This window comes from Falco punctatus (genome assembly GCF_963210335.1).
Source record: "Falco punctatus genome assembly, chromosome: 19".
NCBI classification, from domain to species: Eukaryota; Metazoa; Chordata; class Aves; order Falconiformes; family Falconidae; genus Falco; species Falco punctatus.
The window spans coordinates 6,206,125-6,271,782 of record NC_137599.1 but is presented as its reverse complement, the minus strand read 5'-3'; the positions used below and the strand labels follow the sequence as shown (position 1 = coordinate 6,271,782).

General features: G+C 63.3%; 6 protein-coding genes across 12 annotated transcripts in view; 3 read left to right on the top strand and 3 right to left on the bottom strand.

Moving 5' to 3' along the window:
- Positions 1-14,421: 14,421 nt before the first annotated feature.
- On the top strand, positions 14,422-20,257 carry DLX4 (distal-less homeobox 4). Of its 2 annotated transcripts, XM_080369786.1 has the most exons (3): positions 14,422-15,854; positions 17,237-17,430; positions 18,300-20,257. In XM_080369786.1, exons 1-3 carry the CDS (start codon positions 15,443-15,445, stop codon positions 18,549-18,551), a joined length of 858 nt encoding a protein of 285 aa, XP_080225912.1. In that variant the 5' UTR covers positions 14,422-15,442; the 3' UTR covers positions 18,552-20,257. The 2 variants fall into 2 exon arrangements, with proteins under 2 accessions (XP_080225912.1, XP_080225911.1); XM_080369785.1 differs by having other exon boundaries at positions 17,237-18,391.
- A 4,074-nt stretch (positions 20,258-24,331) lies between these two features.
- DLX3 (distal-less homeobox 3) lies at positions 24,332-31,978 on the bottom strand. The gene is made up of 3 exons (XM_080369787.1): positions 27,898-31,978; positions 27,334-27,524; positions 24,332-25,781 (listed from the first exon to the last, which is right to left on the bottom strand). Exons 1-3 carry the CDS (start codon positions 28,214-28,216, stop codon positions 25,440-25,442), a joined length of 852 nt encoding a protein of 283 aa, XP_080225913.1. The 5' UTR covers positions 28,217-31,978; the 3' UTR covers positions 24,332-25,439.
- A 266-nt stretch (positions 31,979-32,244) lies between these two features.
- On the top strand, positions 32,245-48,332 carry ITGA3 (integrin subunit alpha 3). Of its 3 annotated transcripts, XR_013924566.1 has the most exons (26): positions 32,247-32,606; positions 38,755-38,876; positions 38,977-39,059; positions 39,511-39,760; positions 40,818-40,901; positions 41,179-41,386; positions 41,642-41,835; positions 42,079-42,167; positions 42,314-42,450; positions 42,654-42,740; positions 42,824-42,891; positions 43,129-43,265; positions 43,597-43,743; positions 43,842-43,939; positions 44,111-44,276; positions 44,369-44,437; positions 44,528-44,607; positions 44,870-44,947; positions 45,137-45,239; positions 45,310-45,480; positions 45,596-45,709; positions 45,850-45,963; positions 46,159-46,257; positions 46,344-46,469; positions 47,015-47,175; positions 47,420-47,555. XR_013924566.1 is itself a non-coding variant. In XM_080369687.1 (25 exons), the coding sequence occupies exons 1-25, from the start codon at positions 32,437-32,439 to the stop codon at positions 47,576-47,578; spliced, it is 3,153 nt and encodes a 1,050-aa protein (XP_080225813.1). In that variant the 5' UTR covers positions 32,245-32,436; the 3' UTR covers positions 47,579-48,332. The 3 variants fall into 3 exon arrangements, 2 of the variants coding, with proteins under 2 accessions (XP_080225813.1, XP_080225812.1); XM_080369687.1 differs by lacking the exon at positions 47,015-47,175 and having other exon boundaries at positions 32,245-32,606; positions 47,420-48,332; XM_080369686.1 differs by lacking the exons at positions 47,015-47,175; positions 47,420-47,555 and having other exon boundaries at positions 32,245-32,606; positions 46,344-46,951.
- A 2,400-nt stretch (positions 48,333-50,732) lies between these two features.
- Positions 50,733-57,160, top strand: PDK2 (pyruvate dehydrogenase kinase 2). Of its 4 annotated transcripts, XM_080369692.1 has the most exons (12): positions 50,841-50,977; positions 51,250-51,306; positions 52,447-52,588; positions 53,668-53,739; positions 54,028-54,212; positions 54,672-54,761; positions 55,057-55,134; positions 55,237-55,313; positions 55,393-55,491; positions 55,605-55,712; positions 56,190-56,303; positions 56,389-57,160. In XM_080369692.1, exons 2-12 carry the CDS (start codon positions 51,291-51,293, stop codon positions 56,527-56,529), a joined length of 1,122 nt encoding a protein of 373 aa, XP_080225818.1. In that variant the 5' UTR covers positions 50,841-50,977; positions 51,250-51,290; the 3' UTR covers positions 56,530-57,160. The 4 variants fall into 4 exon arrangements, with proteins under 4 accessions (XP_080225816.1, XP_080225817.1, XP_080225818.1 ...); XM_080369690.1 differs by lacking the exon at positions 51,250-51,306 and having other exon boundaries at positions 50,733-50,977; XM_080369693.1 differs by lacking the exon at positions 50,841-50,977 and having other exon boundaries at positions 51,250-51,359.
- Positions 57,161-57,448: 288 nt separating this feature from the next.
- Positions 57,449-63,103, bottom strand: SAMD14 (sterile alpha motif domain containing 14). Its single transcript, XM_080369689.1, is given in 11 exon segments — positions 57,449-58,076; positions 58,520-58,675; positions 58,763-58,826; positions 58,828-58,877; positions 59,321-59,477; positions 59,553-59,627; positions 59,922-60,009; positions 60,105-60,204; positions 60,505-60,662; positions 61,851-61,902; positions 62,904-63,103. Coding segments are annotated over 10 exon segments (1,044 nt in total). The 5' UTR covers positions 61,891-61,902; positions 62,904-63,103; the 3' UTR covers positions 57,449-57,920.
- Positions 63,104-64,639: 1,536 nt separating this feature from the next.
- The window catches only part of LOC308055567 (neurabin-2-like), a 10,982-nt gene continuing 9,963 nt past the window's right edge, over positions 64,640-65,658 (bottom strand). Inside the window, exon 10 of the mRNA XM_080369688.1 lies at positions 64,640-65,658. This exon is cut by the window's right edge and continues 176 nt beyond it. The gene's annotated coding sequence lies outside the window, so the exon portion shown is untranslated.

The window sequence follows — 65,658 nt, the reverse complement described above, 5'->3', positions numbered from 1 at the left end:
GGGGAGTTCAGGGGTCTTAGCTGCTTTCAAGCGTTGTCACGGGTTGGAGGAACTGTCACCGACCCCCCGACCCCCGATGCCCTCAGCCCTGGGTCTGGCTGTGCAGATGCTGCCCTGCTGCCAGGTCCCAGCTGGGGGTAGGAGCTGCTGCACGGTTCAGGCTGCTGAGGAAGAGGATGGGATGCTGCTGCCCGTGCAGAGAGGCCAAAGCTCGGCCATCGCATCCTCGGATGAGCCAAGCCGTTGCTGCTCCCTGTGCCCCCGGGCGTGGGTACCACTGGGGTGTCACCGGGTACCACCCGGGTACCGGTGCTCCTGTGCTGCTTCACCCCCCCCATCCTCTTCCCAAATAATCCCGAAAGTGGCTTCCTTCCCTCGGCTCGGGGTGGGGAAGCCACTAGATGGCAACGTTACCTGCAGTCTGGCCGCCTCTCCTGGGGATGGAGCGGGGCAGGGATACCCCCGGGGGTGGCCGCAGGGACCCCGGCCGCGCTGCCCCGGCACTGCGGGGTCTGGGGGCGGGGAGCCGGGCCCGGGGGCAGGCTGGTGGGTCACCTCTTCGCTGCAACTCAGCAGCCTGCGTGAAGAAAACGAGTTACCTGAAAATCACTTCAATTCCAGGTCATTGGGTTCAACTTTAACGGCAAACTGGCTGCGGCAGTCGTGCCACCAGGCAGAGGGGTGACAGCACCAAGGCACACGTACCCATATGCATATATGTTGTGTATACACTAGAGACTGTTCACCTGCAGAATTTCTCAGGCAATTCCCAAACTGTTCCAAACGTGGCTGGGTTTGACACTGACGAACGGTTTGGTCCACACAGCAAGTCCAGCCCACGGTGACCAGCAGAGACCGTGTCCAGCCTTTGGTGACCAGCAGAGACCGTGTCCAGCCCTTGGTGACCAGCAGAGACCATATCCAGCCCGTGGTGACCAGCAGATCCGCAGCGCTCGCTGCCGTTTCTGTGAGTTGGTGCCACTGCTGCCGCTGGCAGCGCTGATTTTGCTGGTGGCCAGGGCTTTTGGGTATGACCGACTCAAGCCGGCTTTGGACCAGGCAGTGCAGGAATGCACGGCAGCATGTAACCTGCTGGGAAACACCCCCCAGTCCCCTGCTCCTTTCAGTTATCGTTGCAGCCTGTGTTATGTCGGTCGAGCCCTGTCGCATGAAGGGCTTTAGACCGGATCGGGTGGGTAGGGCTGGTGTGAAAAGCCATCTAGTGTTACCCTGGGCTTGTTCCCTTGGAAAGGCAAGGGAAAGGCTTCAGAGAGCCTGGCAGTGCTTCAGGCATGGTGTCCATCTCTGCTGGGCCGCATCCAACTGGCTGGCGAGTTCCTGCAAGCAAAGAAGCTACTGACCTCAAGCCTGCACCTTTGTGTGCCTCAGTTTCCACACATGATGGTCCTTCCCTGCTTCCCCTAAAACAAGGAAGAGGAAGAGGATGGAGGAGCATGGTGGCACACTTCTCCAAGGCAACAAGCTGGCCTGAATGGGAGCGCTAATTAACCATCCATCAGATTGGGGCCACAGTGCATGAGGAAATGAAACTACAGCGTGGTATGGAGGAGCAACCCTGAACAGAAAAGGGATGTGCTGTTCACCCAGGGAAAGATTTATGGGAGTCCTGAGTCAAAGCTTATAGTACTACAACGGGTAATATAATAAACACCAGAGGACAGTGCATGCAAGGGAGCAAGAGGCATCACTGCGTGTCCCCCGTGAGGTTGCAGAGCCTGGAGATGGACCATGGTGGACAAGGGATGGAGAGGGAGGCAGGAGCACTGCCCTGCAGGAGCCCTCGCTCCTGAGGTCCTCCAGTGTCTGGCGCAATGCTTCCAGGTGTTCTGTATTGTTTTTCTTCCCTTTTTCAAGGCTATTGTCCCTCCTTAGTATCTACTCGCTGCCCTTTGAGCTCTGAAAGCTGCAAGTTTGGAAACCAGCCTTTGTCACAAGATCTCCCGCATTCTTTCAGCTACAAACCTCCACCCCGTGTGCCCCCAGAGTTGAAGCCTCCAAGAAAAGCCCTGAGGGTGGGACACCACGTGCCGAGCTGGTCCCAGAAGAGATGTTGCCACCACAGCGCAGGCAAGGTGAGATTTGGGCTGAGGGGAAGGAGCGGAGGCCAGAAGGTCTCAAGTCCCAGGTGCCTCCTCATGGCTTCTTTGCAGCAGAGAGCAATGGTGCTCATCCATGAAGTCCTGCCCGCTCTTCCCTCTCCACCGCCCTGGCAGGGTTGCAGGTCTTTCCAGCCTCCATGCCTGCCTGTGTGACTAACAGAGCTGGCTGGCTCCCAGGGGTGTCAGTCCAGGACCCCAGTCAACCCCAGGGAGCCAAGAGGAACAGGAAAGCCCAGAGTCTGCTTCCTCATCACCCTCCTCCTCCTCGCTGCCTGCTAGCTGCCATCCTGGGCCAAGGGGTGGCCCTGGATGGCCCCGTCTCCCGTTGGCCCAGACGGGAACGGCCGCTCCCTATTACTCATGGGGATGATGTGGGGGGATGCAGGGGCGGAAAGTCAGAGTAAATGGAAAGTGGGCACTTGCCTCTGACCTTGTCTTCCCATCGCCGCAGCTGGAGCTGAGCTCAGCCAGACGCCCCGGCGCGAGGCCACGGGTGGCAGGCAGCTGGCGAGGGGACACGGTGCTTGGCTGTGCCTCTCCGTCAGGCTGCTGGGGGACACAAGGCGAGAGTGAGCACGCAGCCACCCGGTCCCCGTGTGTACAGACATGCACATGTGCCAGAGAAATGCACCAGTCTGTTCACGCACGCACACGTGTGCACAGCTGCCTTATGTGGGTCCGTGTGGAGCTGCGATGGGACACCCATACTCAGCACCCCCTGGGTGGCTGGAACCCAGTGGGGGGGTGCTCTGCCCCCCAGGAGAGGTGCACATGGCTCCAGCAGCTCAGCTGGCTCCCTGGGGGGACAGTGGCTGCAAAGTGGAGGGAGATGGGGTACAGGAGCTGGAAAACAGGAGTCTGAATTAGAGCTACAACCTGAGATAAACCTGAGATAAATCTTCTCCTGCTGTTTGCACTGGGAACTGACTAAGGCTCAGTCTTATAGATGTCTTCAGAGGTATCTATAAGACGTCTTCACCCCATGCCCTGGGATTGCCCCTCAACACCCCCAGTCATCCCTCTGCCACGGAGAGGCTAGTGCTTTGCAGGCTCACCTTGTGACAAAAATAAACCCAAAAGTAAGGTGAAGGAAAATGTGCCCTAGCTGGGCTGGAGGTTCCCTGAAAACCTTCCTTCCACCCCCGGGGCCCCCTGTGCCCTGAGCCCTTCTCTGGCTCTGGTGGTATAAAGCTGCCTTGAAACCAAACCCACCCGCAGCCCATAATGCTGACCAGCCACCCCAAGCCTTCCAAAATCGGGACGGTTATCCATGTTTCCCAACAGCAAGGTTTTCTGGCATGATGTCTGGACCGTACAAGTGAATCTGCAGGTCGTGTTGCCACAGTTTCAAATGATTTCACAATCTAGCTTCTGTGGGCTGGGGAAAGACTCACTTCCCACCTCAAAGGCTTTTTGGAGCACTCAAATTTACTAACGTTAGTATTCAAAATGTTTCCTTTGCCAAAAGCCAGATTTTCCTGCCTAAGCTGAGTTTCCATGAGGACATCCATCGATGGGGCAGGAAGGACCAGAGACTGGAGAGCTCAGCAAGGCTGTGCAGAAGGCATTGATGTATTTTTATAGAAAATACCTCTTTAAAGAAAAATCTTTTGACGTGAAGGATTTGGGTTGACTGTGACTCTGAGAGGGTGCAAGACATGGATCCTCACTGCTTTCCAGGTCTCAAAGTGGGGGCAAATCCAGCTGGTTGGAGGGGAGCTGGGGAGTCATGGGGGTCCTCTGTTCCACACGAGTGCCCAAACTGCTAGTTATTATGGGATGGACACATACACCTCTGCAATATTTTGATGAGAAATTCTGCCCAGGTCAAAGCGAGCAGATATGTTCCTGGCAAAAATTATTTCCAATGAATCAACATTTTCCTGTTAAAAACAAAACAAAACAAAACAAAACAAAACAAAACAAACAAAACAACTTCCAAACCCTGCCTCAGTCACTTTTACTGCTCAGTGCTCAGCTCAGGGCGAGGTGGCAGCTGGACTTAAACCCACGGGCACGTTTGGGGCGATGAACTGGATGAAATGGGACCCCTGGAAAACCCGACCACAACCAGGTGGAATTTTCCAAACTGACAGTAAGACAAAAGCTTGGCTGACCTCCACGCTGGCAAAGCTCTGTCAGGGGACGTTCAAAGGGAGCAGTGCCCGCGGTGCCGCCCGCCCTCCCGGGACCAGGAGGTGAGATTCAGACGGAGGTTAACGCCGGCGATGCCTTCTCCGCTTTGTGCCGAGCAGGATTGGGTTACGGGGCTGGGGCTGGGAAAGCTCCTCCGCAGGTCGCAGGTCGCAGGTGGATTAAGGAATTCCAGTCCCCATTCAGTGCCCAGTGAACCACAACTAATATGGGAGCTGCAAAGAGCAGGGGCAGGCAAGACGGGAGGCATTGAATGGGAAAGGCACCTGCAAGGGAGGGCGACGTGAGCTGGGCTGCTGGAATCTGGCAGGCGGTGTGGAAATGGTGTGATTTCCCATCAAACCTGGCCACAACCTGCTTTTTTGGCTTTGAATAAGGACAGCCAGGGAGAGCCTGGGTGAAGGTGGCGGGGTGGCAGGGGAGGTTCATCTATCACCTCTGTAGTGGGGGTGCTTCCAGGGAGAGGAACCATAACTGCCCAGTGCAGGTGGGTTGCTGACCTGGGGCAGAGCCAGGCTACATCCCGGGCATGGCTGGACGTGGGCACAGAGCCTGCGAGGGCCTGAATGAGGGGAGCCGGACAGCACGGTGCTGGGGAGTGTGTTGGGGTGCGTGCGGGTCTGAGGGTGACGTGGGACCTCCCAGTGAGGGGTGAGGACCTGATACACTGAAAGGGCTGAGGGGTGGAGAGGGAGTAGCCAGGGCGTAGGAGGTGGTGAAACCCCGCGTCCATGACAGTGCTAAAACAGATCAGGTGACAGCAACTCCCTCTTTTTGCCTATTAAAACACCTGCCTCCTCCAACAGCTCCGCTGAGCCACATGGCTCCAGCCAGACATCACCCTGCCAAGCCCAGGATGCAGGCTGGCATCTCTGCTTGTCTGAGGCTGGTGGCTCCTTGCTCCAGCCCAGTCTGACTGGACCTGAGCTGGGCACCCAGCCCACCAGTTTGAGCTGCCTGGGGACATGCAGCTGCCAGGGGAGCCAGCAACAGGATGGGTGCCTGCTCCCAGCATCTCCAAAATCAGAACAAGGCTGCGGAGGACAGGATTGGATGGGACAGTCCTCCCACACCACAGCCTGGCCTTGGGAGGGATGTCCCAGTGCTACAGGGACCCCGACGATGCCACATCCCCCAGGGCAAGTCCCCCTGGGGCCTCCTGGCTGTGCCTGGGGAGACTTGTGCCCGAGAGCTGTTGGGGAGGCAGCGATCTCGTACACCCTGCTCCCCAGGAGACTCCTAGGCGCCTCTTAATAGGACTTTAATTATACATGTACCATCACCATTTTTCTTCTCCCTCTCTCTCTCCCTCCTAGGTTCAGCTTCCCCAGAGATGTAAATACCCGGCGCGTGCTGCGGGGACTGTCAGCTCCACTAATGACCACCTGCAAGCATGCTGGGGAGGGAGGATGGCGGTGTGGGGACATGCTAGGTGACACTGCCCTGACCAGCTTGGAAGTGGTTCCCTGGCTTGGCAGGGGTGCCCCAGGGCCCCAGGGTGGGTGGCTGTGCCTCCAGCTTTGCAGGAAAGGACGGTGGCTCTGGGAGTTGGAGAGATGGCTGTCATGGGCCAAGAGAGGAGGGCTCAGGTCTTGCAAGGGGACCAGGATACAGGGTTGTCCCTGTGCTCACTCTGTGCAGCAGGATGATGCTACCAGGTGGCCGCTAGCCCTAGGCACTAGCCAGCCATCAGATGGAGGTGGCCACCAGACACCTCTGCCCTGGGGGGGTCCGAGCTCCAGATGTCACGCCGCCAGCTCTGCCAGTGTCCACCCTTATGACATCCCTGCCAGAGCGATCCCACCTGCCTCAGATGGTGTCTGATGCCCACAGCACTGACAGGTTGCTTTTCAAAGCTGCCTGGCTTTTCCTTGAAGCCCTTTGCAGAGATGTGCATGATCTGGCAGGGGCAGAATCCTTCTTTGCAGGGGGGTGAGTCTCCTGAGTCGAGCATTGCCTGGCACTGCTCCACCATGTGAGCAGGTACCACGGGCTCAGCCTGCTTTAGAGCAGAGGGTTGGCTTTTGCCCTTTTCCGCTGCTGGGCAAGACCCTGACTCCTTTATTCAGGCAAAAACTCACACTGAGGATTTTGCTTAAGTTGAGCCTGGGAATGTGGCCCTCGAGGCTTAAATAATTCTTTCTACATGGCACATGCAGAGAACAAAAAAAAAAAAAAAAAAAAAAATCCAAGCCAAAAAACCAAGCAAACCAGAAACAGCAATATAAGAGGAACAATTTCCTTTACCACTAATTTTGTCTGTGTTAATTAGCAAAAATGTGGGGTCACTGATTATAATACTCCTAACATCTCTCCAAACCCACACGTCCTGGCTGGGGACAGCAAGTGACCACGCGGCATTGAGCCTCCCCGGGTCCCCTGGCAGCATCACGGGGGACAGGAGGAGATCTTGCCTGGGAAGCCTCCGTGGGTGCGTGGGGCTGGACTCTGGTAGCTGCCCTGCTGTTACCTCTTCTGTGGGTAAATCGAGGACTCTGAGATAACATTTTTTTCCAAGGCTTGACCTGAGCCTGCTCCTTCTGAAGCTCATCATTGGCTGCAAAGGAGGAGAAAGGAGCCAGAGCTGCTAACCCGGCAGTTTTCATCAGTGCTAAAATACAGAGCTGGAATACAAAGAATGTGGTGGGTCTAACCCAGGGAGTTTTTTCCCACTCCCCTAACACTGTGCCTGGATTGAGGGATGATGTGGGCATCTTCATTCCCCCGAGGACAGATGCAGCCACCATCCTTGGCACCTTCCAGCAGCAAACCCACAGGAGCAAGTCACTGGGGTGGGTCGAAAAACACCCATTTCTCCAGAGATGTTGAAGCTTTTCCAATTTATTGCTCCTTTCCCTCTTAAAAATTCCTGAAATAATTTTTTCTCAGAGTCTTAACCACCAAAAAGAAAAGGACGCTTTGGGATGCTGCTTTTTGTTAAAGCTTTGAGGGACTTGGTGCGTGTGTTTGAGGGTTTGGTGGAAGGCTTGGGGTTTTGCCAAATATGGGAAATGTCAACAGAATATACATTTTTCTCTCCAAGTAGTTGTTGAAAAGTTTCTGTTCCATCAGTAAAATGTCACAGTGATTTCTCTCTCACACACACACACCCCCCTTCTTCTGTTCACCTGCTCGTGGGCTTTTGCTGTGGGACTCCGATGTGGTTCCCTGTGAGCCACACTTGGCTCACCTACGAGCATCCCCCCTAGTCTCAAGCTCAGTCTGACACAGGGCTTCACTAAAAGCCTTTCTGATTAATACAGATCCAGGGAGGAGGGGATGATTAAATCGCTCATCTATTTTCGGCAGAGAGAGTAGGTGCAGGGGAGGGCTGGGCTCCCCCCGCTGCTGAGGAGCCCTCTTTGCCAATTCGAGCGAGTGCCGCAGATTTCCCATCACTCAATCCCCACAACCTGGGCAACAAAGCAATTTTCTGTCATCAGTGATGCAAAGTGCTCACAAACGAGGACTGAACGTGCAGTCAGCTGCAAGCTCAAGCCCTTCCTATCGGCTCTTTAAACGCTCCACACATTCTTCCCTCAACCTGCGAGCCCCGACAGGTCCCGCAGCACAAGACGGGCACCCTGCATCGGATGCCGTAGATATGGGGTCGTCCGTGCTTTCCCCTTCCCATGCATATGTCCACCTGCCAATGCCACTTCCAGTGCTTGGGAGAGGTGGGGGGAGTGTCCCAGGCGCTCCTAAATGGGGGAACCAGGTGTCACCCTATGACATCTGGATGTGGAAACAGTGCCCAGCCAGCATTTTCTCCGGGCCAGTGGTGCCAGTGCTGCCACAGCTGGAGCATCCCCAATGTGTGCCCCCAAAGTGAAGATCCCCCAAGTCTCCCTGCTTGCTCTGACTTGAGAACAGATCATTTTGTGCCATTTCTCTGTACCAAAACCCAAGACCAGTGATTCCTCTGTGAGTCTTTGTTCCACCAGTCCGGTCAGCGGAGTCCCTGACCCTGAGACACAGGGCTTTCCCCAGGTTTTTGTAGTGCTGCGGAGTGGCCTGGGCAGGGCTCAGATTTCAGAGGAAACGCTGCTATTTCTTCCTGATCCTTTACAAAAACAGAATCCAAGCATCCTACAAATGGTGAGACGCACACACCCGCAACACTTCCAACCCATTAAAATGTTTTGCTTTGAGAAAACAGAACCATTTTGTTCCACTTACTGAAATTTAAACACGGTTTTGCTTGTTAAAAAAAGTGGCTTGATTTTGCAGCAAAAAATTACATCTTTCCATTGCAACAAGTGACAGAAGAGGCTCTTCTTCCCAGGAGTTCAGCTCTTCCTCCCAGCCGTACCAGTTCACCTCTCAGGTTTTGCCTCCCATATACCCTCAGAGCACCCCAGCATCAGCAGAATTGCACCCCTCCCTCCCTGCCCCTGGATCCAGTGGGTGAGGGAGGTGTGCTTTGGTGGGGTCACTGAGCAGCTGACAGTGGCAGGGATGGAGCACAGCACAGCCCAAGGAGTGTCTCAGACACAGCTTTCAACTTTCCAGGTAGGACATTAAAAAACAAAACAAAAAAGAAAACGATTAACAAAACCAAAAAACCCAAAATCAACCACCAAGAAAATCTGTGGGTTTTAAATTCCATCCTTGACCAAGCCCCTTTCCAGAGAAATATGTCAACAGGCGCTGCAGCCAGCGGGTGGGAGCAGGATGCTGGGGGGAAACATGGGTTTGAATTCTCCCCACCCGATCGGCAGGGATGGGAGCGGAGCTAGCCCCGGCGGGACTCTGGGCTCTGTGGCAGAGCATCACTCCAGGGCTGCCAATGTGCACAAGGACCATCCTGAGTGTGGGTGCTCCAAGCATGCAGACCCCTGCAGGCACCTGGGATGGAGGAGGATGAGGGGCAGGAAACACCATCGTGGGCACCGGTCATGGCTAGAAGCAAGAGGAAGCTGTGCCGGCACCAGGGTACCATGCTGGGTGCCTCACCTCTCTGAAAACACCACGTTACACCTCCCCTCCCTGCCTTGGCTTGCCAGCGTGGCAGCTATTAAGGTGGTAAAATAGGTGCTGCACATTTCAGCCCTAATCCCAAAGTTTATAAAGTTTCTCCTTTAGAGATGTGTGCCTGCAAGAGATTGTTTCAAAACAAATTAATCAGGTTTATTGGGTCAAATTCTCCACTGAAAGGCCAGCACTTGATGATCTCTTTGTTTAAATGCTGCATCTAGCCATTACTAACTGCCTTGTTATGTTGTTAAAGTTACAAAACCTTAATGGGTCTCACTAAAAGGAAAATAACAGCTTCTCAAATGAAGAGCCTACAATGGAAAAGGAAAAGACCATTTGTGCAAGGAAGAGTCCCCTGGAAACCATGTAGAAAACCTGGGACAGACCTTAACTGAGCGGGTTGTAAGCCTCGCCCTTAGGGGAAAATCAACCTCCAAACAGTTACCTAAAGAAAAAAAAATCAGAACCAATATTGTTCGTATTTAAATGCCCAATAAATTCAAGTTATCTAAAAAAAAAAAAAATAAATAAATCCAAACCAGTATTTCCCATTATTTAACTGCTCTGCTTACAACACAATAAATTCAAGTTATCCTTTTTATCTGCTCTACCCAGAAAGAGGCAATTCTGCACCACTGCAGCAAAGGACAAGTGGAATTTCATCCTGGTACCAATCCACAACCGTAGTCCTGGCGAGAGAGTTTCATGTGAAGGGACAGAAGGGAAATGTAACTGGGTTTTAAGACTTTTTGGAGCACCCCAAAGGACTTTCTGTGTTTGCATCAGCAGAGATGCTTTTGCAGAGTCAGCCTCCTCGCTGGCTGGGGCAAAGCTTCACTAGTGACGGCTGAGGGGAAGGCAAAGGGCTCTGGGCTGTGGCGTGTCACCATCCCAGCAGGACGAGGTTCAGCCCGTTCCCAGTTTGGTGCTCTCCAGCTCTCTGAGTTAAGGGTGATGGGAAGCGAATGAGGGTTAAAAAGCCTCTTTAACTGGTGCTCTTGTCAAATTGGCAGGGCAAGGCATTGAGGCTGAGGCTAATGAATGGAATAATTGATTAAATATGTCATATTTCTGCCTAGCAGGTTCACACCTTCCCCAAAGGTTTCCAGATGGGGCATAATTATCCCCCAAACTGGCTTCACACGCCAGGGCACAAGGGGAGGAACAGTGACATGGGGAATTTAGACAGCAGAAAATTGTTCCTGCAATTAATCCCAGGCACTTAATGAACTCACCAAAGAACAGCAGGTATGGGGAGAGACCCTCTTGGGTTTGGCCATCAGTGGTGCCGGTCAGGAGTAGCTGGTGATGCTGGTGTAAATGTTGAGCCTCTGTGCATTTAGGGGGTAGCAAAGCCAGTGCTGGTTTTGCTGTTCTCCAAACAAGATGCCATGCAGGGGAACTTGCCCCCCACCTTTGCTCCCTCGTTCATCTGTCTCAGTAGGGGCCAACAGCTGAAGTGATGTAAATCAGTGGGACTATATGCCCCCCCCCCACCCCCCCACCCCCCCCCACCCCGTGGATCGCTGCTGATTTATATCAGGGTCCTTTTATTCCTTTGATTTCCAGCCGACAGTCCCCAAGAAAATCAAACCCAGACCAGAAGTCCTAAACCAAAATATTTGCTTTATTGAGGGGGGGATGAAGCAGGGGGTGAGGGGGGATGATTACTTGTTTTAACAATTTTTAACATCTCTATGGTTTCATCTCAACTCAAACTGCCGATGAAGCAGGGCACAAATCCTGGCTGATGCAGTGGCTTTGACCGCAGCCGTGTTGCTGGCAAATGCTGATTTACACGACCTGGGCCAGTGCCTTTGATGGCACCAGGCTGACCCACAGCCCTGCAGAGCCTCTGGGTGCTGGAAATCAAGAAAATCCCCTGAGCCCAGGCCAGGGAGCTGGGTCTCACCCAGCCCAGCTGGGTGCTGAGGCTGCACATCTGGGGCAAGCCTTTTGTGAGTATCTTTTTGCAGAAAACCCCTTTCAAATCCCTCTGAAGATGCTGGAGCTCTGCAAAGGTAAAGAGGGAAAAAAATAATAATGTGAATTTTCTGTTCCCTTGTGTCCCTCTGAAACCTCCCTGTCAAAGCCAGGTCTGAGACCCTCTGGTGACGGCCACGTCACTGTCACCTGCTGGGTGCATGTGTCCTCTGGGCCACCTCTGTGCCTTCAGGTCACCTTCCCATCAGTAGCTCCCATCTCACCTCGCTCATTCTGTGATTCATTGCATGGGAGAACAGGTCCTGGATGCTTCGGGGGTGTCTGACACCATCCAGGGGATAAATCCTGCTCCCACTCGTATTGGTGCTCCCCTATGAAGCAGGATCGGGCCCTGGGAAAGGAGGGCATCACGGAGCATAGCCTTTCCCCTGAACTATTATTTTCTCAGGGGGATCTCTAGCCCCCTCCTAGAGCCTGCTCCCAAGCAGCCCCCCATCCCCTCGCTTCCCCCAGGATGGCTTTCACTCCTGCCAACCAGCCCAAAAATCCAGAGGAGCCAGCACCACAGCTCGCGGTGCAGAGGAGCCCAGCTCGTGCTGGCACCCCTTCTCCCCGTGCTCCCCCGGGATTACTGACGGGCTGGAGATAGGGCGGTTGTTCGTTAGTGTGGCAGCGGTGGCGTGTGGGAGGGCAGACGCCAGGCTGTCTGCTCCCACTTTGTTCGGCTTGTTATTAACTTCTCCTTGGGCTGCCATTAACCCAGAATTCCTGTACTTGGCTTCAGGCTTTCCCCGCGCCGCTCTATCTCCAGCGTGTAATTACAGCTGTTGGGATCTCCCTTTATCTCGGAGGATCTTGTAGGTTTGTTACCTGGCACATGCTTTCCTGCCCCCCCACACCCTTCCCTGCACCCCTTTAATCCTTCCTGCTTTCATCAGCCTCGGCAGCTGGTGCTGGCAAGCTGGCAGTTAAAAAACTGGAGCCTCCATCACCTTGGCTTTGCATCCCGAGTGCCCACCGCCACCGCACGAGCATCACCGGGCGGGTGAACAGCAGCTCCCGCACGTCCCAGCTGGCAGCGCCCGGCACACTCCCTGCCACCGCGTGGGTCTCGGCATGTGTCAGCACCTTCCAGCCCCAAGACCAAGACTTCGAATTGGCTCCAAGCATGGCCTTGATTTATTTTTTTAATTTAATACAAGTTGACTTGATGTATTTATTTTGGCAGCGGGTTACCCCTCAACCCCCAAGCCCTGCTAAAAGAGCATGTCCTGTCCCTGTCAGCCCAGCCGACACAAAAGAGGAGGGCTGGGACCTGACCCCGGGCGTGCACCCTGTGCTCATCCCCAAGCAGGTGCCTGGGTGGCACAGCTCCTGCCCTTGAGCTGCCAAAGCTCAAGGCTGGGAACCAGCCCCAGGGGAGCCGTGGCTGGGAGCTGGGAGTTCTTTACAGCCTGGAGGTCTGGTGCCAGTCTCTTACCCCATCTCCCAAGGGAACGCGGAGCAGGTAGAGCTGTCCCTGCGCATGCCCCGGTGGGCTCGGAGATGGGACATCCCCTTGGCATAGGATGGGGCTCAAGGATGCTGAGATTGACACCTTCAGACCCCTAACCCAAAACTCCACCTGTGTGAGGCTGGTATGGAGTCAGGAAGGAGGAGGAGGAGGAAGAGGAGGAGGAGGAGGAAGAGGAGGAGGAGGAGGAAGAGGAGGAGGAGGAGAAGGAGAAGGAGGAGGAGAGGGAAGAGGAGATGGGCTGCCTCTCCTCTGGTATCACTTCTGCCTTGTTGCTTGCTTTGGGCTATCCCATAGTGTGGAACCTCTTTGGAGATCCCTAAGTGAGGGGATCCACTCTCCAGCCCCCAGGCACAGTGGGTGGAATCCCTCCTTGGCATCACCAATGAAACAGAGCTGTGCCACACCTCATCCCAGGAGGGGATTTGACCATGAGGATCCTCCTCCTCCTGCCAGAAGCCAAATACTGCCCCCAAACACCCATGGAGACACTGTCCTTCCACCAGTAGCCGGCACAGGGACCCTGGCTCCTCTGCTACATGGTGGACACTTTGGGGTACTTATATTTAACTATGGGTATTTACTATGTCCACCACATGGCAGAGAAGTGGGAGAGCACAGGGGGCTGGAAAGGGTTCCCAGGTCCCCTCAGCATTGGAACCCCCTCGATCCAGCCCTGGGAGCCCCTCCTGCCACCACAGGCAGCCTCTGTGGTAGGGAAGATGCAGCCCCCAGCCTCAGCATCTCCCTCCCACCCTCAGTGCTGGGGCAAGAAGCACCAGAGGGAGCGGAGCCACCAGTAGCTCATCCTGGCAAGCCAGCACCCGTCCCCCGAGCCGGTGAGAGCTGAGTCACCCCGGCAGGGAAAGTGAGGAGCCGGGATAAAAGCAGATCAGTGGAAGTTTCCTTTGATACTCACAGCGGCCACGCTTTGCCCTTGGTGCTGGCAAAGCCGGGCTCCCTGGGGACTCCTCGGCCAGCCCGCGCAGGGCTGGAGAACATCTGGATTTTTAAATTGTGCCTCTTTTTATTTGCTGCTTCGCCCCCGCGTTTGCCTGGATGGGGTTGGGGGATTTTCCACATTAGCCCCTGGAGTTTGGTGGCCCGGGCAGAGGTGGCAGGACAGCTTCTCCCCACACCCAGATTTTGGGCTCACATGGGATTTTGAGCCCATGTCATCCCTGAAGACAGTCCCAGGGACACTGGTGTTTTGCCCAGCTCCACACTGGGATGGAGGGATGTGGGGACCCCAGAGCCTGCGCCCAGCACCAAGGAACCAGTCTGTGAGTCTGGCTGTGCCAGGAATGATCCCTACAGTGTCATGAGCAAAGGTTTAGGGAGGTTGGAATGGGGAGAGAGGGCAGAAGCCATCAGCTACGGAGGGTTGGAGGCGAGTCAGAGGAAGGGTTGTTGTATCAGGAGTCTGGGGCAGGACAAGGTCCCAGTGTGTCCTGGGGTTAGCCAGGAGCTTGGCTATTTATATCAGAGCTCCTGGCCCCAGCCCAGAGTGACTCAGACCCAGCATGATGGCCAGATGGAAACATGTTTTGAAGATGGTCTAATGGGAGGGTGGGGACAGGGGACCCTCCCTGCCAGCATCCCCAGCCGCCTGTCACTGCTCCCTCAGGGCTGCTTCTCCCGGGCAAACCCCACAAAGGGTGGAAGCCGAGACCCTGTGGCCAGTGCTCGCCTCGGCTCAGCTCAGCACGGGCCACCCGGCTCCCTTCCCTGCTCCATCACCCCAGTGTCCCCAGAGCCATCACCACGGTGCAGCTGGGGCCAGGTACCCCATCCAGGGCTCGGTGTGAGACCTGGGCTTGCAGGAGGTGCAAAGCCACCCTGCCAGCGCCATCCGGGCCCGCGGCTGGCTGTCCCCAAACGTGGTGACAGCATCCCCCGGCCACGGCGGGGGGGGTTGCCCCTGGTTTTGACTTGGCTGGCGGCTGGGGCGGAGGCTACGGGGCTCCTGCGGGCCCCACGCACCCCTCCGGGGTCAGGGCTCCCCGGGGCAGCGGGAGGGAGCGGCCGGGCAGGTTGGCGCCTGCTGCCGGGAGCGGGGCCCCATGGGGACCGGGTGCTGCCGACGCCGGGGAAGGGGCCTCCCGTCTGCTGGGGCGGGCGCCGGCAGGGTGGCTGTGGGGCTCCCACCCCGCCGGCACCCTGGGTGCCCCCCCGGCACCATGAGCACAGGGATGGGGGATGCCTCGACGCCCCGCATGCCCTCCCGTGTCCATCCTCCTCCCACCCCTGGTGCACCCCCCGGCCCCGCACAGGGGAGCTGAGTGTGAACGGGATCAGCTCCCCCTGCCCCGGGTCTGTCCCCTGGGCACCCAGGGCTGCCCCGTGCCCCCCCCAAGGGCATGCATCCCGGGGCCTTGTGCATGGGGGATCACAGCCCCCCCCCGTGCCCATGATGGAGGGGGCCCTGGGAAGGGGTTACCCCCCAACACAGGTGACCCTGCACGGGCAGGTGGGTCCGGCCCCACTGCCGGCAACACTCAGCCGGGACACAGAGGTCACGGTGCCCCCCCGGGGAGTGGGTGCTTTGCGCCAGGCAGGGGCACACACACGGGGAGGCAGGGGGGTGTAACTCCGGGATGAGGGGCACACGCACACAGGGGGGGCTGCCCCGGGGGTGGGGGGGCAATCGGGGGGGGTGGGGGGGGGGGGGGTGCCCCGGGGCGTGACGTCACCGCGGGCGGGGCTCGGCGGGGCGGGGCGGGGCGGGCAGGGGATGCCCGGGGCGCGGGGCCGCGGAGCCGCAGCTCGGAGCCCGTCGGGGGGCGGCGGGGCTCGGCGCGGCACTGCGGGCTGCGGGGGCTGCCCGCCCCGGCCCGGCCCGGCCCGGCCCACCATGACCATGAGCTCCGTGGCCGAGAGTCTGCTGGGGCCCGACCCCTCCAAAGCCGCTTTCCTCGAGCTCAGCCACCCCTCGCCGCCGCACTACCCGCTGCACGGCCTCCACCCTGCCAGCCACCCCCAGCACGACCCGCCGCCCTTCGCCTCCTACGGCCGGCCCGGGCCCTACCCCTACACCAGCGGTGCCCCCCCGCCGCCCCACGGCGGTCCGTACCTGCCCTACCCGTCCCCCGGCGCCCAGCATCCCCCGGCCGGGCTGGCCCACGGCGCCAGGCTGCAGGACGCAGGTAAGGGGGTCGCAGGGTGCTCGGCGCTGCACACCCATCCCTGGGCACCCACCCAGTGGGAAGCGACCGGGATTTATCGGGACGGAGCCATCGGAAGCACTTTGGGGCTGCGCCGCCCCGTCAGGGGAAGCGGCGGTGCAGGTCTCGGCCGGTAGGGAGGTCCCCGAGGGGACCCGCGGCGTCGGGGGCGATGTGCCCCCGCTCCCGGAGCGCCCGGAGCCGCCGGACCCTCTGCAGATGGGTGGCTGCGTGGCTGCAAGAAACCCCGAGGATGGGGAGCATCAGAACCCCTGCTACCCGTGTCCTGCCCTGCGGGACCCCCGCCTACCCCGGGTACCCACGTCCCACCCCGCGGGACCCCCACCTGCCCATGTCCTGCCCTGCAGGACCCTCGCCTGCCCCCGGCTGCCCCATGTCCTGCCCTGCAGGATCCCCACCTGCCCCCAGCTGCCCAATGTCCTGCCCCGCGAGACCCCCAGCTGCCTCATGTCCTGCCCCGCGGGACCCCCACCTGCCCACATCCTGCCCCCTGCGCCCTCCCTGGGCCAGGCAGACTCTTCCCTCTGCCCCACTGCCAATACGCTCTGATCTCAGCTACCTGCCCCATTCCATCCCCTTTCCCCACTGTTTTCCCCAAAAGCTGATGCAGGAACCACAGTCTGAGCTACCCCAGAGAGAAGCAGCCCCCAGGCTGCCCCATAGAGGGGTCCCGAACCTGGCTGAGCTGCCGGGCCCTTTTGGCTCCCTCATCAGCTCTGGAGAGCCGTGGCTGTGGCCAGAGCAGACCCTGTACGTGGGTGCGCAGGCACATCTGCCACCGCGTCCTGCACTTGCCCACATCAGCCATGTGCCCCTGAGCTGGGACCACCTTGGCATCTCTGAGCCCCGGCAGTTTTCTGCCCCACACAAGCCACATGTTCCCAGAAGGACCCAGGGATGCTCAAAGGCACGGAGTAGGGAGGAGGTGGTCCAGGATGGGGGCACACACTTCACAGCAAGTGGCTGCGCAGGGGCAGGGGAGTCTGTCCCGTTGTACCCTCCACTGCCCTGTGGGGCCCTGCCTGGCCCCCTCAGTTGGGTGCACAGCGGAGGGGCCTGTGGCCTGCCTGGTTTTGGACTTGAATAGTGATTTTGAATGAACAATCCCCTCCCTCCCTCCCTCCCTCCTCCTGTTTCCCCTTTGCTTTACCTGAGGCTTAAACGAACCAGCAAAGCACAAGCAGGTCCCCCACTACTTATTCCCCCTCCCCTCCCAACCTAATCTCCAAAAAGCAAAACCCGCTGCAGCCCTCAGGGCCAGGGTGGGATGCTTTGGGTTTGTTGCTTTGGTTTTTAACCTCCCAGCATTTTGGTTTAACTCTCTGTTCCTCTCCCACCCCAAGAGCATGAGAAGCCCCTGGCCATCGCCAACGGGGAGCTGCGCATCAACAGCAAGGGGAAGAAGCTGCGCAAGCCACGCACCATCTACTCCAGCCTGCAGCTGCAAGCCCTCAACCAGCGCTTCCAGCAGACCCAGTACCTGGCGCTGCCGGAACGGGCTGAGCTGGCGGCCCAGCTGGGGCTCACCCAGACCCAGGTATGGCCCTGGGGAGGGGCGAGGGGCCGGTCACGGCCCTGGCGATGCGCCATGGCGGGGGCTCATGCCCATCGCTGCTCCAGGAGTGACTCTGGATTCAGGCTGCGTCACGACGCCAGGGTGCAACTGGACCTGTGCCGAGCCGTGCCGTGCCGCAGCAGGGGAGCTGGCGCCGGTGGGCCCCCGGGGCTCGGGTTTGGGGCGCCCCTGCTCGCACCTCCCAGCGGCACCGGGACTTTCCCAGCCCTGGAGCCTGGCTGCCGGCCCGGCCGTGCCCGGCGCTGGGCGGCCCTGGGCCGCGGGATGGGGCGAGTGGGTTTTTGAAGGCGATGGGGAGAGACAGGCAGGCGGCAGCGGTGCAGCCCAGAGCCAGGGGCGAAGCGAGCTCATAAAGCCGGGGAAGAGGAGACAAGTGGGAACCTGCCTGCAGCGCGGGGGGGACCACGGGGAGGAATGAGCGGGGCCACCACCTCAGTGCTGCGGCGGCCCCAGTGCCACACCCTGGCCCCCGGCTGGGCTGGGGGGGCCGCGGCCCAGGGCGAGGGGGGGACATGGGGACACATGGGGATGTGCACAGCTGGGGACTTCTGGCTTGCTCTCCCTTTACTGCACATTCGTCTGGACTCTCTCTGCCTCTTCCCACTTTCTCCTCCAGCTGCCCTTGGTGGAGTCTCTGCTGGCTTGTAAGGGGGTTGGCTCAGAGCCCGACTTATCTCATAGACCCCCACGGCGAATCAACTGTGCCCCCTGGAGAGGGCAGGTGTAGATGGGGGAGATGGGGACCCCAGAGGGGCCTGTAATTATTGATGCTGCATGTTTAGGGGGGGCATTGGCCCCATCCTCCCCACTCACCCCTCTCTCTCTCACAGGTCAAGATCTGGTTCCAGAACAAGCGCTCCAAGTACAAGAAGATCATGAAGCAGGGCTCGAGCGTGCCCGATGGGGAGCACCTCCACACTGCCACCTCCCTCTCCCCCCGCTCCCCCAACATCCCCCCACTCTGGGACATCCCCGTGCCGGGCAAAGGGGCCCCCCTGGCCTCCAGCAGCTACATCAACAGCTTCGGAGCCTGGTACCAGCCGCACCCGCAGGACGCCATCCCCCGGGCCCCCATGATGTGATGCTGCCACGGCTCCAGCACCCACCAGCTCCAGGAGGGCCAGTGAAGGGGGGATGCTCTGCCGCTGCCCCCCAAGGGACTGGGGAGCCCAGCGAAGCCCTGGGGGACCCCAGCAAATGGAGAAGGAGGAAGAGGAGAAGGAGGAAGGCGACCACGGTCTTCAGGAACCTGAGGATCACCTGCTCCATCATGATCCGAAGTGAGACAGCTCTGGCACAATGCCCTGGTGTGCCCATCCCAGCAGGACAGGACTTGGCCTGCAGCCACAGCCCCGGGTCCGTCTGTTCATGGACACTGGGCAAGGAGGGGCCCCAAGAGGGGCTGGGGGGCTGGAGAGTCCCCAGAACCCCCTGGCCTGGCTTTATTTATAAATACCGTCCGTTATTTTATGTGCCCCCCCCCCCCTTTATAAATAGGCTGTATACTTGTAAAGACTGCTTCTTCATGCCTGCGGCTCCCTTTGTGGGTGTCTGGCCCGGTTTGGTGGAGATGCTTCAGCCCCAGTCCTTGGAGGCTCCCATCTCCAAAAGCCCATAGTAAAAGAGCCCTGCAGGGATGGGGGCACTGGAGCAGGGGGCTGGGGCTGTGTCGTCGTCCCCCCGCCCCGCAAAACATCTGTGTGGGACCTGCTGCTGTTCACAGACATATGATCGCTCCCCTGAAATGGAGGTACAATTATGGTAATTGTGGACCCGGGCCCCTTGGTGAGGGGCTTCTCGCCGCCTCCTCAGGGTAATTATGGGCAATTTGGAGCTGTTGAAGATGTCTCCATTAATAGGGGCAGGAGAGAGAGGGCAGAGGGTGCAGGGCAGGCTGAGGAACCCAGAGTGAGTCAAGCGCCGTGTCTCCAGCAGCCCCTGTGAATACCTGGCCCAGGGAGAGAGGGCATTCGGGGAGCAGGGGATGTTTTTCTGCTGCAGGTTTGACAGTGGGTAACCTTTCCCTTTGTGCTTTTCAGAGGCCAGAACCCAGATAGAAAATACAGTACTGTTATTTCCCACTTTTCCCAATACTACTCAGTGTTTGTCACCCACGCTGGGGCTCTCCCCAGCAGAGATTTGCTGGTGCAACAGGTCCGTACCAAGGTTTGCTCCATTGCACAAACATGCCATGATGTCCACTCCAGATATTCCCACCTTAAATTTCCCCCATTCCAAGGGTCTCTTCCTGCCCCAGGGACCACATTTCCCACCCCAGCCCGCAAGGGAGCAATGCCATGATGCCAATGATGCTGTGTGCAGCTCTGCTTTGCACCTTTGGCAGCACACGAGGACAGTTTTTCTGAGCACTTGGCTCCCACCTGTGGAGTTGGGTGTTTGAGCAAGCGATCCATAGGTGGGAGATGGGCAGGGCTGGAGCTCTGGCACCCGGTGTGGGACTGGCATGCCCCAGGGCTGGAGTGTGTGGGGCGCCCCAGGTCCCTGCCGGCAGCCGCAGGGCTGGACATGAGCCCCTGCCACCCTGCCAGCCGGCAGCGGGTGTGATTCCCTCAGCTGAGAGGATTGGGGTGCTGGCGGCGATGCCACCGGGGTGCAGACATGGTTGTCCCTGGCTGTGTCCCACAATGACCACAGGCACATTGCAGCAATGGCACATGAAGGATGTGGAGCCCACGGGCTGGCTCAGCATCCCAGGGGACACTGGCCGGGACTGGCTGCAGTCCAGGGCCAAGACATGGTGCATGGTGTCCCCTGCATGGGTGGATGGTGTCCCCTGCATGGGTGGATGATGTCCCAAGTGGGGCAAGTCCAGCAGAAGCAGGGGTCTGTGTAGGGCAAGGCTGGCTTTATTTTCCCCAGGTGATGGAGCCCATCCTCCCCACCAAGCCTTTAGGGAGGTGGATGGGTTTGCTTTGAAACGATGTCAGAGGAAAGGAGAATTTCTCATCCAGAGACTGGGGAAAGCCCAGCTCCTCATGGGTGGGATTTACCCTGGACAGGGGCTTTGGGCTGGAAGAGGCAGCTTTCCTCCAAGAATTACACTCCAGTCATGGGAAGGGGCTGAAACATGGTGTGGTCCCAGATGCAAAGGGCTCTTGGATGGCTTGGGGTGCTGCCATCGAGGAGCTGGGTGCTGAGCACCATCCCAGCCCTGTGCGTTTGGGGTGACATCCTGCAGAGCTGGCAGAGGGGTTGGAGGGGGCTCGGTTCTGTGGTGGGCCTGGGAAGGAAAGGATCTGATGGGATGAGGGAAGCAGGAGGCAGAGGCCATGGCACCAGCTCAGCTTTCCCGACAGATGTGCTGCCAAGGACCTGCAGCCAGAGCCGTCCACAGGTCCCATCTTGCAGCAGGAGGGAGGCAGCAGCCCTCGGCTCCTGGGGCCGGGATCCGGCCCACCCAGCACTCGCAGTGCGGCCAGGATGGTGGCTGGGGCCTGAAGCCCGCAGGGGAGCTGCCTTCGCCCCTGGCTGCCCTCTGCACCCAGCCGCATGCATGGGAGAGCCATGGCCGACCCTCCTGCCCTGACGCCTGGGAGCAGATCCCAGTTAGGGCACCCTTGGGTGCAGGGAAATTCCTGCTCCAGCCCATCTCTCAGGCACCCAGGGGAGCCTGGCTCCCACTGCCACCCACCTGCACTCGGGTCCTGCTCGGGATGCTCCTGTGGGATGGGGCTGGGGACAGGGACAAGGTCATGTGCCCTGAGGAGGGGGGTTGGGGGCTGTTCTGCCCTTCCCTCTGCAGCTGAACTGGGTGGTGAGCCCACTTCCCTCTGTGCCCCAGGAGAGGGGCGGCGCTGCCTCACAGCATCACTGAAGCTGGTCTTGGCTCTTTGCCGTCAGCCAAGAGCATCCCAGGCTGGGGACACTCAGAAAAAGGCCAAGAGCCCCCAGACATCCTGGTCTGGTAGGGTTTTAACCCACTGGATGGGAGAAATCCCACTGGGCGATGGGGATGTCCCTGGCCTTGTATGGGTCCCCCTTCCCTCCAACTGCACAGGCTGGAAATCCAGCCAGCCCCCCTCAAACTGCCAGGGCAGGTTTGGGCAGTGGAGGGGACTTTGTGTCCCCTTCCCACACCCAGCTCGGATGGGAAGAGGACCGGGTCACACAGGGAGCAGAGAAGTCCCTGAGGCCACTTTGTCTTATTTTCTGGCACTGACAACAGTGACGGAGCCCCGGCTGGTGGCAATGCTGTGGCCGCCCGGCATTGCTCCTTGGCTCCAGCTGCCGCACGCCGGGTTAGCCAAGAGCTGGCGAGGGGATGAGGACATGCTGGATGCTAGGCTGGGCCGTGGGCAGGAGCTGCCCCCGTGCTTTGTGCTGGCAGCAGCATGACGCAAGTGGCTGGAAACAGCGTGTTGCAACGGGGCAGGAGACGTGTGCCGCACTGGGAGGGCTGCGCGCCGGGGCTTGTGCGTGCGGGGCAGAGCTGTGCGGGGACTCCAGTGGGATGCCTGGTGCTGCTGCCCTATGCCTGGGGCCCACAGGGACTGGAAACCACATCTGAGCCCTCATCGTGCCTGTAAACACCAGCCAAATCCCCTCTGAGGGGCTGGGTGTCCCCAGCATCCCTGTCTCAGTACTGTCCTGTGCTATCCTCCACCCCCGGTGCCGGCGGGGGGTAACTGGGATGATGAAGGATGACTATTTTATTCCTGTGCAAGGCTGGGAAAAGGATGCTATGAGATATGGGGTGATGTCCCCACCCTGGGGGGGTGTCCTGCATCTGGCTCTCAGACCCCATTCTGCTGTGTCAGGAGCATGCTGGGTCATCAGCCACTGGCAGGAGGATCCACCCTGGGGAGGGATGGCCGGGTCCTGCAGCCCCTTTTGGGGAGCTCTAAGGGTCTTGGCCAGGTCTGGGCTGGAAGAGCTGCAGGTGATGCTGGTGGTAAACCCCCTGCCCCAGGCTGTTGGAGATGGGGCTGAGGGAAGAGGAACAGGGGGAAGGCAGTGCACAGCCCTGCCTGGCTCTGCTGCAGCTCCTCGGGCAGGTGCAAAGGGCTTCTGCACTGGCTGCGGCTCTCCGGCACCCAGCCTACCCCGCAGGCTGTGGGTGCTGCAGCCCCTGGGCACCCCCAGCCCCACGCAGTCTCCAGGACATGCTCCATGGCTGGGACAGAAGAGTGGGGCAGGAGGCTACATGAGCACAATGTCTTCCCCAGTGCCCATCCCCACAGCGTCAGGACTGGTGGCACAGGCTGCCAGCAGAGCCCGACTCGCAGGCAGTGTTGGAGAGGAGCAGGATTAGTGCCTGTCCGCAGGCAGTGATGAACCCAGCATTTATATAATCTGCGGATATGTAATCTTCTGTCTTTCTTTCTTTCTTTCTTTCTTTTTTCCCTCCCCCCCAAATTAAAAAAAAAAACCAACACCAACCAACCAACAAAAACCCCACTAAGCCAGCGCCAGCTCATGCCGTGCTTCTCACTCCAGGCAACGCCGCTCAGTTTCCTCCTCTCCCAGCCTGCCGCCTCCCTGCTCCTGCTGCCAGCCTCCCCCTAATAACCCCCGTGTCTCCAGCGTGTCTGCCCGCCTGCCGGCTCCGGGGCGGTTTGCACGCAGCCTCCAACCCCAACCCCAAGCGCTGGGGGACGGGGGGCTGGCAGCACCCCTCAATCCTTTGCAACCAGCCCAGTCATGCAGGCCCCATACCAGGGTGCCTGGGGGTCCGGCTGCACCCGCTGCTGGCCTGCCAGGGGCATGGGATGGGGATGGGGAGGCGGCAGGTGCAGCCCGTGGCGGGATTTGGGGAAACACCGATGGGTGCAAGGTGCGAGGTTGGCCCCACATGGAGCTGGCCATGGGAAGGGGGGTGTGGGGACACCTCTGGGGATGCCGAAAGCTGGTTCATCCGGGCTGTGCCCGGTGTGCCAGCACCCTACGGTGCTGGGGATGTCCCCAGCCAGTGCAGAGGGACCATCCCCAGAGCCACCCCACAGAGGGCTTGGGGCTGAGGGGGGCTGCGGGGGGCCCTCCACAGACATCGGGGATCTGATGCTGGGGTCTAGGTTCCCCTGTCACCAGCATGGCTCAGTGGGGACAGCGCTGGTATGGGCAATGGGGCTTTGCTCCCACCCATGAAATGACACTGGTGGCAGCAGGGCAGGGTGACGAGCGTGGTTTCAGCCGCAGGGACGGTCCCTGTCACTGTCCTGAGGCCCCATGTCTTGGGGGGTCTTTGGGTCACTCAAGCCTTCCTAACCCCGTAACGCCAATGGGGAAAGGCACCTCCTCCGCAGGGGCAGCGAGTGTGGGTCCCACAGGGTCAAGTGCCTGTCCCCCACCAGCCCCCACTCATGGGGTGTCCCCAGAAGGGACACTGGGGTACCCCAGCTGCCCTCCCAGTCTGCATGGCTGGGAGCCTACTGGTCCCAGTAAGAGGAGTGGGAGGGAGGTGGACAGGGCTTTGCAGTGGTTTGGGGAAGACTGCAAACCAGGAGTAAAATCTGCCACCCCCAAATTCCCTCTCAGTGGGACAAAGCAGGAGCCAGGGAGAGCTGGCAGCAGCTGTGCCCATCGCCCGGTGCCAGCCCCACTCCCCAACTCCCCAGCTGCCCCCCCAAAATGCAGCACAGGGGAGACAGTGTTTAACTGCATTTCCCAAGGCAGAAAACTCCTGAGCTCCTCAATGCTCACCAAAAACCTCCCAAAAAATGGTGTTTGGAGCCTTGAAATTCAAAGTACTTTTATTAACACTAATAGATCAGCTTTTGTTCACTTGGAAAGCAGCAAAGGACACTCGAGGAAGCCCCTGTCTTTAGACAGGACTCCTATCAACCAGGGTATTATTATTTTTTTCCTTTAAAAAGAAGTGAACAAAAAACCAGACCGAAACCAGTTTGGTTTGGATCAACTTTATACAAACGAACCTTATGTACACACTCTTTTATTCCCCCATACATCCCTATTTATATAAGGCAACATAAATAAGATCCTCGGGACTGTACAACACATATGAACACTTCTTAAAACTGCACTTTCTGCTTCTAAAAAAATAGCATCATTCTCTTAAAAAATAGTAAAGAAGTTTTTTTTTTCTTTAAAATGTGTTGTCGACTTATTTAAAAAATAGGCATTCTGCTTCGCCATTAGCTTAACTGACACAGACGGAAGCGCTGTTAGAAAACGGACATTAGCATGATTTTTCTCTTTAAAAAATAACTTAAGCCATTCCTGAACTGTTTAAATATTAAAATATTTTCTCCCCACACACTTTTTATTTATTTTTAAATAACCACCTTATTGTCTGAGCATCGTCCCGGGCGATTCCCACAAAGCTGCCACAGAAGAGGCCAGGCTGGGGGTCCTGGTTTGCTCCTGCAGGGTGTCCGTGACCCCCCTGAATTGCTCCGGGTCCCCAGATGTCGGGTGCCGCGAGGGCTAAGCGCATCCCGCTCCTTTGGCGTCGGCAATGGGCACCCACGCGCTGCGACGCCGCGTCCTCCTCCCCACAGGCTCCATCCTGGCTGGGGTGTGGGTGCTCCGGGTGCCCCTCCTGGGTGCCCACTGGTGCTTGCGTGGGGTGGGGGCGCTGGGGGGTGGCAGCGGGGGCAGCCCCCCCAGGGCAGCTCACCAGGGTGGCCCCAAGAAGCAAAGCTCCTGCGAGGAGCTCCCGGTGGATTGTGGCTCCTCGGGGGCCGTTTTTATTAGGGGGTGATGGAAAAAGAAAAAAAATGCACAAGAAGAATTCACCACCTTTTCCTCGACTGCCCTGGGCCGGGAGCTAACAAGTTTAACCCTTTGCAGTCCTCTTGTTCCTGAGATGAGCTGGGAGAGGATAGGATATATAAGTGTATATCTAGGGGTGCGTGTACACAGGTGACCTTTTTTTTAAAAAAAAAAAAAGAAAAAGAAAAAAGAAAAACCAAAAAATGTACGGGGGGAGAGGGGAAAGCAGGCAAAGGAGTTCTGCCACTGTCTCTTGTTCCTTGTCTGGCTCCGGGCTGTTAGTAGACGGCACCGGTGCTGGGGGGAGGCCCCGGGGAGGTGTGATGCATCGTGGTGGCTGGTGGCGGCTGGTGGGGTCCATGGGGTCCACTGAGGGTCTGGGGGTGATACCAGGGGTTGTGCTCCTCCAAAAAGCCCGGGGAAGAGCTGTAGGGAAGCGGCTGCGGGAGCGGGGTCCGGCCCGGTGTGCTGCCGTGCGAGTTACTGTCCCAGACGGCCGGGGAGGGGGGAGAGTTGCAGGCCATGGAGTCGCTGTTGTTGGGGCTGTGCTCCAGCGGCACCTCGCCGTTCTTGTACAGCTTCTTGAACTTGGAGCGACGGTTCTGGAACCAGATCTTCACCTGGCAGGAGGGAGAGGGGTCAGCGCCCCGCCACCAAAACCAGACACCCGGCTTGAACAGGGAAGGCACCTGGGACACGATGCGGTGTGGGAAGGGACCCCAGACACAGATGCGGTTTGGGAAGGGACAAGGGACACAGGTGTCATGGGGAGCTTGGACACTGGGCACCACGGGATGCACCCAGGACATGGGTGTCATGGGGACCCCAGACACACCATGAGCAGTGGGAAGGCACCCATAACATGGGCGCTGGGGGGGCCCAGAGACATGGCGCATGGTGGGAAGCCCTCCTGGCGACATGGGCGTCATGGGAAGCTCGTCACACCATGCCTCACGGGACACCAGCCCGGCACGCTGGGCGTCGGGAGCGTTGCCGGTGCTGGGTGAGGCGGTGGCACTGGACGCCCTTGGCCCCTGGGGAAGGAGGGGGGGGGCGGTGGTTGTCACCCAAACAGGATGTCCCTCTGGGAGTGGGTGACGCGCTCCGTCAGCCCTTTGCCGAGTGTCCCCGATTGCTTCACCGCCCAAGGGAGGAGGAGGAAGGCCGGGCGCTGGGGAGCGCCGCGCCAAGGGCGGCACAAGGGCGCCGGCGCCAGCCCGCAGGCAGGGAGGGTGTCAGGGATGGGATGGGGTGCGGGGGAGTCGTGCGCTGTGGTGACGGCGGTGACAACCCACTTGCCCTCACACCAGCAGATTGGTGGGGACGATCTGTGCCCACATCAGGTGAACCCCAAAAGCGAGGGTTTAGCCCCAAATCTGGGTGGCTTATGGGGAGGGGCAGCCCATCACACCCATCCCTGCTCTTCCAGTCGAGCCTAAGCTGGCACCCCAGCCCAGGGTCCTTGCTGGGGGATGTGGATCCTGTCCCAAAATCCCTTCTCTCTGCCTGGACCAAGTGGGATGGGGGAGCCGGAGCACCGGGGGGATGGGCACAAGGAGAGCCTTGACGAGTCTGGCCAGGAGCTGGGTCCAGCCTCCAGGTCCTCATGTTCTGGCTGGACTCAGGGCCTGGACCTGCTGCTGGGAAGGGGTGTCCCAAGTACCCTGTCCCAAGCTCCCCATCCCGAGCGCCCCATCCTGAGTACCCTGTCCCAAGCATCCTGTCCCAAGGGTCCTGTCCCGCCTGGGATGTGGTGTTCCCCATTCCTGGGACGCTGGGTGCACTGTTGACCCGGGACCCTCCCAGGCACCGGTGCAGGATTCAGCCTCAGACCCTGCCAGCTGCCTGGGCAGAGCGAGGTCTGGGACCTGGGGAGCAGGGCACGGATGGGGTCCTTCCCTCCTCTCCACCTTTTCCTTGGCAAAGCAGATCTGCTCTGCACAGGGGATCTGCCCTGCACCCAGGAGCAAGCAGGCAGCATCCACCCCTGGGGACTCCCAGAGCCCCTCCCGGCTCCCACCATCCAGCTGTGAACAGAGCCCCCTCCCAAACCCCTGTCGATTCAGGTTTTGCAAGGAGGGGAGCAGCTCGCCTCCCGGTCCTGCTGATCCTGCCTGCCTGTGGCTGGGAACCGGGGTGTCAGGGGGTGTCAGGGAGGGGCACAGCCCTTACCTGGGTCTGGGTGAGCCCCAGCTGGGCGGCCAGTTCAGCCCGCTCGGGCAGGGCCAGGTACTGGGCTTTCTGGAAGCGGCGTTGCAGAGCCGCCAGTTGATAGCTGGAGTAGATGGTGCGGGGCTTGCGGATCTTCTTGGGTTTCCCATTGACCATCCGCACCTCTGGCTCCGGCTCCTCCTTCACCGACACTGGGCAGAGAGTGGAGGTGTGAGGCTGGTGCCGGTGAAGGGGTCCCAGCACAGACATCCCCCCCCAGCTCAAGGTCATCCTGCTTTGTGCAGTGGCACTGCCCCATCCCCCAGAGTGTCCCCCAGCTGGCTGTGTCCAGCACAGCTCCATCCTGCTGCATCTCCCGGACCGCACCGGGAACACCGGAGGGGGCTGAGCCCTGCCCCAGCATCCACCCCATCCTTCAGCAGGGACAAGGGACCCTTCCCCAGCCCTGCAGCCACCCCATCCCCAACGCAGGGACAGTGAAAGGAGTGCAACTTTGTGAAGTTCCTGCCGCAATCCCAGAGGACTAGCAGGATGGATACGGCCCCTCTCTCCCGAGCATCCTACCTGCTTCTTGGGCTGGGAGCTGCTGGTCCCTGTAGTGGCTGTACTGGCGGTAGGAAGGGCTGTAGGAATAGTCGGATTTGGGCGAGTAGGTGCCGGCGGCACCGATGCCGTTGAGGTTGAACTGGTGGTAGGGGTAGTGGCTCACGGGCTGGCTGTAGGACTGGCCCGGGTAGTAGTCGTGCTGGCTGGTGTAGTAGCCCAGATCGGTGACGGAGGACTCGGGTAAGGTGGGAGAGTCCTTGGAGGCAGCATGGCAGCTCAGTGAGCCTGAGAGGTCGGTGAGGATGCTGGAGAGCTTCTTGTCGAAAGACCCGCTCATCGCTGGACCTGGGGTGGGGGGGAGCTGCCCGCCTGGCTGGGGACCCCCCAGGCCGGCGGCTCCAGCTGCCCGCGCGTCAGGCCTGGCGTGCCCAGGGCCGGCTCCTCCGCACGGCTCTGGCAAGGAGCAACCAAGAGACTGTGCCCAAACCTCCAGCCCCGGCCGCCTGCTTAAAGCCTTTAATTAGGGAGCAGGGCAGGGTGGGTGCGCATTCCGATTGGCTCCAGAAATATTGCCTGGGAGGCAAAATAGGCTCCTGCCTCCTCTGTGTGTGTGTTTTTTTTCTCTCTCTTTTTTTTTTTTTTTCCCTTCTTTCCCTCTCTCAAGAAACAACAAAGAGTGGGTGAAGGAGGGAGAAGGAATAAATAAAGATCGCAGGCTCCTGTCTGCAGGAGCCAGGGCGGGAGGGGGCGGCTGGCGGGGCCTCTGGGGACGATGTGGGGCAATTCAGGGGAGGCTTTTGGCAAGGGGATTGGTGGCCCCCCAGGGACTCTTGGTGCTGAGGGGGGATCTGGAGAGGTGCAGGGTGGGGGTGTTTGCTGGGGGTAGGGGTGAGGAAGGGTTAGCGTTAGGGAGTAGGATGGATCCAGGCTTGGGGCTGGGTGGCTACAAGGGTATGTTTTAGACACACACACACGGCTTCCACCTTCTCCCAGCACTTACCAGTGTCTCCCAGTTCAATGCCATCCCCAAGGCAGAGTCCCCTCAGCCTCATGAAGCAGGGGGACCCTCACGTACCCCAAAACTTGCCATCCGCTGCCTGCCCTGTGGGGACCTTGGGGCGGTGACAAGCCCTGATTCCCGGGACACCCACCTCCTGCCCAGGGGCTCTGTGCCCCTCTCCCACCCCCAGCCCAGGCTCGGCCCCCCCCGCTGCCCTAAGAGCCCCCAGCATGTCACCCAGCCCCGGGCCCCAAGCCAGCCCCTGCCACCCCGGCCACTCGCAGGGCTGTCCCCAGGCACCTCCTCCACCCAGCACCGGCGGGGCAGGGGCTGGGGGGGGGGGCTTTGGGGAGGGGACGTTTATTTTGGTGGGGGGTCTCTGCCTCTGCTGGCAGGTCTTTACCCCTGAGATGGGCTGGGGGGCTGCAACGGAGTCTGGGGGCTTTTCCTTAAGCCTGAGCGGGGTTTCTCCCCTCCTGCCCCTCTGTGTGTGTCCCCGGGGCCTGGCCCCCCCCCCGCCCCCGGCCCTCGGGCCCCGAGCCGTGCCGCGCGGTGAAATGGTGCCACCTGATGGCCGTAGCGGGGAGCTGCGCCGCCGCTGGGATCGAGGGTTCGAGGCCCGGCCCTGCCGCCAGCACCGGAGGCGCCGGTGAAGCAGGAAAATTATCAAAAATGTGAACAGAATGGAAATTGAAAGCATGGAATAGGAAGAGGAAGAGGAGAAATAGAAATAACATAATAAAAACAGAAATACAGAAATAGAGTTAGGAAAATAGAAAAATAGAAATAGAAATAAGAACAGAAATGAAAATAAATGTGAAAATAAAAATATAAATAAATAGAACTGGAGATCATTTCCGTAGGGAAGCAGCCAGGATGAGGCAGGAGGCAGAAGCCTGACCCAGAAGCTGTGTGTGATGGCACGGGCTTACCTCCCTGCATGGGAAACATAATTTGAGATGTGGGAATTAATCCAGGGGGGACAGAACCGTCTGGGACAAGCCCAGCCCCGCTGCCCGTCCTGGCCGCAGCCCCGCGGGGGCCTCCCCGGGGAGGTTTCCCAAGGTCCCGGAGGAGCCGCTGGGGCATCCCCAGGTCCCCGGCCCGGCTGTCCCTCCAGCCGGACTGTCACCAGGGCTGGCTCCTTCTGGGAGGGGGGTTCTCCAGCAGGAAAAGCCGGTTGGAGAGCTGCGGGCCGGGGAAGGCGGCTGGGGAGCGGGGTGCAAACGGGGAGCAGGTCTGTGCAGTCCTGAACCAGTTTGGGACTAGGAGACACTGGTGCCTCCGGCTGCCGGAGGCTCCTCGGCCAGGCTGGTGCTTGCTGAAGCCCCAAATCCGGGATCCCGAAATCCGGGAGCTCGGGGGGGGGGGAGGGGGGGGGGAGGGGGGGGGCGGGGGGCGGGGCGGGGGTCCAGTCTGAGTGAACTAGGACAGTGGGGGATGGCAGAATTCGCTGTACTGGGGCACCCGGAGGGGGCTCTGCGGGGGGGTGCGTAGGGCAGGGGCTGGCAGAGCTGACTGCAGGGCCCCCGTGCCCCCCCACCAAGGCTGAAGGGGCTGCGCCCCCGTGTGCCCCCCACGAGGCTGGAGGGGTCTCTCCCCCGTGCCCCCACCAGGCTGGAGGGGTTCTCCCCGAGATGCCCCGGTTGGAAACGCCCCCGCAGCCCGGCAGTGCCCACCGGAGTCCCCTTGTGCCCCCCCCCCCCGCCACAACTGCGGGGGGGCGCGGACTGAGAGTCCCCGCATCCTTGGGCGGACAGCGCCACCTAGTGTCCTTTTGGAGTAACGACCCTCTTTGCTGGCTGGCACCCTTGGGTGTTCATATCCCTCGTGGGTGCGACCACCCCCCTCTTTGGGAGCTAATACCCACCCCCCCCCCGGCAGGAAATGCCCCTCCCTGGGGGCTAATACTCCCCCGGGTGCAGACCCCTCCCCACCGGGTGTCAACATGCTCCTTAGGCGTAGACACCCCTCACTGGGCGCCAGCACCCTCTGGGGTGAGACCCTGAAACACCGGACAGTCCGGTGGGCAGGGACAGTCCCATCGCACCCCAAAATGTCCCCAAGCCGGGAGGAGGCCTGGCCACCCAGCCGGGGCTCTTTGTCCCCATGCCGAGGACTGTGTCACCCACCAGAGAAAATCCACCTGTCCCCAGGGAGGTGGTGGGTGATCAGGGTGCTCCGAGCCGGGATCGTGGCGATCCCCACGGGGGACCCTGGGACAGGGACTGGAGACAAGGGACAGGGGATGTGGGACGAGGGACAGGGAATGGGGGACAAGGAACAAAGGACAGGGGACGGGATGGGGGACAGGAGATGGGCGACAGGGGACAAGGGACAGGGAACAAGGGACAGGGGACAGGATGGGGGACGGGGGATAGGGGACAAGGGACGGGGGACAGGGGATGGGGGACAAGGGACAGGGGACAGGGTGGGGGACAGGGGATGGGGAATGAGGGACAAGGGACAGGGCCCTGTGCCACAGCCATGTGCCAGCTGCCAGCGCGCTGCCCTCGGGACTGTCTCCTGTGCCATCACTCTTTCCAGTGACACGGTGCAGCATGGGAGCTGTACCAGGGCACAGGGACATCGGGGAGGGGGACACAGGACATCCTGCAGCCCCCCCACCCGGGGCGGGATTTCCCTGCCACTGCCACCCACCCACGTGTTTCCTGGCACGGGTGGGAGCTTTGTGGTGGCTCCTGGTGACCTTTGCCCAGGTTGGGGACCGAGGCAGCCGGTGCCACCACCTCCGCAGGGGGGAAAGCATGGTGTCCCCACCCCTGTGTCCCTTGTCCCCGCGTGGGGCAGCTGCCCCCCAGTCCATCCTGGAGTCTCATCCCAAAGGGTCTGCAGCAGGGGTCCGGGGGAGTGTCACCCACAGAGGTCCCAGGAGGGGGGGTCCTGCTGGACGTGGCTCCCCACCCAGCTGGGTTGGGTGGTTTTTTGGGGGGGGTCTGGCGGTTGCTGCCCCCAGTCCACTGCAGGGCTGGGCACTTGTGTCTGTGTGTCTGTGTGATACACGTGTGTCTCTGTGTCTGTGTGCATATATGTGTACCTGTGTGTGGGGGTGTACGTGTGTGTGTGTACATGTGTGTGTCTGTGCATCTGTGTCCATATGTCCGTGGGTCTGTGCATGTGTGTACATGTGTGTGTCTGTGCCTCTGTGTGTGTCTCTGTGTGTACGTGTGTGTCTGTGTGTCTGTGAGTGGGTGTACGTGTCTGTGTCTGTGTGTGTCTGTGTGTGTCTGTGCGCGACTGTCCCGCGTGGGTGACCACGACCTTGCGTGGCCGCGGCGGGTACCACCACGCATGCTCCCAGCGCCTGCCGTGCACGCGCAGGTACGGCCCCGCCCCGCCCCCCCCCCCCCCCCCCCGCGCGCAGGCGCGGGGCCGCCCCTCCCTCCCCGCAGGTGCCCGGTGGGAGCGGGGGGGTGCGCGGCCCCTTTAAGGGGAGTGCCCGGAAGGGCGCGCGCCCTGCCCGGCCCGGCCCCGCCCGCAGCGCACCGGCCCCGGTGGGGCGCGGTCGGCGGCGGCTGCGGGAGCCGGTGCGGGCCATGGCGGGGCGGCCGGGGCTGCTGCCGCTGCTGGGCGCGCTACTGGGCGCCGCCGCCGCCTTCAACCTGGACCGCGTCTTCCCGGTGCTCAAGGAGGGCGCGACCCCCGGTGGCTTCTTCGGCTTCTCGGTAGCGCTGCACCGGCAGACCGAGCGGCGGGAGCGGTGCCTGTGAGTGCGGGGCGGGAGCGGGGCCGCGGGCGGGGGCTCCCCGGGGGGGGTCCCGGGGGTACGGCAAAGGGCCCTGAGGCACTGCCGGGGGCCGAGGGCGCGGGAGGGGGGCGTCCCAGGGGTCGAGGCGCTGGGTGGGAGCGGGGGGTCCCGTGGGAGGAGGCGGCCCCCAACCCCGAGCGCGGGGTGAGGGGGAGTCGCGTGCCACGAAGGGGCGCGTTGCGGGTTCCCCCCGCTCGTGGCTGTGCGTTGCAGCCCCCGTTTCTGGGGGGGGGGGGGGGGGGGGAGGTGGCAGCCTGACCCCGCGTCGCCCCTCGCCCCGTTCTCGGGGTGCTGAGCACCCGCCGCAGGGTCCCCACGCAGGACCCCGGTGTGTTGCCGAGGCAGCAGTGCGGGCAGGGAGCCTGGCAGCCCCCCAGGGGGGAGACCCCCCCACCTGCGGGGGCCTGGCCCGGCCCCGCCGACCCTCACCGGGTGGCTGTGAAGCCCATCGCGTCCCCCCCTGGCCCCGGTCTGCGCCGCCCTGGGGAACCTGCTGAACTGTGACTCCTGCTGCCCAGCAAAGCCCCCACAAAAGCCCTTTTCAGCCGGAGCATTCTCCGTGCGATCCCACTGCTGTCCCCGCCGTGTCCCCTGCTGTCCCCCCGCTCGGCCGGGCCCCCGGCAGCATCCCCAGCTCCCTCGTGGCCGGAGGTGCACGTCGGTGTGGAGGTGCATGTACGTGCTGGGGCGAAGGCGCTGGGGCTGGGCTGGGTTTTTCTTGCTTGGGGGCACAGGTTTTGCTGGCTCACCCTCCTAGGGAGCTCCTGGCGGGGGGGGGGGGGCCTGCGGCCACCCGGAGGGCTCCCTTTTTCCCACCGTGCCCGTGACAGAGGGATTGGTGGCAGCTGCCGGACAGAGGCATCTGCTGCTCCGCATTCCAGAGATGCATTTTGGCCGCTTGTCCTGCCATGGGACGTCTTGTTGTTGCGCTTGTCCAGGAGTCCTGGAGGGAGTGAAGCTGTTCCCTGCGGAGCAGCTGTGGGAGTGCGGGAGCCGGCCCAGCACCCTGGGGACCCCCTGTCCCCATGGGGACACACTGGCTCCCTTCCATGGGCAGGTTTCCCCAGCTCCAGCGGCATCAGAGCAGCTGGTGGGCAGGCATCGAGGTCGGGGTCCTGGCTGGCACTGGGACAGATTGATTCATCCATCTCCCTGAGATGTTGGCAGTTGCTGTTGCTCAGTCTTGGGGGGGGTTCGGGGGGTTTTAGCCCCACCTGGCAGGGGCCTGTGATCCCCCAGCATGGGCCACGTGGCCCATGCGTGTCTGAGCATGATGCTGGTGAGGCGTGGAGGCCTGGTGTTCTGTGGGGGGAAAGGCTTTGGAGCACGAAAGCCCCAGGGGATTCACACCCCCTGCCCGTGGGAGCCCTCCACTGCCCGTCCCCGTTGCGGGGGACAGGGACCCTTGTGAGCGCAGAGGGGCTGTGGGGTGCCAGGTGCCTCGCTGCTTCCCCACTGGGCCTTGTGGGTGGGCAGTAGAGCTGGGTGGTCTGTACAGGTGGGAGCATGGCAGAGGCCTGGAAGAGCCGCAGGGTCTGCTCCCTCCGTGGGGGTGTCTGTGGCCCCCAGCCTAGGGCGTCGGAGCCGTTCGGAGCGGGTGCGGTGAGATGGGGCTGGCCGGTGCAGGCATGCCCCTCGGCTCCCCCATCCCATGGTGGCCAGCCCTGGGCTTCCTCCCCGGAGCCAGGCTGCCAGCGGGGGTGGGGGTGGGGGCCCTGAGATGGGCTGCAGCACTGTGGGGGTGCACCCGCTCCCCTCCTTCAGCCCCGGTGCTGCACGGAGCATTCCCTGCCCTTGGCTCACCGGGCAGGCCCACACAGGTGCAGCCGGGGTGGGGACAGGAAAGGGACGCTTCCTGATGGAGGGGGGGTGTGGGGTGTGGGGGAGGGGAGCTGTCAGGTGCTTTTGGGGGGGCTCCGGTGCCTGGCCTCGCTGTGATGGGGCTGCTGCACGTGTTGGGATGGCAGCGGGGCAAGGTTGGTCGGGTGCACAGCTGGCGTTCCCGGCCTCCCGGTGGGGTGGGGAGAGCCACTTCCCGGCTGGGCGCTGGCGGGGGGCCAGGCTGGTGTGGCCCGAGCGATGCCAGAGTCCCCCCCACCCCCCCACCCCGGTGGTGTTTTTCATGTCCTGGAGCTGTGCCCATGCAAAGGTTTGTTTGCTCGCTGCTCCCGGGGCCAGGTGAAGGCAAGGTGGAAGCAGGGGTGTTATCTGCCTTATCTGCCTCCCCGAGATTAAGAGGCTGCTTCGGCTGCCGGTGCTGCACTGGCGTCTGGCTGCTCCCGCAGGCTCGGGGCTGGCGTGGCTCGTGGTTGTGCTGGCAGGACCCAGGAGACTCTGACCCATGTGCGTTTGGGGAAACTGAGGCAGAGTGCATCTGTGCTGGCGAGGCTGGGGGCCCTGTGTGTGTAGGTGGGAGGCAGCACCCACATCTGCTGGGTGCCTCAGTTTCCCTCCTGTGTGTGTGGGGAAGCAGGGGCTCTGCCTGGTGCTTGGGGGTCTGTCTGATCCTGGCTGGCCGGTGGGGAGGAGAGCATGGCTGGCAGCGGGGCCAGCTGAATTCCCAACTTTCCCTCCCCCTCGCCTGATTTTGTGCTGATTGCCAGAGCCGGCCTGGCTGAGCTCCCCCTGCCTTGGCCAGGGGCCGCGAAAACCACCGGGGTCCTGTGGGGCTGCGGCTCCTTGGCAGGCAGAGCGGGGATGGATTCATCACAGCGGGGCCGGCATCTGTCCATCCATCCCTTGCTGCTTCAGGGGGCCATCTCCCCCTCTCCCACCTCCTTGCTGGTGTGGGCATCAGCAGATTTGCCCGCTCAGGGCTCCCTGGGGGTGATTGATCATCGTGGGGCCTCCCCTCCCATTGCAAGCTGGGGGTGCGTCAGGGGGGTGGTGGTTTGAATCTGGAGCGGAGCCTGGCGGGGGTGGGCTGTGTCAGGGATGCCCCTTGGCTGCCTGCCTTTGGGAGTCTGGGGGGGCCCTGCAGCCCAGTTGTGGAGCTGATCTCTCAAAGCTGGAGCGTCTTGCAGCCCCAGTGTAGGGTGAGGTTTGAGGTGGGAGGTTTGGGGAGGGTCCCCGTGCCCCACTGCACCATCACTGCCTGTGGCCAGGGATGGGGTGATGGAGCAGGATAGGGTGCTGCGCTGCAGCCCCCGCCCTCCTGCCTGCTCTCCCCCTCTTGGCGCTTGTCATCCCTCCAGTATGTCGGGAGATGGATGAGGCACGCACTGCACTCACTGCCCAGCTGCTCCCTGCTGGGGGGGCTCGGGGGGAGCACAGCCCCCCATTGCAGAGCCCCTCGGGGCTCAGCCCAGCCCACCCTGCACAGTCTCTGCTCCCCTTGCTGTGGTGTTGGGGCTGGATCCCCTTCGCTGTCCCCATCAGACCTCTTCCAACCTGGGGTCAGCTGCATTTTTGGGGCCGGTCGGTGCCCTGGTGCTAAGATCATCCCGCAGCCACCCAGCCCAGCCAGCGCCGCTGGGACCCCCCCTGCCGCCGTCCCCCGGTTTACCAGGGCAGATTAGGACGGGGCATGGCCTCTCGCATTCCTGCCTCCCTCCCTTCCCAGCCTCCCCCTCTTGCTGCTGTTTGACCATCGCTGGCTTTGCTGTCCCTGGGCTGAGCCTGTCTCCTCAGCCCCCCATCCGGCTGGAGCCAGTGCCACAAACTGGTCCTGTCCTCCCCAAGATGGGAGCCCCAGCACCCAGCTTCTGGTTTTCCTGTATCTTGAGGTATCTGGGCTCTGCGTGGCACTTGGAGCGCACACAGGTGGGGAATGCCTGTGCATGTGTCTGGCCAAGTCCCCTGCCCCCGGCTCTGGTGGGGCTCAGAAGCTCCCAGCATCCTGCGACCTGCCCCCCAGGAGCAGAGCCTGTGGGTGGGCAGCCGTGCTGGGAAATCTTGGCTGGAAGCAGCAAGGCGCCGGAGCTGCTTGACTTGGGCCAGCTCCCACCCCCCAGGAGCCGTGGGGCATGGCTATGGGGAGAGCTGGGGGTCTGGCTGAGCCAGGACCGCCTGGGGAGTCTGGGGGCGGGTCTCGGCTGTGGCAGCCCCCAGCAAGGGGCTATACCGTGTGTCTGTGCCCCCAGGAGCTGCGCCGACGGTGGGGCAGCACCCGAGGGCTGTGGGTCCTGCTGGGGCTTGGGGTGGGGGGGAAGGGCTTGCCCCCGGCTTCTTCCTCCATCCCTGAGTCACAGTGGCTGCACTGAGTCACTTCTCCCACCCCCCCCCAGGTAAGTGGGGACAATGGTGCCCCTTGTGTGCGTGTGTCCCCGTGCCTCAAGTCTGGGGGAGGGGCAGGAATTGGGGGGGGGCAAATTCCTTTGTGCCGAGCTGGAAAACGTCAGGAGGAATCACCCCCCCGCCCACCCCATGCCCACCCTTGCCTTCGCACCCGGTGGGTCCCACTTTCCCAGACGGATGTGAATGCCACGGGCATCCCCAGCCCCGTGTTCCCGGGGGAAGGGGGGAGGCGCGCCCCCCCCCCCCCCGCCATTGCACTCCTTTGCGGGGGCTCTTTCCTGCAGCTGAGCGACGCAGCCCCCCCACTTGCAGCATCTGGCTGACTCAGCCGGAGCGGTGCCGCTGGCGGTGCCCGTCCCCGGGGGGGGGGGGGGGGGGGGGGGCGTGCTGGGGCGGGGGCTGCCTGGGGCCCCACATTCCTCCGGTGCCTGGGCTTTGAGTCAGCCGCCCCGACGTGCCCGGCTCCCGGGCTCCTGCCCGCCGCAGCCTCGCTGCTCCCTTCCCGGTGGCGCTGGGACGGGGACAGCTGGGCTTGCCCCTGTCCTGGCTGGGGGCCGGCCAGCTCGTTACCCCGTGCCCTGTGATAGGGTCTGGGGGCTGCGGCAGCTACCTGGGTGCCCTGTCCCCTCCGGCAGCCTGCCTCCATCCTGCCTGCGAGGAGGGACACGCTTCCTCTGCTGTCACAGGGTGGCCGTGCCTCCTCCACGCCATTGTCCTCGCAATCCCAAAGGACTTCCCGGCGGAAAGGCTGGCCTTTCCGGAGCCCACCGGGCAGGCCGGGTCCTCCTGCCAGCCCCCAGCCCCATGGCAGGGCTGTGGATCCTGCGCCCTGCTGCTACCTGGGGTCCCCAGCCTCATCCCTTGGGGTGTGGGGGGCTCAGGTGCATCGGGGGTCCCTTCAGCATCACCCTAAAGCCTCTTGGGGATGAGTGCGTGTGGAGCTGGGCTGCGGGTGTGGCATTGCCAATCTCCGGGCTGGACACCCCTCCAGGGATGCCAGTGTCCTCCCACCTGCATGGCACCGCCGTGACTCAGCTGGGATGTCTCTGTCCGGGTGGCCTGAGTCACCCCGGAAGGGTGCTGCCTCCCCTGAGACCCCCAGTGCTGCCCACAGAGGGGGAGGCAAGCCTGGACCACCCCCCATCTGGGAAGAGGGATACACGTGTGCCCCTTCTGGAGCTGGTCCCAGTTCACCCTCCCTACTCCTGGGAGGGTCCCCCCCTTTGTCTTGCCGGGACACCCAGTTCTTGCGGCGGGAGAGGGTGAGCCTGTCTGCCGGACACGTCGCAGCTGTGCCGCGGAGGCAGCTCAAAGGTTGGCCGGGAAGGGCTGTGGCTGTTTACACAAGCGTGGGGGCCCTGGTGCTGGTTGTGCCGAGCAGCTTCCCCCCACTTTGCATCTCCGCGCCGGCACGGTTTGCAGACATCAGCCTGATGCCCTGTTCCTGCCCCCCCCACACTGTGCACTGGGAGGGGGGGCTCAGCCGCGTGCCCAGGCTGGGATCAGGTCCTGTGAGCAGTGTGTCTGTCACCGTCCCCTGCCCCATCCTGTGAGCGCTTTCAGCATGCTAGGGGCGAGAGGCTGGTGGCTGCCAGCCCTGTGCATGCCCAGCTAAGGGGACACCCCCCCCCCTTCCTGCTCTGGAGATGGGGCTGGGGGTCCGCGGCCGCCCATTATTTGGGGGTGGCAAGGCGCGATGTGCTCCAGGGAAGCAGTTCCCATTCCTCCTGGCCACCATCTTGCCCCACCGTCCTCTTCCCACAGGGCAGCTTGCCTGGCTTTGCCCCTCCCCCCAAAATGAGGCAGAGGGCATTGGGATGGGTGGACCTGCTGCCCCCCCAGTACCCCCCATCCCCTCTCTGCCCCCCAGGCTGCTGGTGGGGGCCCCCCAAGATGTGGAGCCGACCAACACCACGCGGACGGGCGCTGTCTACGCCTGCCCCCTCACTGCCTCCACGAGTGACTGCCAGCGGCTCGACATCGAGTTGAAGAGTACGTGAGTGCTCAAGGGCACCCCAAAATACCCACCGATGTGGGGGGGGGCTCTGGGGGTGGTGGGGGTCCCTGCTGTCACGCTGTCTTCCTCATCCAGGTGAGCCGGACAAGGCCATCATCGATGACATGTGGCTGGGAGTGACAGTGGCCAGCCAGCGGCAGCCAGCAGGGAGGGTGCTGGTGAGTGCACGCGCACCCCAGTTCTTTGCACGCGTGTGTGCCAGTGCTGAGCTGCTGCCTTGCGTGACTGCACAAGGGCACCAGGGAGCTGTTGGTGCTTTCATGTGGGTCTTGCACGTGTCCCCAGTGTGGTGGCACGAGGCAGAGGCACTGCAGGAGGGCCCCTGGGGCAGGGAGCTGTGGGGTGACAGGGTGCTTGGACCCCGCTTCTGGTGCATGCTGGTGTGGGATGGACTGGAGCTCTCAGATGGTGGGACGCCCTCATACCCTATAGACCGTTGTAGCCGGGATAACGCTGCGGCATATGGGCTGCGTTAATGGCAGGGCAACTTCTGTCTATATGGCCTGACACTGGGATCAGGGCAGAGGCGGCACAAGGGGGGTGGGGCGGCGGTCCCTCGTTTTTGGGGGTGCCGCAGGCCCTGAGGTGATTCCCAGGGTGTCCTGGCAGGCCTGTGCTCACCGCTACACCAAGGTGCTGTGGTCGGGCAGCGAGGACCAGCGGCGCATGGTGGGCAAGTGCTACGTGCGGGGCAATGACCTGCGCCTCAACATCAGTGATGAGTGGCAGACCTACCACAACGAGATGTGCAACTCCAACACAGACACCGACGAGACCGGCATGTGCCAGATGGGCACCAGTGCCGGCTTCACCGCCAACATCATCTATTTTGGGGCGCCTGGCGCCTATAACTGGCAAGGTGCGTTGTACTTGGGGAGGAGTAGGGCTGGCCAACCCCCTTCCCCGGGGGTGCCTGCTGCACGTGCCCCCTCTGGGCATCCCCTTGTGCGTGCAGGGGCATCTGTGTTTGTGTGCGCACTAGAGGATGTGTGTGCTTATGTGCCCACATGCACATGGGGAATGCACACACACGCTGGAGCGTGTGGATGTGGTTTTGTGCATGAGGATGTAGCTGAGTGTGCCCTGCAAGTATTGTGTGCGTGCATCTCAGTGTGTGACCTGGACAGGCTGGAGACTTGGGCAAAGGCACATGTCAGGTCCTGCCCCTGGGGAGGGACAGTCCCACGCACCGGTAAGGGCTGTGGCTGACCTGCTGGGAGGCAGCTCTGCAGGGAAGGCACTGGGAGTGCTGGTGGGCAGCAGGTTGCCCATGGGCCAGCAGGACCCTGTGGGACATGAGGAGGAGTGTGGCCAGCAGGTTGAGGAAGGGGATCGTACCCCTCTGCTCTGTTCTGATGAGGCCACGTCTGTAGTGCTGGGCTCCCCAGTTCCAGAGAGACTGGGAGCTACTGGAGAGGGTCCAGCAGGGGCTGGAGCATCTTCCTTAGAGGAAGGGCTGAGAGAGCTGGGGCTGTTCAGCCTGGAGCAGGCGGAGGGGGGATCTGACGATGCCTACAGATATCTGGAGGGTGGGTGTCAGGAGGACGGGGCCAGGCTCTTCTCAGCGGTGCCCAGCGCCAGGACGAGGGGCCACGGGCACCAGCTGCAGCGCGGGAAGTTCCACCTGAACATGAGGGAGACCTTGTCTGCCCTGAGGGTGAGGGGGCGCTGGGACAGGCTGCCCAGAGTGGCTGCGGGGTCCCCGTCTCTGGGGACACCCAGACCCGCCGGGCGGCTCCGTGCAGCCTGCTGGAGGAGAGCCTGCTCTAGCAGGGGCTGGGCCGGGCGACCCCCGGAGCTCCCCTCCCAGCCCCACCGTGTGTGGTTGTGTGATCCTGCGTGTGCCCACATGCACTGCAAGCGTGCAAAGGCACTAGGCGCTGAGCCGGGTTAAACACCCCCCCCCATTGTTGCAGGTACCAACTACATGCTGCAGCGGGAGATGTGGGAACTGCACGAGTTCTCCTACCCCAACAAGAGGAACGGCAACACCTATATAGGTGGGGGACAGCAGCACAGGGGGCTTCCCCCTGGGGGGGGGCTTGGTAGATTTGGGGTGAGGAGGAGGTTTGGGGAATGTGGATTTAGGAGGAATCTTGGGGGTGGGTGTTAAAGGGGGTTAGGGGGGCTTGGGGAACCCCCAGGGGTGGTGCGAACAGGTGATGCCAGGGTGTTTAGGGTGCTGGAGGAGGTCACGGGGTGGTGGGGGCTGTGGGTGTGAGCACATCAGGGGGTTTCCGTGCCGGCCCCCATCTCACTGGTGGGGTTTGGTGGCAGGATACACCACGGAAGTGGGCAGGGCCGTGCTGCAGAAGGACGCGGTGACGGTGGTGACGGGTGCGCCCCGGTACAAGCACAGGGGTGCCGTGTACCTGCTGAGCCGCAGCCCCCAGCAGACGCTGCAGAGGAGCCTCCTGCTCCCCGGCCACCAGGTCGGCTCGTACTTCGGCAGCGCCGTGGCCCTGGCAGACCTCAACAACGATGGGTGAGGGCGGGGGGCCGGGACCCCCCAGCTCCCGGGGTGGGCTCTCACCTGGGGCATCCTGCTGCTCAAGTGGGGTCCCTGTGGGTTGTAGCATGGGGGGACACAGCTCTGGGGGTGGGGAGGTTTTTTGGGGGGCTCATATTTTATGGCTCTTGGGGGGAGGGGGGCGGGGTGAGGGGTGTCTCCACCACTTCTGGTGTGGCGGGGTGGGGCTATGTGGCAGCCCCCAGCCCCAACCACCCCTCGGCCCCGCAGGTGGCAGGACCTGGTGGTGGGAGCCCCCTACTACTTCCAGCGGAAACAGGAGGTGGGGGGTGCGGTGTATGTCTACATGAATGAGGTGGGGGACTTCCAGACCCACCCCAGCCTGGTCCTCACTGGCCCCAGCAACTCTGCTTTTGGCTTCGCTGTGGCCAGCATCGGCGACATCAACCAGGACGGCTTCCAGGGTGAGGGGCTGGGGAGCGCCATAGGGGAAGCCATGGGGGGGTGCAGCGGGGCTGCCTTTGGATGGGGGTGTCCAGGTAAGAAAGGATCCCACTTGAGGGGCTGTGGAGAGGTTTGGGGTGAAAAGAAGGAGATGGGGGACATGTTGAGGGGGTTGTTCAAGGAGGAGCAGGGCTGGGGGAGTTGAAGAGGGGTCGGGGGTGTTTGGGGGAGCTGTGGGGCTGACCCTGCTCTTCTCCCCACAGATATTGCTGTAGGGGCTCCTTTTGAGGGGCATGGCAAGGTCTACATCTACCACAGCAGTGCAGAAGGGCTGCTGGACAAACCCCGGCAGGTAACGGCCTCATGGGGAGCCCCTCACTGGGGCATCAGGGCTCCAGATCCCCTCCGAGCATCCCATGCTGCAGGGTGGTGTGCAACAGGTAAATCCATGGGGCTGGTGAGCAGTGACTGACACCTCCCCCCCCACCCCAACTCCAGGTGATCAGTGGGTCAGATCTGGACCCTGACCACATGTGGACCTTCGGGTACTCACTGAGTGGGGGGCTGGACGTGGACGGTAACTCCTACCCCGACCTCCTGGTAGGCAGCTTGGCAGAGAGAATTGTCCTTCTCAGGTGAGGGAGTGGGGGCGGTGGAGGTCTTGCAGCCCTCTGCCCCCCCACCACCTCGCAGGGATGGCTCCTGCTCCTGCCCCTGCCCGCACCGCAGGGCAGCGCGGTGGGCATGGGGCAATGTGCCTGGCTCCAGGAGCTGGCACCAGGCAAGGAGGGGCTGCGCGCTGCCGGGGGGGGCTCAGCCGACCCCCATCTCTGCCTAGGTCTCGGCCTGTGATCAACATCCTGAACAAGACCTTCACGGTGAGCCCCAGCAAGGTGGACCCTGCCCGGTGCACACCTGACTCCTGGTGAGCCCCCCTGCTCCGCTGCCCCCGGTCCTGCTCGTGGCACTGCGGTGCCAGCGCCCCGCTCATGGCCCCTTCCCCCCCAGTATCACCGTGACCATCTGCTTCTCCTACAACCAGAGTGCTGGAGACCCCAACTACAAGGAGAAGATCAGTGAGTGCCCAGGGGTGCAGGTGTGGGTGCACGTGCATGTGGGGGGGTGCTGTGGGGTGCCCACCAGCACTCGTGCAAGGGTGCATGCACACATAGGTATGCGCATGTGTGCGTGCAGGGGGAGCACATGTTTGGTGTGGACATGCACACGTGTCAGTGGGCGTGTGTGTGTGCACATGGGAGGGTGTTGGAGGCACGTGTGTGTGCAGCACCCACGGCACTCTGCTCTCCCTGCAGCCCTGGAGTACATCCTGGAGGCTGACAAGGACCGACACCCCCCCAGAGTCAGGTTTTTGGGGACTCACTCTGCCACCTACCATGGCATCTTCCCCATGCCCGAGACCCGCTGTGAATCCAAGGAGCTGCTGCTGCTGGTGAGCATGTGCGAGTGCACATGCGTGTATATGCACGTAGGAGTGCACATGTGTTTGTGTGCGCTGCAGGTTGCTTTACATGTGGTGCTGGAGCTGAGAGACCGGCTCCTGGGAGATGGAGAAGGGGGATGGTGGGGTGTGGAGGAACAGCAGAGTCAGGAAAAGAGGTGGAAATCCATCCAACCATCCTGTGATGAGTTTGTTGGGTCTCTGAGCAGGGTGTGAGCAGGGGCTGGTACCCCAGATATGCCCGGGGCTGCCTGGCTGTGGCTGGAGCTAGAGGGGGGCTGGAGAGGGAGCTGGGGCTTCACTGATTTCTCCCACCCTGCAGGACAACATCCGAGACAAGCTGCACCCCATCGTGCTCTCCATGAACTACTCACTGGTGGAGAAGCCCAGGACCTTCCAGCTGGGTCCCCACTCCCTCGACGCCTTCCCCGTCCTCAACCAGGACCAGTCCCATGAGAACGAGACCAAGGTGCCAGGGGGATAATGGAGATGCTGGGCTGTGGGCGCCGCAGCGAGCCTGGCCTGAGGGGTGGGAGGAGGCTCACGGGGATGTCCCTGTCCCTCCAGATCGAGTTCCAGAAGGAGTGTGGCTCTGACAACAAGTGCTACAGCAACCTCCAGCTCCAGAGCAGCTTTGTCACCGACCAGAACCAGCCCCTGCACAGGTGACAGTGGGCCCCTCTGGGTCCCCATACACCCCTGTCCCCTGCTGTGCCATCTCCTCGGCCACAGGTCACCCCTCAGCCCCTCCTGGGCTGTGTTGGGTGGTGGTGGGGGTCTTTCCATCCCGCTGGGGTGGGCCACCTGTGTACTGAGCGAGGATGGTCTCTGCACAGGCTGAACGGTACCCAGGTGCTGCAGTACAGCCGGGACGTGCGCAAGCTCTACCTGAGCATCAACATCACCAACGTGCCCACCACCCCTTCCAACGGCGAGGATGCCCATGAGGCACTGCTCAACGTCACGGTGCCGGCCAGCCTGCTGCCCTCCTCTGTCCGCCCGGTAGGTGATGGTGTCCCCCTCCCTGGCTGCAGAAGGCACAAGGACGAGGGTGGGCCTTGCCAGGATGGTACTCACCCTCTCCCCCTCCCCAGAGTGGAGCCTGTACCTTTGCAGAGACGGTGCTGTGTGAACTGGGCAACCCTTTTAAGAGGAACCAGAGGGTGAGTGCTCCCCGCCCCCCAGCCCTTTTTGGAGGCTTGGCAGGCAGGTGGGGTCCAGCTGAGCTGCTCCACGGTCCCTCTGTGCTGCAGGCAGAGTTGATCATCACCTTCGAGGCCATTGGGATCATGTTGGACACACGGGAGATCTTGGTGTGGCTGGATCTGTCCACGTGAGTGACCCTGAGTGGGTGGAAATGGGCTGGGAAGAGGGTGCCTGGAGTGATGCCAGCCCCTTTTGCTTGCTGGAAACACGGTGGTGGATTGGGATCGTATCTGGTGGCATTGCTGGTCTGGGAAGGACAGGGAAGCAGGCAGGGCTCCTGGGCGGGCAGGGCAGGGACCCTGCTGCTGCTGCTGGGAGGGTGGAGGCTGCCCCACACCATCCGGGGGGCTGTTAGCGGCTGGGAGACACTGACCCCTGTGCCTTGGTAGGCAGAGCACCCAGGAGGATCTGCAGCCCGTGTTGGCCAAGCTGCTGGTGGACTATAGCATCCAGTCCTCGCTGACCATGTGAGTGCAGCGAGGCTGTGCCACCCTGTCCCTCTGCATCCCCTCCACCCGCCCCTCCTGAATTTGGCTGCATGGGGAGTGGGCACGGCCCCCTGTGTCCCAGGAATGGGGCAGACAGATGCCCCAGAGATGCTCCCTGCCCCTCTGCCCCACTGACCGTGCCTGTCCCCCACCCCATCCTGTCCCCAGAGCCTCCTCCCATGCCCAGTCACACTTCAGTGGGACGGTGGTGGGCGAGTCGGCCATGCAGAGAGAGCAGGACGTGGGCAGCCCCCTCAGCTTCGACTTCCAGGTGAGCTGGGGGGTGGCTACTGCCGGGGGGGTCGGAAGCGCCGGTCTCCATCTCCTGCTCTGCTTTGCAGGTGACCACCAAGGGCGAGTCACTGGGCACCCTGGGCACCATCCTGCTGGGCTTCGAGTGGCCCTATGAGATCCCCAACGGCAAATGGCTCCTCTACCCCACGGAGATCCTCGTCAACAGCAATGAGACCTGCCAGCCCCCCGGGGGGGTCATTAACCCTCTCAACCTCACCGTGAGTGACCTTGTCCCTGCTGCTTTGCAGGGATGTGTCCCTGCCCCATTGCCACCCCATCAGCCCAGTGTGGGCAGAGCTGCCTGGGCTCTGATGGGGCTTGTCCCCCCTGCAGCTGCTGGAGGACCAGGCATCGGCCCGACAGAGGCGGGAGCTGGAGCCCCCCGAGCCAGCAGAGCCCCCCGTCACCCTGGCCACCACCAAGAAGGCCAGGTCAGAGGTGGTGCTGGTGAGTGGGGGCTGTAGGAGGTGGAGGGGGGCCAGCAGCACGTGCCCTGTACTGGGACCACTGTGCACGCTGCTGCTTGGCCCCAGTGCAGTGCATTGTGGGCTCCGATTCCCCCCCCCAACGCCCCCCTTACCTCCCAGAGCTGCTCCAAGGGCACTGCTCGCTGCATCTGGTTTGAGTGCGCCCTCCTCCACACCCAGCACCCCACCACCTTCAGCATCCGTGCCCGCGTGTGGAACAGCACCTTCATCGAGGTCAGTGCGGGACCCCATGGGGGGTGATGGGGGTCAAGGCTGGGCTGCTCCCTTGGGGACGGTGCTGAAACAGGGCACCGAGCTCCCCAGGTCTCGCCTCAGAAGCTAACACCTGCCGCTTGCCCCCCATCATCTGTGTGTTCCTACCATGCCCCGCCCTGTCCCTGTGTTCCCCCATCGCCCACATCCCTGCAGGAGTACAGTGATTTCGACCGGGTGAAGGTGGACGGCACCGCGACGCTCTTCCTTCGGACCCACGTCCCCACCATCAACATGAGGAACCATACGGTGCGGGTGAGTGATGCCAGAGCCTCTTACTGGGACAGGCTGGGAGCCACTGGGAGCTCTTCCCCTGATGGGGCTCTTCCTGGCCCTTCCAGTTCTCCGTGGACGTGGACTCAGAGCTGACAGAGGAGCAGCCGGCCGAGATCGCGCTGTGGCTGGTGCTGGTGGCGGTGGCAGCTGGGCTGCTGCTGCTGGGGCTCATCATCCTCCTGCTCTGGAAGGTGAGGGGGTGCCCGGTTCCCCTCCCAGGGAGGGGTGCAGGAGCTGTGCTGAGAGCTGACAGGCTCGTGTCACTGGTAGCTGCCATCCTCCCCACCTGGCAAGGATGCTCAGAGTGGTGGGTGGAAGGTGCCCCCCCAGGTTGGAGGTGCTCACCTGCAGAGTGATGAGGAAGAGGAGCAGAGAGCATCCCGACTTGTCAGCTGGTGCAAAACGTTTTGGGAGTTGCAAATAATAAAACCCAGCCAAAGCAGGGTTGGACGATGGCACCTCCTCACCCCCAGTGCCTCCCACCTCCCCCTGTGCTGTAGGGATTGGGTGGGGTCCAGCCTTCCGGGGACCCCCAGCCCCCTGGGGGACCCCCTGACAGGAGGTTAGGTAGATCTGCCAGGCCACCCACCCTTGTAGCATCCCCAAGAGTGAGCACCGGGGTGAGGGTGCAATAGGGCAGTTTTCCGCCCTGCTCCCCCCACCCCACAGGGGTGACCTGCAGCCCCCTGGTCCCTATCCTGTCCCCCCATGACCCCTGTCACCTCCTTCCTCACAGTGCGGTTTCTTCCGGCGGGCCAACACGCGGGCCATGTATGAAGCCAAGGGGCAGAAGGCGGAGATGAGGATCCAGCCATCAGAAACCGAGCGGCTGACGGATGACTACTAATGGGGGGGCAGCCCCACTGCCCCCCCCCAGGCGCCCACGCCACCTGTTTGGTAATGCCCCGTGGGGGCCAGCTGCAGCGGCATCCTCCTCCTCTTCAGCCTTCTCTCCTCTTCCTCACTGCCTCATCTCTCCTATAGGGTCCCTATAGGCGACGGGGGGCTCTGTGGGGTCTCTCCCGGTGGCTCCAGGACTGCTGCTCCCTTTGCCTCTGCTCTCCACCAGCTCTGGGGTCTCTCCCTCACCCGCCAGGGTCGCGCCCCAGCCTCACACTGACCCTCTCCCTCCTCCCCCCAGTGCAACTTCTTCCAGCGGACCCGCTACTACCGGATCATGCCCAAGTACCACGCGGTGAGGATCCGGCAGGAGCAGCGCTACCAGCCTGGCGGCCTCCTGCCCCGCCGATGCAAGAAACACTGGGTGACCAAGTGGCAGGAGCCAGAGAAGTACTACTGAGACCCCCGCCCACCCCCTGGCCCATGTGAGGGGAGCACGAGGGCCCGTGTTTGATTTTGCACAAGTGCATTTCCACCCCCCCCCCCCAGCCCCTCCACCTGCCTCCCCCTGGGACGCGGCCACATCCCAGTGCTGGCTTCCGCAGCTCCCGTCTGCCTCCCTGGGCTAGCGGCACGCAGCCCCGCGCTCTTGCACGCTCGTGTCTTGCACGCTCGTGGGGGTGAGCCCCAAAGATACCCACCCCACCCCGCCCCAGTTCCCTGACAGGACCGCTGCTGGTCTCACAGAGTGCCTTCCCCCCCCACCACCCTGTGCAGACACTCCTCACAGTGTCCCACGTGTCCTTACATGCTGGGACATGCTTGCTCCCCACCCCCCTGCATCCCCATTCACTGGGTGTGGGATCCCCCTCCCCCCTGCTTGCCCCCAGGCTCCATGTTGTCGTGGGGATGGGGGGGGGGAGATTGCATTCCTTCCTCCCCAGCACAGCGCAGGGGCCTGGTCCTGCACGTCCAGCGCCCTCCAGTCTGTACTGGACACAGCTTTGACTTGGGGGGTGCAGGTATGAGGCCGGGTGTGGGTCCCCCCCAGCCTTATCCCCCGTGGGCGCTGCCCCAGGGGTTAACTTATGCCGTGTCTCCTGTCCGCATTTGGGTCTTGAGCCCCGGAGCACGGTCGGTACTGGGGGGGGGGGGGGGGCCAGGACCCCCGGACCCCGCTTACCTGCCCCCCCCCCCCCCCCCCCCCCCCCCGTTGCCCCCATCGCGGGGCCCAATAAAGCCTCGCTCCGGGATTTGTAACCCCTTGTCTCGTGTCACGGCTGACGAGGGGGGGAGAAGGGGGTTGTGTTTTAGCGGGGGGTGCCCTGGGCGGGAGGGGGAGGGGGGGGGTTGTGTTTTAGCGGGGGGTGCCCTGGGCGGGAGGGGGAGGGGGGGGGTTGTGTTTTAGCGGGGGGTGCCCTGGGCGGGGGGGGGGGAGGGGGGGGGGTTGTGTGTGTTTTAGCGGGGGGTGCCCTGGGCGGGAGGGGGAGGGGGGGGGTTGTGTGTGTTTTAGCGGGGGGTGCCCTGGGCGGGAGGGGGAGGGGGGGGGGTTGTGTGTGTTTTAGCGGGGGGTGCCCTGGGCGGGAGGGGGAGGGGGGGGGGTTGTGTGTGTTTTAGCGGGGGGTGCCCTGGGCGGGAGGGGGAGGGGGGGGGGTTGTGTGTGTTTTAGCGGGGGGTGCCCTGGGCGGGAGGGGGAGGGGGGGGGGTTGTGTGTGTTTTAGCGGGGGGTGCCCTGGGCGGGAGGGGGAGGGGGGGGGGGTTGTGTGTGTTTTAGCGGGGGGTGCCCTGGGCGGGGGGGGGGAGGGGGGGGGGTTGTGTGTGTTTTAGCGGGGGGTGCCCTGGGCGGGGGGGGGAGGGGGGGGGTTGTGTTTTAGCGGGGGGTGCCCTGGGCGGGAGGGGGAGGGGGGGGGTTGTGTTTTAGCGGGGGGTGCCCTGGGCGGGGGGGGGGAGGGGGGGGGGTTGTGTGTGTTTTAGCGGGGGGGTGCCTGGGCGGGGGGGGGAGGGGGGGGGGTTGTGTGTGTTTTAGCGGGGGGTGCCCTGGGCGGGAGGGGGAGGGGGGGGGGTTGTGTGTGTTTTAGCGGGGGGTGCCCTGGGCGGGAGGGGGAGGGGGGGGGGTTGTGTGTGTTTTAGCGGGGGGTGCCCTGGGCGGGAGGGGGAGGGGGGGGGGTTGTGTGTGTTTTAGCGGGGGGTGCCCTGGGCGGGAGGGGAGGGGGGGGGGGTTGTGTGTGTTTTAGCGGGGGGTGCCCTGGGCGGGAGGGGGAGGGGGGGGGGGTTGTGTGTGTTTTAGCGGGGGGTGCCCTGGGCGGGAGGGGGAGGGGGGGGTTGTGTTTTAGCGGGGGGTGCCCTGGGCGGGGGGGGGGGGTTGTGTTTTAGCGGGGGGTGCCCTGGGCGGGGGGGGGGGGAGGGGGGGGGGGTTGTGTTTTAGCGGGGGGTGCCCTGGGCGGGGGGGGGGGGAGGGGGGGGGGGTTGTGTTTTAGCGGGGGGTGCCCTGGGCGGGGGGGGGGTTGTGTTTTAGCGGGGGGTGCCCTGGGCGGGGGGGGGGTTGTGTTTTAGCGGGGGTGCCCTGGGCGGGGGGGGGGGGAGGGGGGGGGGGTTGTGTTTTAGCGGGGGGTGCCCTGGGCGGGGGGGGGTTGTGTTTTAGCGGGGGGTGCCCTGGGCGGGGGGGGGTTGTGTTTTAGCGGGGGGTGCCCTGGGCGGGGGGGGGGGGAGGGGGGGGGGGTTGTGTTTTAGCGGGGGGTGCCCTGGGCGGGGGGGGGGGAGGGGGGGGGGGTTGTGTTTTAGCGGGGGGTGCCCTGGGCGGGGGGGGGGGAGGGGGGGGGGGTTGTGTTTTAGCGGGGGGTGCCCTGGGCGGGGGGGGGGTTGTGTTTTAGCGGGGGGTGCCCTGGGCGGGGGGGGGGGTTGTGTTTTAGCGGGGGGTGCCCTGGGCGGGGGGGGGGGGAGGGGGGGGGGGTTGTGTTTTAGCGGGGGGTGCCCTGGGCGGGGGGGGGTTGTGTTTTAGCGGGGGGTGCCCTGGGCGGGGGGGGGGTTGTGTTTTAGCGGGGGGTGCCCTGGGCGGGGGGGGGGGGAGGGGGGGGGGTTGTGTTTTAGCGGGGGGTGCCCTGGGCGGGGGGGGGGTTGTGTTTTAGCGGGGGGTGCCCTGGGCGGGGGGGGGGTTGTGTTTTAGCGGGGGGTGCCCTGGGCGGGGGGGGGGGGAGGGGGGGGGGGGTTGTGTTTCTAGCGGGGGGTGCCCTGGGCGGGGGGGGGTTGTGTTTTAGCGGGGGGTGCCCTGGGCGGGGGGGGGTTGTGTTTTAGCGGGGGGTGCCCTGGGCGGGGGGGGTTGTGTTTTAGCGGGGGGTGCCCTGGGCGGGGGGGGGGGGAGGGGGGGGGGTTGTGTTTTAGCGGGGGGTGCCCTGGGCGGGGGGGGGGGGAGGGGGGGGGGGGTTGTGGTTTTAGCGGGGGGTGCCCTGGGCGGGGGGGGGAGGGGGGGGCAGTGCTCCGGGTGAGGGAGGTGGGGGGGATGGGTCAAGGAGAGGGGGCTTACGGTGGGGTGATAGGGGGCCGGGCTGGGCTCAGCAGACCCCGGAGCTCCCCCGGGCAGCGAGGAGTCAAGCGGGGGGGGGGGTGGGGGTGGGGCGGGTAGCTCCGGGCCAGGCGGGGTTACAGCTGGGGGCGTGGCCGAGCGGGGGCGGAGCTAGCGGGCGGTGATTGGCAGCGGGGCGGGTTGTTTGCGCGCGGCGCGCCGGGGCCGGGGCCGGGGTCGCCATGCGGCTGCTGCGGTGGCTGGGGAAGCGCGCGGCGCTGGCCGGCGTACCCACCTACATCGAGCACTTCAGCAAGTTCTCGCCGTCGCCGCTCTCCATGAAGCAGTTCCTGGACTTCGGTAAATACCCACCCCACCCCTCCCCCCCGCCGGTGGGTGTCTCCGGGAGGGAGACACCCCCTGACGTACACCTGGCCCGAGTAAATACCCCCGCCCCGCGGGGCACGGCCGGGCTGGGGGCGGCGCTCCGGGAGGGGCCGCCGTGCAGCCCCGCAGGGAGATAAATACTTGGGGGGGGGGAGGGGGGCTGCGGGCGCTGCCCCTGGGGAGGGACCCGCCCCGGTGGGTGTCTGGGCCTGGGTGGCTGTAACCCCCCCCCCCCTCCCCCCCAGGTACCCGGTGATCGTGTTTCGGGGGCGATGTTACCCCCCAGATGCCCCCCAGCCCGGGTAAATATTTCTCCTCGCCGCCCCTGCCCTGGCCGGGGAACATCCGCTACCGGGTAAATAACGGGCTGGGAACTGGTCTCCTGGTGGGCACCTGCCGGAGCAGGAGGTCGCCCGTAACGACCCCCGGGGGGTGCTACCCCCGGCGGGCAAGTAACAACCTGGGAAGACACCCCCCTGGGGGATGGCTGGGTGGGTGCCCCCCCCCCCCCCCGGCCGTGCCCCTCCGGGTGAGTCCCCGGTAACTACCCCCGTACGGGGTGCTCCTGACCCCGCCAGCTCGATAACCCTGTGTGTGGGACCCCTGGCCAGGTGTCCCTTGCACACCCCCAGTCATCCCCCTCCCGCCCTGGTAAATACCTGTTTGGCCCCCCAGCACCTCCAGGGTGGGTGACACAGGCCCCCCGCTAAGCAAAGACCTCGAGGAAAGACCCCAGGGAGGGGGAGCTGCCCCCGCCCACCGCTGTCACCGGTCCTGGGCGCCTCCTGCCCCCCCTTCCCCGGCAGTTTCAGTGTCAGCACCACGTTTACCTGCGTCCCCCTCTGTGTTTGTCCCAGCCGAGGCTGGTGGCTGCACCCGGGGGTCCTTGGCCCCTGCCCGGTCCCCCCCAGCTTCTGCCCCATCCCACCGGCGCTGGGATCCCTCCTCAAGTCCTCCTCATGTACAGCTCCGCCAGTGTCCCTTGTCCCTGGGGTTGTGCCCCTCTAGGGCCCTGGGGACGGTTTTGCTCCCCCCCCCCCAGCCTCGCTGGGTGCCAGCCCCTGGTTGGGGACACCCACATCTTTGGGACACTTCGGCGTGTCCCTGTGGCAGAGGCTCTCAGCAGCCCAGTGCCACCAGGCTGGTTTGGGTGTCCCCAGCACTGATGGTGGCCCGAGTACTTCTCTGCTCAGAATCACCCGCAGGGGGGCTTCCAGCCCCAGTCTGAGCTGTACTGGGCTGTACTGGCCACCTAGGCCACCCTCCCCAGCAGGCTGCGCCGTGCCCCTCGGGGTCCTCCTCCAGCCAGGGGCAGGGACCTGCTTCTGCCTCCTCTGCCCCTGCCCTGCCAGCCGTCCCCTCCCCCAGAGAAGCAGCAGTGCAGCCAGCCCTGGGGCTGGGGGTGTTGAGCTGGGGCTCAGCCCGTGTGTCCCCCCCCCCAGGCTCCAGCAATGCCTGTGAGAAGACCTCCTTTGCCTTCCTGCGGCAGGAGCTGCCCGTCCGCCTCTCCAACATCATGAAGGAGATCAACCTGCTGCCGGACCGCGTCCTGCGCACTCCCTCCGTCCAGCTGGTGCAGAGCTGGTGAGATGGGGGGGCCTGGGGGGGCCCACTGCTGCCTCCGGGACCACCCAGCCCCACACCATGTCGGGTGTGGAGGTGCCGCCACCACCATCTGTATAGGTCCTGCTGCCACCACGGGTCCTGCTGCTGGGGGTCCCCCCCACTAGTACTTGCGTGGATTCTGCTGCCACCACAGGTCCCACTGTTGTTGCTCATGGGGGTGCCACTGCTGGCACTTGTGCAAGTCCTGCTGCCAGGGGTCCCACTGCCCCAGGTCCCACCATTGTCACCCAGAGGGGTCCCACCGCTGTCACCTGCCTGAGTGCCACCGTGGGTCCCACCGCTGTCACCTGTATGGCTCCCATTACTATCACAACTGCCACCACAGGTCCCACCACCACTGCACGTCCCGCTGCTGCCACCGACTGTCCTCCCCAGCTGGTCTGGAAGAGGGACAGGGACAGGTGGCTGGCAGCTGGTGCCATGCCATGCCCTTGGGTGACAAAGGCTGCAGGCCCTTTGGTGACACCCCCATACCAGTGGGGTGTCCCCAGCCATTGCGGTCACTGGTGCCGCCTTACGTCCTGCCCCAGCCTGAAAGGGCTGAGCCAGCTCCAATGGCTGGGGGGGTCCATGTCCTTGGGGGTGGGTGGTGTCTGGGTGTCCCATTAAGTACCGTGTCCCCGTGCCAGCTCTGGCATCGTGAACCTTCTCCTAGTGCCACCACGTGACGAGTTGTTTGTGCAGTGTCCTCAGTCCCTGCCAGCACTGCCTGGCAGCAGAGTCCAGCCATGCCATGCTCCTGCAGGGACCCCGGCTTGCAGGGACCCTCATGCCTCTCACCCCATCGGAGGGCCTGCATCTCCAAGTGTCCCCAGAGGCCACCATGGGGGCAGGATAAGCTTAGACCCCCTGCCAAGCACGGGGTGGTTTCATGGGGCAGCAGCTTTTGGGGGGTGGTCCTGGTTGAGGGGGTGCTGAGCCCCTCTCCCTGCGTGGAGCAGCACCCCAGGGCACCCTGTGCCCCCCTGCTGTGGGGTGCCTGGGGTGTTCTTTGGCTTTAGGGGCACTGGGTGGGGAGTAACCAGCTCCTTCCCCAGGTACGTCCAGAGCCTGCTGGACATCATGGCGTTCCTCGACAGGGACCCCGAGGACCAGGCCACCCTGGGACAGTAAGTTGGCAGGTGACAGCGTGTCTTTGACCCCTCTTGTCTCCGGTCCTGGGGTGTCCCCTCCTCCCAGACCCACAGCAGCGAGAGCTGGCGTCACCGAGGGGCCTTGGCACCCTGCACCCTATCTATACGGTCCCCAAACTGCCCCCACTATACCAAGCCCTGAGCGAGGTACCAGCAGACTGCTCTGGGTTTCCCCAGTGCCACCAGCTCCTGGGGAGAGCTGGACTGGATCGAGGCTCTGCCCGGACCAGGTGTCCCCCAGCTCCATCCCATTCCCCTTACCAGGTTCACAGACGCCCTGGTCACCATCCGCAACCGGCACAACGACGTGGTGCCCACCATGGCTCAGGGGGTCATCGAGTACAAGGAGGCCTATGGAGATGACCCCGTCTCCAACCAGAACATCCAGTACTTCCTCGACCGCTTCTACCTGAGCCGCATCTCCATCCGCATGCTCATCAACCAGCACAGTGAGCGGCCCAGGGGTCCCCGACTACCCTGGGGGTCCCCCGGGGATCCCTCAGTGCCCCAGGCATCCCCCTCCCCCAAGTGTCCCAACCTGAGCACCCCTGTTAGTCCCGGGCATCCCCCCCAGCCCCAGGGATCCTGCCCCTGCCCTGAGTGTCCCCCAGCCCCATGGCTTGTCCCAGCCCTGTGCTCCCCCCGCCCCAAGACATGCTAGCCCTGTGTATCCCCCCCAGCCTTAGGCTTTCCCTCTGCCCTGCCTCTCCCAGGCACCTCCCTACCCTGAGATGTTCCCCGTCCTGCTCTACACGTGTCCCTGTCCCCCATGTCCCCACCCATCCCCATATGTCCCCTTCACTCCTCAGGGGTGGCTGGGCACATCCTGGGCTGTGGGGTGGCCCCAGGTGTCTCTGGAGCTGAGACAGGGTCCCCACTGCCTGCTGTTCTCCTTGTCCCCTCTCCAGCTCTGCTCTTCGATGGCAGCACCAACCCTGCGCACCCCAAGCACATTGGGAGCATTGACCCCCACTGCAGCGTGGCCAACGTGGTGAGAGGTCTGTGGGGACCAGGGGGCTCCCACTCCCACGGGGGGCATGAACTGGGGGAGTTGAGGGTCCCCCTGATCTTCCCCTTGCCCTGGGATCCACCTGTTTGGAAGCCCTTTGTGTCACAAGTTTGGGTGGACCTCAGCCAAGGTGTCAACAGTCCCCTGTGCTTTGGGGTTACCCCAGAAGACCCCAAAAACTTCCTGGTTCTGTAGGGATGGAAAATACTTGGGAGGGAGAGGGCCCCAAACACTTCTCCTGCCTTCATGCTGGGGGTGCTGACCTCTCTGCCTCCCCCTCCCAGATGCCTACAACATGGCTAAGCTCCTGTGTGACAAGTACTACATGTCCTCGCCTGACCTGGAGATCGAGGAGGTGAATGGTGAGGCCGGGCTGGGGGATGTCCCTGCTGCAGGGGATTCTCGGGTGGCTCATTTGGGGCTGGGGAGGACAACGATGCTGACAGCTGCTCTCCTCCCTGCAGCGAGCAACGCCCAGCAGCCCATCAACATCGTCTACGTCCCCTCGCATCTCTACCACATGCTCTTTGAGCTCTTCAAGGTAACCCCAGCCCCATTGAGGGGGGTAGGAGGGAGGTTGCGGGGCGTCCCCTGAACCACAGCTGACCCTGTGCCCGCAGAACGCCATGCGAGCCACCGTGGAGAGCCATGAGAACAGCCCTCGGCTGCCGGCCATCAAGGTGATGGTGGCCCTGGGCCAGGAGGACCTCTCCATCAAGGTGCATAAGGGGCCACCGGCTCCATCCCAGAGGGTCCCGAGCCCGGTCCGGGGAACACTTAGTTGTGGGGGGAGCCAGGAGTGGGGTTGTGACCCCCCCAGCATGTCTTGCAGATGAGTGACCGGGGCATGGGTGTCCCCCTGCGGAAGATCGAGCGCCTCTTCAGCTACATGTACTCCACCGCTCCCACCCCACAGCTGGGCACCGGGGGGGCCCCCCTGGTAGGTGCCATGGGGGCCCTGCACGGCCCTGGGGGACAGGGAATGGGGTGCAGGTCTGTGGCTGGGGGTGGTGTGGGGACGTCTGCGCTGTGGGGACATTAGGAGTGCTGGAGGGTGGCGCAGTAGCCATCAGGGTGGCTTGGGGCGCCTGGGGTGTCATGGGGGTGTTTGGGCTTGGCTTGGGGACATTTTGGGGTGCCTGGGGGTGGCATGGGGATGTTTTGAAGTGGCGTGGGGACACTTTGGTGTGCTTGGGTGTGACCTGGGGACACTTTGGGGTGGCAGGGGGACATTTGGGTGTGTGCATGGGGTGGTTTGAAAGTGGCGTGGTGACCACTGAGGGTGCCTGGAGGTGGCACGTGGACACTCGTGGGTGCACTGGTGCTGCTTGGGGTGACATAGGGAGGCTTGGGGTCCCCTGGGGGTACCGACCCCAGCACCAGGGACCCCCGTACACCACCTCCTCCTCCCTGCCAGGCCGGATTTGGCTATGGCTTGCCCATCTCTCGCCTCTACGCCAAGTACTTCCAGGGGGACCTGCAGCTCTTCTCCATGGAGGGCTTCGGCACCGACGCTGTCATCTACCTAAAGGTGGGTCTTTCCCCCGGCACCCGGGGTCTGCAGAGCCTCTGCCCGGGGGGACAGGGCCCTCCCCAGCCCCCTGTGTCTCCCGCAGGCCCTGTCCACGGACTCGGTGGAGCGATTGCCGGTTTACAACAAGTCAGCGTGGCGGCACTACCAGGCCAGCCAGGAGGCAGGGGACTGGTGCGTCCCCAGCACCGAGCCCAAGAACACCTCCACTTACCGTGTCCCCTAGGGTCCCCCCCGGGGGCTCGCTGCCCACTCAGGCTGTAGATAGCCCTCACCCCAGGCGTTCCCCATCACCCCGGGGTGGCGTTTGATGCCAGTGTGGTGTTTTAGCATCCTGGTTCTGCCTCCCGCCTCCACCGCGGTTGTTAGGGCTTGCTGGGAAGCATGTGAAACGTGGGGTGGGGTTCCAGTGGGATGGGGGGTCCCAGCACCCGCCTGCCTTGGTGGCACTTAGGTACGTAGCTGGGGGTGGCATTGAAGCAGCATGGAGAGGGTAGAGCCCCTGTTGCCCCCCCCCCCCCCCCCCCCCGCCACCTTGGCACTGACCCCAGGAGGTGCACGCTAGGGGTACCCCAGGAACAGCGAGGGACTGGTCCTTCCCCAGTATGACCAGTAGCACTTCTCTGCCCCTCCAGCCCTGACAGGGTTGGGGGACCAGGCTTGAGCCCCTCCTCCCCAGCTCCCTGTGCCGTCCCTGGTATTGCACTACTGAGCTGTTCTCATCCGTGTGCGCCGCCGCTCCACACCCCTGTGCTCTCCTTGGGGTGGGTTCCCCACACATGCTCGGGAGCTTCCCCCTGCCCCCCCCAGATACCCTTCCCCCCGCCCCCGCTGTCAGTAAATTGGATGTTGACTGAGCTCCTGGTGTGGTGTTTTGAGGTCCCAGGAACCACCCCTCCTTTGCACACACACCCCCCAGCTGGGTCACTGCCCCCCCGCATGCCTCAGTTTACCCACCCTGGGGCCACCCAGGCTGGTGAGGAGGCTGCTGTGTTGCACCCCCCTGGGCACAGTCACAGGGTGGCACTTGGGGACACTGGTCCTGGAGGAGGAGCCGTGCTCTGTCCCCCCCAGCCTGGCACTGAGATCCCCCCACCCCGTCTTGTTCCCTAGCCCCATCCCAGTCAGGCTCGCACTGGTCGCACTGGTTTGCACTGGCCCTCAGTACCCTTTTATTTCCTGGGGTGTCCTCCGGGGTGCCATATTCGTGGGGGGGGGGGGTGGGTTTCTGCGTTCACTTCCCACACCCCAACCTGGGGGGTGTGCACATCTGGAGGGGGTCAGGCCATGCACTGTCCTCAGCTGGTGCCACACCATGCTGGGGGCCGGGGTGAGAGGGGTGGCTGTGACCCCTCCGGACCCCTCGGGTTGGGGGTGATGGGACAGGGAGGGAGGGGGGTCCAATGTGCCTTTTGCATCCAGAAAAGGGGCCTGTGAGGGGCCCAGACTGTGCCCATGGGGTGCAGAGGGGGCAGTCGTGCCTGTCTCAGCCTGGCATCGCTGTCCCTCGGCCACAGCGGCCGTGTGGCCACAGCGGCTGTGCTGGAGCTGGGTGTCCCCAGGGCATCCCGGGGGCTGTGGGTGGGGATGGGGTGCAGGGATGCTCCTGGTCCCCCCTTAGCTCCGCCGTTGCTCCTGGTCCCTCTTCTTCTGCTTCTCCCGCTGCTTCTCCGCCTTCTCCTGGGCCTTGCGCTCCTTCTCCACAGCCAGGCTCAGCTCCTTGAGCTTCCGCTTCAGCACTGCGCGGTCCTGCGAGCTGCCCACGCCCAGCGCCTGCCGGCACAGTGGCGCTGGCAGTGGGGCGACATGACCTCCCCCGTGGCCATGGGGTGCCAACACCCCCCTGCCCTACGGACCAGCCCCTTGGGGTACCTGGAGCCCCCCGCATTGCCTGTCCTCAGGGTCATCCTGCTGAGGTACCTTATGTCCCCTGTGCACCAGCCCCTTGGGGTACCTAGAACGTCCTGACTCCTTGACTTGTCTGTTGGGATACCTGGAACCTCCCCCCACCTCCTGCCCCGCGGAGCAGCCAGTTAGGACAAGAGATTTTAGGTACCCTGTGATGAGCCCGTTGGGGTATCTAGAACTCTGCCTAGAATCCCCGACAGACCTCCTGCCCACTGGGGATACCTTGAACTTCTTACCCTATAATTCAGGTTGCTGGGGTACCTGGAACCCCCTGCACCCCAGCAGAAGAGGCTCCCCCAGCCCCATACCTTGAGCTTGGCACCATCGAGGTGCAGGAGCCGTGGACCATCGACACCATGGGCCGAGAACTCCTCCACATACTGCTCCAGGTTGAGGCTCTCCAGCCACTGTCCCACCTGCTGGCACGTCCAGCCTGCGGCCGCACCGGGGGGCTCATCCAGGAACTGGGCACAGGGGCTGGGTGTTACCGGGGGATCCCCATGGCACCTGTGGGGAGGGACCCCGGCCTCGCACCCCCAGCGCAGGCTCACCTCGTCCGAGGACTGTGACAGGGTGTGGTAGGGGTAGGAGCACTTGGTGGGGGGGGGGGCCAGGCAGGCGTGGGCTGGCACTGGGCGGTGGGGAGTCCTCACTCAGCGTCGAGTCCTGGGGCAGCAGGAGGGGCGAGGGCAGGGCTGGCCCCGCTGCCCCAGAGCAGCCTGCAGCCCCCCAGCACCCCCCCGCAAAGGGCTCTGGCTCCCTATAGCGCTCCCAGACTGCGTGGGGCTTTGATCCCCCCTAAAGCCATCTTGATCCTAGTGGTCTTTGAACCCTCTCCCTATGGGGAGAGGGTTCCTCTGGGGCTTTGAGCTCCCCTCGTAGCTATCTTGACCATAAAGCTTTGATACCTTTCCCCTATAGCTATCTTGACCCTATGGGGCTTTGTCCCCAGTTCCTATAGCTGACTGTAACCTCTTCTCCTATAGCTCCTAACTCACAGGAGCACCAACCTCCTTCTCTACAGCTCCCTGGCCCTATAGGGCTCCCATACCCTCCCCTATGCCCACCCACCCTACAGGGCCAGGAGCCCCCCATTCCTGGGCACTGACCTGGGAGGCAGATTTGGCAGGGCTGAGCCCCTCATGCCGGGGGGAGCCGGTGGGTGATGCGGAGCCGGGGGAGGCTGAGCCCCTCGCACTGTCCGAGAACCAGGAGAAGGGCAGGAAGGGTGACCCTGAGGGGCGGCTGGGACCCTCCACCACCTCCCTGGGGACAGAGCTGTGTTAGGGCGCTGGGGCCGTCCCCAGGAAGCACCCCCTGCCCCGGAGAGGGGGCTCTCACCTGCTGCCCATGGACAGGCGGTTGCTGCCCTTCTCCTTTCGGCTTTTGCTGGAGGATGCCCGGCGCAGGGTCACCCTGGGTGGGAGAGAGCCAGGTTGGCAGGGAGTGAGGTGCCCCAATGGCTGTGCTGCCCCCACGGCTCCCAGGTCCCCACCCCCATGCATCCTCGGAGACCATTCCATCACCTTCAGAGGATCCTCCTCCCTCTGTGCACCCCTCCATCTTTCTTTCCAGGCATCCATGTCCTTCCAGGCATCTCTCCATCTATTCCTGCTTCTTTCCATCCCTTCTCCAGCCCTGCATCTCTATCCCTTCTCCATCCTTTCTTGTGTCCCTCCCTCTCTCCATCCGCCCAGGGCCAGGTCTCACCCCAAATCCAAGAACTTCCTCCGCGTTTTCTTATCGAGCCCCACAGTGGGGCTGGCCGGCTCAGGGGGGCTCATGTCCCGACTGTCGTCTGCAGGAGGAGGACGGGAGCATCACCCACTGCCTCCCACATGGGTGCCAGGGTCCCCACATGCCCCCCAGCTGGGGGGGGTCCGGGGAACTCACCTTCGCTGTGCCGCTGGGGCCGGGCGTCGCGGCGGGCGAAGCCGGGCGAGCTGTCGGAGCTGTGGCAGGGCTGGGGCAAGGGGGTGCCCGCCAGCCCCTCCTGGGACGAGGCATTGGTGAGGGGCTGGTAGCAGCTGAGGGGGGGCGAGGAGGCTGGGGGGTCCCTCAGCACCCACCACACTGCCCCCACCTCGAAGGAGAAGTCAGCACCATGGGAGAAGGGCGAGGGGGCCGGGGGCTGCCATCGCCCTTGGCTCCCTGGGGGGCACACGGCATTGGGGGAGGGGGGGTGTCAAACCCCTGCAGCCCCTCCCGGGGTGTCCCCCATCCCCTCCCTACTCCCAGCCAAGGCATCCCCCCACAACCCTGCCCTTGGGTCCTTGGTGCCCCCTGGGCTCACCGCTGCCTCGGGCCCCTCGTCGCCCTCGGTGGAGCTGGCACTGTCTCGCAGGCGGGAGCGGGATGGCCGGTGCCGGCGGCCCTTGGCCAGGAGCCGCGCGCGGGCCTTCTGCAGGCTGCTGTCCAAGCGCGGCGTCTCTGGAACCACAGCGGTAAAATCTGGGGGTGAAAGAGAGACCGGGGCAGAGAGAGAGAAAGAGAGAGAGAGACAGACAGACGGGGGGGGAGGGAAGAGGTGGATGGAGGGAGGGAGGGATGGTGATAGGGAGGAGGAGGAGGACAGGCAAATGGAGAGGTAGGGACAAGGAGTTACGAGGGAAGGACAGTTGGAAGGGTGGGTGGACAGATGGACAGGTTAGGAAAAGGTGATGGACAGACAGATGGGTAGGGATGAGGAGGTGGGGATGGAGGGATGGACAGGTGGAGAGGTAGGGAGAGGGAAGATGGTGGATGGATGAATGAACAGACAGGTAAGGGAAAGGGCAGAGGATGGACAGGGACAGGGAGGGAGGGATAAGGCCAGAGATGGAGGGACATGGATGAGTGAAGACGGGGATGGAAGGACAGATGGCCGGGTAGGGGCAGGGAGAAGGGGATGGGAGAACATTGCAGGGAGACGTGGACAGACAGTCAGAGAAGGCCAGCCCGGCAGAGAGGGGACAGAGGGACAGCAGGGCACAGGGACAAGGTAGGAGAATCAAAGGATGGGTGGGGGATCCCAGTGGGGGATGTGGATGGATGGATGGGGCACCCCGGTGGGGTGGGACAGGGGACATAGGACAGAGGGACAGAGAGAAGTGTTCAAAGAGATGCCCTGGCACAGGGAGAGGAGCAGTGGGGTGTCCCCAAGGACAGAGTGTCCCTGGCACCCGGGAGGAAGAAAGCTTTGTCCAGAGTCTCACTGGGATGTCCCTGATGTTCCTGCCCTGTCACAGCCTCCTGCACCCTAACGCCAGCCCGAGGAGCAGCTCTGGGCAGTGTCCCCTGCTGTCTCCCCATGTCTGTGTCACCCTGTGCACATCACTGTGCCCACACCCACATCCTTGTGTGCCCCATGTGTCCCTGTGTCCCCATGTCCCCCTGCCCCATGCACGTCCCTAAGCCCACACGTGTGTATCTGTGCCACATGTGTGTCCCCTGCCCCATGTGTGTCCCCTGCCCCACACGTGTCCCTCTGCAGGTGACTGCATGCCCCATGCCTGTCTCCAAGTACATGTTGTCCTCAGGCCCAGCTCTGGGGTCCCCCTCCCTCGCAGTGGCAGGCAGAAGGACACTTGGGGTGGGTGGGGACCCGTGGGGGCAGCACCCATGGGTGATTCTGCACCCCACGGGCCCCTGGGGACTCACCGAAAACCTCATCCACGTCCTGCAGTTTGGAGACAGACATGGTGGGACAGAGCTGGGGACAGAGGGGACAGTCAGGGAGGGGGGCACCCCATGCCGAGGGGAGGGGGGTGAGGGGGAGTCGAGGAGGGAACTAAGACCCCTGTGCACGCAAACCCTCTGTGCGTAGGGGTGGGAAGGGGGTGTCCCCCTCCTAGTGTCCCCATTCACACAGCCTCACAGCGCTGGGGGGCAGGGACTGGGGAGGGAGCAGGACGCAGCACATACCTTCCCCCGCTCGTGGAGGGCAGCCCCCCCGGGGGCATGTGGGGCAAGAGCAGGCTGGGGGCGGTGGGTGTGGGGATGCTCTTTGCAGGGCAGCTGGGAAGGGGTTAAATCTCTCTCCCTTCCCCCCAAATCCCTGGTGTTCGGGGGTCTCTCCGGGGTGTGTGTGTGTGGGACCTCATGCCTTGGCAGTCTGGTGGGGGCTGGCAGGGTGAGGGGGGGCAGATCCGAGCCCAGCTCCCCCCCAGCCCCTCCCTCCCCCCAGGGAGCCGGGCCAGCGCGGTCGTGTGGGGCTGGGAAGGGGGGCTGGGCTGGGGGGGGGGGGGGGTGCTGGGGGCAGTGCCGGGAGCGGGTACGTTACCGGCAGGGGACAGTACCGTCGCGGGGTGGTGGGGTGGTGGTGTACCGGGATGCTGTACCGGAGATGGGGCCCTACCGGGGCTGCTGTACCGGGGCTGGGGCGGTACCGGGATGCTGTATCGGGGCTGGGGCCGCACCGGGGCTGGGGCCGTACCGGGGCTGCTGTACCGCGGGTGGGGCCGTACCGGGGATGCTGCACCGGGGGTGGGGCCGTACCGGGGATGCTGTACCCGGGGATGGGGCCGTACCGGGGGATGGGGCTGTACCGTGGATGCTGTACCGGGGGATGGGGCTGCACCGGGAGTAGGACTGTACCGGGGATGATGTACCGGGGATGATGTACCGGGGGTGGGGCTGTACCGGGGTCGCTGTCCGGTGGATGGGGCTGTACCGGGGTTACGCCCAGGTCCCTCGTCCCCCTCCCCCACTCACCCGCGCTCCTCGGGCATCCTGGGCACCTCCCGCCGCCGGGCCGGGCCGAGGGCGCCGGGGAAGCGCCGGGCAGCCGGGCCGGGCCGAGCCGAGCCGAGCGGAGGGCGCTGCGGAGCCGGGCCGCCCCGCCGGGCCGGGGGCCGCGGGGGGGGGACAGGAACCCGGAAGCGGCCGGGAGCGGGGGGGGGGGGGGGGGGGGGGGGCCGGGATCAGCCGCCCCGCCCTGCCCGGCCCGGCTCGGCCCGGCCCGGCCCGGCCCCGGTGCGCGGCGCGGGCGGCGGTGCTGAAGGGACAGCGCCTGCGGGCGGGGCCAGGGCACGGGCACGGGGACACACACGCACCCCGCCTCCCCCGGCCCTCCCCTGCCACCATGGATACACTGGCCTCCCAGTGCCCCCCGGTACCCCCCATCCTTCCCAGTGCCTCCCAGTCCTCCCAGTGCCCCCCATCCTTCCCCATGCTCTTTAGTCCTTTCCCGTCCTCCCAGTGCCCCCCAATCCTTCCCGGTGAACCCCAATGCTTCCCAGTACCCCCAGTCCTCCCCATCCTTCCCTGTTCCCTCTAGTCCTTCCCAGTCCTCTCAGTGCCCCCCATCCTTCCCCATGTCCCTTAGTCCTTCCCAGTCCTCCCAGTGCCCCCCATCCTTCCCCATGTCCCTTAGTCCTTCCCAGTCCTCCCAGTGCCCCCCATCCTTCCCCGTGTCCCTTAGTCCTTCCCAGTCCTCCCAGTGCCCCCCATCCTTCCCCGTGTCCCTTAGTCCTTCCCAGTCCTCCCAGTGCCCCCCATCCTTCCCCATGCCCCCTAGTTCTTCCCAGTCCTTCCAGTGCCCCCCATCTTTCCCTATGCCCCCTAGTCCTTCCCTGTCCTCCCAGTGCCCCCCATCCTTCCCCATGCCCCCTAGTTCTTCCCAGTCCTTCCAGTGCCCCCCATCTTTCCCTATGCCCCCTAGTCCTTCCCTGTCCTCCCAGTGCCTCACAATCCTTCCTAGTGCCCCCAATCCTTCCCAGTGCCCCCAATCCTTCCCAGTAGCCCCCAGTCCTCCCCATCCTTCCCTGTGCCCCCTAGTCCTTCCCAGTCTTCTCAATGCCCCCCATCCTTCCCCATGCCCCCTAGTTCTTCCCAGTCCTTCCAGTGCCCCCCATTTTTCCCTATGCCCCCTAGTCCTTCCCTGTCCTCCCAGTGCCTCACAATCCTTCCTAGTGCCCCCAATCCTTCCCAGTAGCCCCCAGTCCTCCCCATCCTTCCCTGTGCCCCCTAGTCCTTCCCAGTCTTCTCAATGCCCCCCATCCTTCCCCGTACCCCCCAGTCCTCCCTGTGCCCCCAACCCTTCCCAGTGCCTCCAACCCCTCCCAGTGCCCCCAACCCCTTCCAGTCCCCCCAGTGCCCCCCAGTTTGCCCCCGCCTGGGACAAGGAGGCGTGGGCGACGCTGAGGCCGTTTATGGGGCTGGCGGGATGCATGGACGCTGCATTACAAAACGAGGACCAGTACATACATACGTACATATATATATAGTATATACACCCACAGGTATACGTGTGAGATTAAATAACCCCAGCACCCCCCCGGGGCTCTTCCTCCCCGCCCCCCACTTAAATACTTCCCCCCCCCCCCCCAAGTGGCTCCAATCCAGTCGGACACACACCCCGACCCCATCCCTCCCACGTGCCCGTGCCCTCCTCCTCCCCCTCCCAGTATAACCAGCTCTGGCTCCCAGTTGCCCCCACATCCAGTTACTGTCGGAGACTCGGTACTTTGGGGGGGAGGGGCGAGGGGGCAAAATAGAAACGAAAATAAAGGGATTCCCCCTGGGCCGAGGGGCTGGGACCCCCCTACCCAGCTGGGGTTGGCCAGTGGGGGGGTGCATCCCAGCCCCAGAGAAATACTGTGATTTATTGGGGGGGAGGTATTTACAGTTGGGGGGGTAAGAGCATCGCCCCCACCCTGGAGGAGGACCCCTGTGCATTATTCCCCCCGCCCCCAGGGAAGGCGAAAGCCCTGGGCTTGGGGAGGGTGGTGGCAGGTGCTAGGGGGCCCTGGGGGCAATCCCCCCAGCCGTGCCCCTGCAGTGGGGTACCAGGAAGCCCCCAGATCCCCGGGGGGGTCGCGGAGGGGCTGGTGTCACCCCCATGCCCACTGCAGAGGTTGGCAAAGGCTGAGGGGATCCTTCTGGCCCGGTGGTGGTGGCACTGGTGGGGTGGGGTGGGGTGGGGGGGCACCTTGGGTCCCCCCCTCCATGGCGAAGGTCCGTGGTGTCCCAGGCACAGAACCCGAGGGGGGCACCTCGCTGTGGGACCGGGGTAAGTCCGCAGGGGCGGGGGGGCAAAGGCAACCAGCCCCTTCCCAGCCGGTGCTCCAGGTGAGTCCCAAGAGGAAGAGCTGGGGGGAGAGGGGGGGGAGAGGGGGGCGCTTCCAGCATACCCCCGCTTCGCTGCCCAGTATGGCTCACATGTTGGGGGGGCAGTTCTGTCTGCCCTCCCCCCCCCCCAACAGCGTCCAACCGGGGTGCCAGCTCTCCGGGGTGCCAGCTCTGTGTCCGGGGGGGAAGAGGGGGTCAAGTTGAAGGGAAGGGGGAGGCCGGGGGGGGGGGGGGCATGCCCCCCGCCCCAATTGGTCCATCACGTCACCACGAGACTCACACTGGACACAGACACGAACGCGGGGTGTCCGCACCACCCCACCCCCCCCGGACACCACCCCCCCCCCCACAAGACGTGCCCTGCTCCCCCCTTTGCTGTCTGTGCCCCCAGGGGGGA

What these genes read in the sequence shown, in the direction of transcription:
- DLX3 (XM_080369787.1), bottom strand. Translation starts at nt 28,216, where the DNA reads ATGAGCGGGTCTTTCGACAAGAAGCTCTCCAGCATCCTCACCGACCTC. An exon ending in GCTCCCAGCCCAAGAAGCAG is followed by an intron (nt 27,525 to 27,897) that starts GTAGGATGCTCG and finishes CTCTCTGCCCAG; the next exon opens with TGTCGGTGAAGGAGGAGCCG. An exon ending in TGGGGCTCACCCAGACCCAG is followed by an intron (nt 25,782 to 27,333) that starts GTAAGGGCTGTG and finishes CCCTCCTGCCAG; the next exon opens with GTGAAGATCTGGTTCCAGAA.
- PDK2 (XM_080369690.1), top strand. Translation starts at nt 50,860, where the DNA reads ATGCGGCTGCTGCGGTGGCTGGGGAAGCGCGCGGCGCTGGCCGGCGTA. An exon ending in GTCCAGCTGGTGCAGAGCTG is followed by an intron (nt 52,589 to 53,667) that starts GTGAGATGGGGG and finishes CTCCTTCCCCAG; the next exon opens with GTACGTCCAGAGCCTGCTGG. An exon ending in CATGCTCATCAACCAGCACA is followed by an intron (nt 54,213 to 54,671) that starts GTGAGCGGCCCA and finishes TCCCCTCTCCAG; the next exon opens with CTCTGCTCTTCGATGGCAGC.
- ITGA3 (XM_080369686.1), top strand. Translation starts at nt 32,437, where the DNA reads ATGGCGGGGCGGCCGGGGCTGCTGCCGCTGCTGGGCGCGCTACTGGGC. An exon ending in GTGTGGCTGGATCTGTCCAC is followed by an intron (nt 44,608 to 44,869) that starts GTGAGTGACCCT and finishes GTGCCTTGGTAG; the next exon opens with GCAGAGCACCCAGGAGGATC. An exon ending in TTAACCCTCTCAACCTCACC is followed by an intron (nt 45,481 to 45,595) that starts GTGAGTGACCTT and finishes TCCCCCCTGCAG; the next exon opens with CTGCTGGAGGACCAGGCATC.
- DLX4 (XM_080369785.1), top strand. Translation starts at nt 15,443, where the DNA reads ATGCCCGGGGCGCGGGGCCGCGGAGCCGCAGCTCGGAGCCCGTCGGGG. An exon ending in CGCCAGGCTGCAGGACGCAG is followed by an intron (nt 15,855 to 17,236) that starts GTAAGGGGGTCG and finishes TCCCACCCCAAG; the next exon opens with AGCATGAGAAGCCCCTGGCC.